The 72089-nt window shown below is 43.3% G+C and overlaps 2 protein-coding genes across 2 annotated transcripts; both read right to left on the bottom strand.

Annotated features, from left to right (window-relative positions):
- Positions 1 to 28544: 28544 nt before the first annotated feature.
- Positions 28545 to 29582, bottom strand: LOC139457264 (eukaryotic translation initiation factor 3 subunit A-like). The gene has a single exon (XM_071238673.1). It carries the CDS (start codon positions 29580 to 29582, stop codon positions 28545 to 28547), a length of 1038 nt encoding a protein of 345 aa, XP_071094774.1.
- On the bottom strand, positions 29391 to 68802 carry LOC139468064 (uncharacterized). Its single transcript, XM_071249771.1, has 5 exons — positions 67831 to 68802; positions 34062 to 34115; positions 33613 to 33673; positions 32947 to 32978; positions 29391 to 31922 (listed from the first exon to the last, which is right to left on the bottom strand). Exons 1-4 carry the CDS (start codon positions 68603 to 68605, stop codon positions 32966 to 32968), a joined length of 903 nt encoding a protein of 300 aa, XP_071105872.1. The 5' UTR covers positions 68606 to 68802; the 3' UTR covers positions 29391 to 31922; positions 32947 to 32965.
- Positions 68803 to 72089: the final 3287 nt, after the last annotated feature.

Raw genomic sequence — 72089 nt, 5'->3', positions numbered from 1 at the left:
TAACGTGAAGGTGCTGACAGTGTCGAGTTGTTGGGTGTAACGTGAAGGTGCTGACAGTGTCGTGGTGTTGGGTGTAACGTGAAGGTGCTGACAGTGTCGTGATGTTGGGTGTAACGTGAAGATTGCTGGCAGTGTCGCGATGTTGGGTGTAACGTGAAGGTGCTGACAGTGTCGTGATGTTGGGTGTAACGTGAAGGTTGCTGGCATTGTCGTGATGTTGGGTGTAACGTGAAGGTGCTGACAGTGTCGTGATGTTGGGTGTAACGTGAAGGTGCTGACAGTGTCGTGATGTTTGGTGTAACGTGATGGTGCTGACAGTGTCGTGTTGTTGGGTGTAACGTGAAGGTGCTGACAGTGTCGTGATGTTGGGTGTAACGTGAAGGTTGCTGGCAGTGTCGTGATGTTGGGTGTAAAGTGAAGGTGATGACAGTGTCGTGTTGTTGGGTGTAACGTGAAGGTGCTGACAGTGTCGTGATGTTGGATGTAACGTGAAGGTGCTGACAGTGTCGTGTTGTTGGGTGTAACGTGAAGGTGCTGACAGTGTCGTGTTGTTGGGTGTAACGTGAAGGTGCTGACAGTGTCATGATGTTGGATGTAACGTGAAGGTGCTGACAGTCATGATGTTGGGTGTAACATGAAGGTGCTGACAGTGTCGTGATGTTGGGTTAACGTGAAGGTTGCTGGCAGTGCCGCGATGTTGGGTGTAACGTGAAGGTGCTGACAGTGTCGTGATGTTGGGTGTAACGTGAAGGTTGCTGACAGTGTCGTGATGTTGGGTGTAACGTGAAGGTGCTGACAGTGTCGTGATGTTGAGTGTGATTTGAAGGATGCTGATAATGGTATGATATTGGGTGTAACGTGAAGGTGCTGACAGTGTCGTGGTGTTGGGTGTATCGTGAAGGTTGCTGGCAGTGTCGTGATGTTGGGTGTGATTTGAAGGATGCTGACAGTGTCGTGATGTTGGGTGTAACGTGAAAGTTGCTGATAGTGTCTCGATGTTGGGTGTAACGTGAAGGTTCTGACAGTGTCGTGTTGTTGGGTGTAACGTGAAGGTGCTGACAGTGTCATGATGTTGGATGTAACGTGAAGGTGCTGACAGTCATGATGTTGGGTGTAACATGAAGGTGCTGACAGTGTCGTGATGTTGGGTTAACGTGAAGGTTGCTGGCAGTGCCGCGATGTTGGGTGTAACGTGAAGGTGCTGACAGTGTCGTGATGTTGGGTGTAACGTGAAGGTTGCTGACAGTGTCGTGATGTTGGGTGTAACGTGAAGGTGCTGACAGTGTCGTGATGTTGAGTGTGATTTGAAGGATGCTGATAATGGTATGATATTGGGTGTAACGTGAAGGTGCTGACAGTGTCGTGGTGTTGGGTGTATCGTGAAGGTTGCTGGCAGTGTCGTGATGTTGGGTGTGATTTGAAGGATGCTGACAGTGTCGTGATGTTGGGTGTAACGTGAAAGTTGCTGATAGTGTCTCGATGTTGGGTGTAACGTGAAGCCGCGATACTTGCCCTAACTCGAGGTCGTTGTGTAAAACCTGATTTGCACATTATTGTAGTGCTAGACTAAGTATTGTTGCTGTCATGTTAAATTTGGTTGAATAGATTCTTGAGTATAGAGCAACCCGACACAGTGACAATCTGAATTACCAACAGGAAGCCACGCAACGAAAACTTCCAAACCATGCACGCCAAACACATCGTTGTTCACCATCATTCCCAATCATATTTGAAACAGGGAATTCTCTAGAGATTTGTATAGAAAAATCCCTTTTCTAGTTCCGCTAGTACTGTGTTGAAGTGGAAATAATGACAATTTCTAGATTGCTCCTTGGTAAAAGGCAATTACCAGTTTCCGCATTGGTCGTCAGTGCTTTCTAGCGCTGGCAACAAGAAGTGGCCCGCTGCACTCTCTCACCACGAGGTCGCAATCATGGGCCCGCCACAATGGAAGAAATCATTGTATTTTGCTTATTCTCTTTCGGATAGAAATCTCTTGAGAGCGCACATGTTATTGTGGAGGGAAAAGCAGTCTACAGTTATGAATGCTGGGTTTATATAATGAGTTTCATCAAAGAACAAGTTCGCTTCACTAACATTTTATACCCAAAGTCGGAGCGTTGAGGCATTGGATTATTTTATCCATCGCTTGGGTGTTCGACCTTTCCTTCGTTAGGGGAAGTAGGGGACAACCAGATATCTGAGGCAACAGGATTGCATGTCCATAAAGCCAAACTGTACGAGACAGGCAACAGGAATGCTTTTCCACAAGGGCCAAATGTACATGACAGGCAACATGAATGTGTGAAATATGAACGGAATCTACAAAATTGGCAATACGAATGTCTGCCCTCAAGAACTGAATCCACATGAGTGGCAAAAGGAATATCTGACCACAAGTATTTGACATGCCTCAGGAATCTGTCTTCCCTCAAAAACCGATCTACAACATACACAACAAGAATGCCTGTCCACAAGCCATGAACCTACTCCACAGCCAATCGTGATTAATTATATCAGTGATCATTATCAGGGAGTAGAATCAGATAATGGTTACAACCTCATAAAATAATAATAGCATCCAAAGTAGATCTGTCTCACTGGGAAGTAAATTCCAATGTGAACATGCCGATGTAGCAGTAGATGGTTGTTTTTGTGACTGAGATAACTTATGTTAGTATTTTTGTTTAATTGCTCAGATGATTGGTCAGTTTCAGAGATCAGAGATCAGGCTGGTGGTAAGAGTAGACGCACACGTATGTTGTACAGGCACACGGGGAACCTATACGTCTAAGGCGATGCAATTCGCTGTGCAGAATTTAGCCCATTAGGCGTTCCAGAAACCTGTTATAACGGTCCAAATCCAAAGGTTCGCCAGCACCATACGTATGCCCTCACCAGTGGTAAACGTCTTTTCCATCCTCCACTTCGGGTTTTCCCCGAACATAAACAAATTCACTCACTTACTCACTGTTTTATATGGATGCCCAATTCAAACACAGTATACTGCCCCCAACAGACCACAGAGGCGAACCATAACTAAAGGAAACACTCCATTGCCACGTAGGGCAAAACTGAGGACATGCTGGTAATGATGTCACATAGGCTATTTAGATACTGACATCATAAACAAACGATGATCAGCTTATGAAACTGTGAGTAATAAAAACCTGGTTAAGGAAGCTGGGGGGTGGAGAAATACCGTCACACGTCAGACACTGACGTTGGACAGGGAGTCAGACACTGAAATTTGATACAGGGAGTCAGACACTGACGTTATACAGGGAGTCAGGCACTGACGTTAGATAGGAGTCAGGCACTGACGTTGGATAGGAGTCAGACATTGACGCTAGACAGGGAGTCAGACACTGACGTTAGACAGGGAGTCAGGCACTGACGTTAGATAGGAGTCAGACATTGACGTTAGATAGGAGTCAGACACTGACGTTAGACAGGGAGTCAGATAGGGAGTCAGGCACTGACGTCGGATAGGAGTCAGGCATTGACGTTAGATAGGAGACAAGCACTGACGTTAGACAGGGAGTCAGGCACTGACGTTAGATAGGGAGTCAGGCATTGACATTTGGTACAGGAATCTTTTTAAAAAAGAAATTGTGCCCGAAAATGCTTGGAAACATATTTGTGCTTTAGATTGTTGAAAAAAAGAAATTGTCAAATACATTGTTGCAAGACAGTTTGTTTCATGAAATATATCTGGTTTTGCAGGGACAATAGCTAACCTCCATGCAAAATACTGTTCAAAGCAGCATAAAACTAAACTCACTCACACATTCTTGTGTAACATTACTGACAGAAATCAATTACTTCTGTATACCAGACTAACAGGCAGACAACGTGAAATAATTGAACACGCATGTCCGTCAGATTAATCAATCGTCCTGATTTGTGTGATTGATCAACGTCTAGATCAACCATTGCACATGTATCGATTACCCGGCGTACCGGATACGTACACGGCGCATTACCTGGCGGTGTAACGGTACAGGAAGTCTTTTATTCCCGGTGTATAGCGGTGTTTGTTGTTAACGTGTTCCAACATCCGGGATCTGGTAACCGCTGTCAGCACACCCTTGGCATCATGGGGAAATTACGAAACTCCATTATCCAACGTGGTGCATTGTCAACAAAGTCGTTGTGTGATCTGTTACGTCAACACGAAGACGTCATATGCAGTGGCGCTATCTTACAAACATGGGCGTAATACCTGTGTTGTAGTGACGGTTGCCAAAACACTACACTGGCACTGGCTGTATACAGACGGTACCCAGTAGGACGCCAGTCAAGCCGTTTCGGTACTTGATAGGGGAAATAAAACAGTCACTGCATGCCCGTCTTTATGTGGTTAACTTGAGGTAGGAGAAGAACAACAGACTAAGTCAATCTATGAATTAGATTGCCCTCAGAGGAGCCGTGAGACAGCCAATGTATGTCAGTTGAGAAAACCGGTTAATCTGGATGCGGCAAGGAAATGTCTAATTGGATTTTTAGTGTACGTTAAAAACAATTACATGATGGCGGGTGTCAATGCACCAGCCCATTCTTATACACATGTACCATTTTTCTATACATGTACCATTCTTCTATACATGTACCATTCTTATACACATGTACCATTTTTCTATACATGTACTATTCTTCTATACATGTACCATTCTTATACATATGTACCATTTTTATACACATGTACCATCCTTATACACATGTACCAACCTTATACACATGTACCATCCTTATACACATGTACCATGTTTATACACATGTACCATCCTTATATACATGTACCATCCTTATACACATGTATCATCCTTATACACATGTACCATGTTTATACACATGTACCATCCTTATACATATGTACCATTCTTCTATACATATCCCATTCTTATACACATGTACCATTCTTATACACATGTACCATTTTTATATACATGTACCATTCTTATCCTAGCGAATTTGTCCTGATTAACAAGGGTTTATGAGGTCAGGCCTACTCTGTTTCCCCGTACAGCACCAGCATATAAGACGTCTGAAAACGACCCAGCAAATAAACCAGGTCCACTTATCTCGGGCGGTCTTAATCCATAACGTTTCATCACTGTCAGTTTTTTTGTTTATTTGTTTTTTACAGCGCCATCCTATCTTACAAAGCAATCGAAGTATCTATGTAAGCAATCTATCCAAGTAAATATATGAATATGTCACGCCTTCCGCTCTGGGTATGCAAAATAAACTAACGCGTTAATCATAAATACACAGGGACAGTCCGCTCCAACTCTCTGTGCCGCATGGCAATTGGTTCTAAACTAAATACATAATAACAGACTGCCCTGTTTGTATAACACATGCACGTGAAACCCTACAGCCACTTACAGTTAATCTGGAATCCCCGCTAACCATGTTAACCTGGAAACCCAGCTAATCCGGAAACCCATTTAATCTGAAAACCCCGCTAATCTGGAAACCCCATTAATCTGGAAACACCCCTTATCCGGAAACCCCATTAATCTGGAAACACCGCTAGTCCGGAAACCACATTATTCTGGAAAACCCGCTTGCTAGGAAACCACGTTAATCTGGAATCTCCGCTTATCCGGAAACCCCACTAATCCGGAAACCCTGCTAATCCAGAAACCCCGTTAATCTGGAAACCCCGTTAGTCCGGAGCACTTCTTTTGAAACACCTATGTGATTATATGTGAGCTGTAGGCTCTTGATAATAGTGTGAGCCATTTAGTATTTACTCACTTTTTAGCATCCACATTGGGTACAGATAATTTTCTTTGGATATTCAACATCATTATGTACTCTTTTGGGTCGACTTATTTTTTGTATATGTTCGTATCCCAAGTGTATAACAAACTCACAACAGCGATATGCATCACTCACAGCAGCAGATTCGAGCTCATGAATATGTTATGCCTTCCTTCAATCAGTAAATACATATATGTAAAGAAATATAGAGACGCAAGTTCAAAAACACTCACTGGGAAATTAAGCACAGTGTCGTACAATTGTATTTCCTCTTTTGTTATGCGTATTCAAAGTTATTTGACTACTGGCGATTTCGTTTGCATGTTTTACTCAAATACGCAGCTTATTTTAAGCACTGTTATATACAAAGCGAAATTACTGATACCAATAATTCCTTAATCGGGAAATTCGTTAATCCGGATAATTTAACTTGAAATTGTATAGTCCGGATTAACGGGGTTTTGCTGTACATCAAAGGGTATTACAAGCATGTGCTATATACGAAGGCATGTCTGATATATAGATAATATTGCTTGCCAGATAATGAGTGTTACTTTCACGATCACGCGTTTCATCATTACATCACTGACATCGTGCACCCCGGCTCAATGGCCATGACGTGTATCGACCACCTTGTTAGCGAATGCGCTGCAGCGGGAATTCGAAGGTGTACGCCTGAAAATCCATGTCATTGATCACCGCTCTGATTATTCATCTAGAATTAGTGACACATTGCCCAGGGGACGCTCAAATCAATTGCAGTTTGATAGACAATCAAGGAAACTAGGTAATCACGTGTACCCCGACCAACCAATATACCGGAGGAAGTGGGCAGTAGATGGAACTGTTCCCAGGGGTGCTAGGTCTTTATTATGCCTGCTGTGGGCTTTCAAGATAAATAATTGGACAAGTTAAGGTTTGTATCTTGACCCTCCCACGGGGTTGTATATTAATCTTGGACTGGGCGGAATTACCTTGATTTGAGCCAGGCGTCTTCGGAGCTTCAGAACAGGACACAAGGTCCAACTTTTTAATCCCTTCTCTGGTAGTTTCTCAAAGTGTAATCAATCTCCTTTAGCTCATTTTACAGATGTAGAAAATGATAAACTCGTGGAGACGTGATACACTACATCACTTCGTTGTTTCCGTTATCGTTGGTTGGATGACACTGACAGATGAACGATGTCGCCTCCGTTACATACAGGGAGACGGTCTTGATGTAAAGATAGCACCAGTGACACAAGGTCCAACTTTTTAATCCCTTCTCTGGTAGTTTCTCAAAGTGTAATCAATCTCCTCTGAGCTCATTTTACAGATGTAGAAAATGATAAACTCGTGGAGACGTGATACACTACATCACTTCGTTGTTTCCGTTATCGTTGGTTGGATGACACTGACAAATGACATACAGGGAGACGGTCTTGATGTAAAGATAGCACCAGTGATCTCCCCATATTTTGAATTCGACTAAGAGAGTAAATTTTATGTATTTACGTTTTCTCTATCCTATTGAGAGGCATTTGACGCATATATGTTTTCATACTATAAAATTCATTTAATAAAAAGCTGTTTTGGCAACTCTGACGTATTGAACGTCCATTGTCACTAATACAATAACTGACGAGGCGAGGTTAGAATCTCAAATTCTACAACCGTATGGTCGTGAGAGCTCAAACCCAACAATTTGATGGTAATACAGACAGGTCGTCGAAAGGGTTGTAAAACGTCAAACTTAAATCTGGGCTATATAAAACCATGCAGTACAGGGAAACTATGGCCCACTTTCAGAAACGTTGTGAATATTGAATGATGGAATGGCCGGAAGTCCAATTCCTGCTCACTTCAGTGTCCATCAGACAAACGTTTCATCATCGGCAACCAAATTAAAAATCACCATAAGACTATATCATGAACACGTGTTAATGAATCACTATCAAATAGTGATTAAACCGCGAAAATGTAAGCGTATCCTGTCCCACCGGTGGTACCCGTAACAAACACATGCAAAGGCAAGTCAAAGGCACTTGTTCACCATAAATAGACCAAAATACCCCGACCCGGCCAAACCAGTGGTTGATAGTGTGAGTATGCAGAAATGTTTGGTCCTAGCTGAAGGTGTGAGTTCAAATGAGTATCTTGTTAGTCTCTATTCATATTAAACGGTCATAATAACTTACTTTGAATGCTAAAGTTTGTACGTATCATCTGAGGGATGGTGTTGAGATTTCCACCCAAAGTACCGTTAGTTAGGATCTGCATAATCAACGCTCTGGTGTCAAAGATTGGGGTTTGTATCATCTGTCAAAATCCTATCATATGTAGCGATTATTGTCATCAATTGTCAAAGTAATGGTGATAAGGGCTGCAGTTTGCATGTGGGCGCCACCAGTCAAATATCTGCTGGTAGTGGTAGAAGGTTGCGCCACCAATCACAAATATGTTTCTTACCCTCTGTCAAATAAATATAAAACGTCAACGCCAAAGAATAACCAGTCTCCATTACCCAAAGGGTTGATGTGTATACCGTCTGTCAAAGGACCGCTGTGGAGGGTTGCAGTTTGCACCGTCTGTCAAAGAACTGCTGTGGAGGGTTGAAGTGTGCACCGTCTGTCAAAGAACCGCTGTGGAGGGTTGAAGTGTGCACCGTCTGTCAAAGGACTGCTGTGGAGGGTTGAAGTGTGCACCGTCTGTCAAAGAACCGCTGTGGAGGGTTGAAGTGTGCACCGTCTGTCAAAGGACTGCTGTGGAGGGTTGAAGTGTGCACCGTCTGTCAAAGAACCGCTGTAGAGGGTTGAAGTGTGCACCAATCGTAATAGCATATGCAGGCTGTAAGCATCACTAGCCACACTTTAACCTGTTCAATTTATAATACAATACACTGGAAATACAACGGGCATATCATTTATTTGGTTCAAAACCCTGAACAAACGGGGATTCCTTCTTATGTCCCCTGTATTTGTCTACCATTCTCTGAATTCATAACGTGTTGCAAATTCAGAAATTCTTCCCAGACAAACTGATGGACCAACGGAACACTTCCAACAGCTATAGACAGCGCGGGGAGCCACAAGGGGATAGTAAAAGTGACTTGTTCCGAGCCAATGATTAGGAGCTCATCTCTTCCATTTATTGTTGTTACGATCAGAAAACCCGAGGGAGGTCCTTGCCGAAGAATTCTGTCCTAAACTAGTTTCCACGGGCCTTGGTTTTGGTACTGCCCCCTTGAGTGAATCTTGATTTTCTTTATATAAATAATTTCATATATCTCATTATCATAGGTGGAGGTCGTACAGGAATTGTTTCTTATTTCGTTTTAACGGTACAGCGCATTGCCATAATACAAGTTATTCTTCTTGATGGAAGTTGATGGAAGAGAGAGTGGACGTTGCAGAACGCCGCACTCAGCTATTGAAACCTGCCGGATACGCTGTGAACAACATCAGGTGTGTCAACCCCCGCGATTCGACCCCCTACCATCGTGTTACCATCAACAATCCCCCTTCCGCCCAACCCCCACCATAATTTGAAGTCAACAGCCCCTCCCCCAAACCGCCCCATCCCGCCGACCCAAAAAGAACTACGTCCCACAGACCCCCACCTCCACTCCCTCCCCACTACATACACACCCCACCCCCACCCCCACACACACCAGTCTTATAGGCCCCCCTTTTCGATCCCCGACCATAATTTGATGTCAACAGTCCCTAAACACCCCACCCCCCTCAACGCCCATCCCCCATTCCCCCGATCCCCTACCATCATCTGATGTTCCCCTCCCCACCACCAGCACTCGAGACCCATTGCGCGTCCTCACACAGCTTGGTCACACATTCAAAGGCGCAAGATCATGAAGATGTTCGATATTTGAATGACGTCAGTTCAATACAAGAGTTAGCAAATTCTCTCCAGCTCGTCATTTACGACTAAAACTCCATATCACCTCCGTGTCAACAGCCGTTCTTGTGAACGCCTCCAAAGATCAATCACGAGAGCCAGGACAGTAGGGGAGGGGAATAGAAGTCATTGATTCTTCCCACGCTGAGATAACATGGCAGTGCAAGCAGACAGTTCACAACCGATGGTATTAAAGATCATTTCACACATGCACAATCAATACTCCCTTTAGATTTATCAAAACGCATTTCTAGATGAAGAAATATCAGAGAGTAAATAAAATCGGACTCTGCATTAAGTTTGGCAATTTGATATGGAAATGTTATTACTACAAATTCCGTCATGGTGACGTGTTTACAGTTTGAGCACGTGTGTCGGTACGACGGTGCGTCTGTTGTCACAAAGTGTCGCCTTGACTTTTATTAGATACTGAACCCCAAAAGAAACGTCACCCACAGTAACATTGCATGAAAAGTTGTCATTTATATATCTGGATCCTTTTTGTGAAAGTTTCTAAAATTTAACATTACCTTGTTCGGGAAAATGAAATTTGATGATAAAACAATAAAGAAGATGACAAAAAAACTGATCGCCCAAACGCATCACGGCATGTTAAGTGCAATTGTTCCGTATTTACAATCACCACAATGATTATATTATATTGGTAAGTACCACTGTGTCGTATTTACAATCACCACAATGATTTTATTATATTGGTAAGTGCCATTGTGTCGTATTTACAATCACCACAATGATTTTATTATATTGGTAAGTGCCATTGTGCCGTATTTACAATCACCACAATGGTTATATTATATTGGTAAGTGCCATTGTGCCGTATTTACAATCACCACAATGATTATATTATATTGGTAAGTGCCATTGTGCCGTATTTACAATCACCACAATGATTTTATTATATTGGTAAGTGCCATTGTGCCGTATTTACAATCACCACAATGATTATATTATATTGGTAAGTGCCATTGTGCCGTATTTACAATCACCACAATGATTATATTATATTGGTAAGTGCCATTGTGCCGTATTTACAATCACCACAATGATTATATTATATATTGGTAAGTGCCATTGTGCCGTATTTACAATCACCACAATGATTATATTATATATTGGTAAGAGCGATTCTGCCGTATTTACAATCAGCACAGTGATTATATAATATTGGTAAGTGTTATTGTGTCGTATTACAATCACCACAATGATATTTATACATTTGGAAGTGTCATTGTGACGTATTTACAATCACCACAATGATAAGTATATATTGGTAGGTGTCAAATGCGTTGATGGACAATCACCATAATAATTATTTTATTTGGCACGTGCTATGGTGTTGTATTTACAACTAATACCGTAATGGTGTCGTATCATTGGCACATTGTGTCACATTTACAACCACAAAAGTGCTAGACATTGGCACAGTGTTTTATTGTGACTGTATTTACTGTAACCACCACAGCCTGTCACTGGCACATTGTATCACTGTGACGTATTTACAACCACAAACCTTTTACACATTGGCACAGTGTTTTATTATGACTGTATTTACTGTAACCACCACAGCCTGTCACTGGCACATTGTATCACTGTGACGTATTTACAACCACAAAAGTGCTTCACATTGGCACAGTGTTTTATTATGACTGTATTTACTGTAACCACCACAGCCTGTCACTGGAACATTGTATCACTGTGACGTATTTACAACCACAAAAGTGCTTCACATTGGCACAGTGTTTTATTATGACTGTATTTACTGTAACCACCACAGTCTGTCACTGGCACATTGTATCACTGTGACGTATTTACAACCACAAAACAGCTAGACATTGGCACAGTGTTTTATTATGACTGTATTTACTGTAACCACCACAGCCTGGCACTGGCACATTGTATCACTGTGACGTATTTACAACCACAAAAGTTTTACACATTGGCACAGTGTTTTATTATGACTGTATTTACTGTAACCACCACAGCCTGTCACTGGAACATTGTATCACTGTGACACATTTACAACCACAAACCTTTTACACATTGGCACAGTGTTTTATTATGACTGTATTTACTGTAACCACCACAGCCTGGCACTGGCACATTGTATCACTGTGACGTATTTACAACCACAAAAGTGCTTCACATTGGCACAGTGTTTTATTATGACTGTATTTACTGTAACCACCACAGCCTGTCACTGGCACATTGTATCACTGTGACGTATTGACAACCACAAAACTGCTTCACATTGGCACAGTGTTTTATTATGACTGTATTTACTGTAACCACCACAGCCTGTCACTGGCACAGTGTATCACTGTGACGTATTTACAACCACAAAAGTGCTTCACATTGGCACAGTGTTTTATTATGACTGTATTTACTGTAACCACCACAGCCTGTCACTGGCACATTGTATCACTGTGACATATTTACAACCACAAAAGTGCTTCTCATTGGCACAGTTGTTTGTTTCGAGGTATTTACTATATGGTTTCCTGTTGGTTCTTTAAACACATGAAAGTCTCAGGTTCTGTTCCTTATTTTGGTAAAACATTTTATATCTAGCCGTTTTATTGTCGGTGTAGTATTTGCTGCAATACTGACTCATGTATATCAACTCGCTGTACTTGTAGGAGGTATTTTCAGTGAGTATTGGTTTTACGCCGCATTTAGAATTATATATATCACAACGACCTGTAAATATGCAAGCCTTGTCCAAGCAGAGCAGTTGTTGATAGCTCGTCCCACGCCGTCGGGGTATAATGGGGCATAAGTTCCACCAGCCGATCCCCACTTCAGTGGTCTCCAAATATCAGCATAAGTTACGTCATCTAACTTCATTGTAGATACGATTTTACCTGGTAACACAATTAAAACGCCTGTTGAACGAGGCATGCGCCCAACTCTGTGAAAGAGTACGTAATTTCTTTGATAAAAGATGATTTAATATCCTCTTCTAAAATCCCATTAAATACGTTTTCTACAGCTAATGGAAATAACGACACCATGGGCATTTGGCCCCGCAGAGCATTAGGCCCTATACGTTTTTTGTCATTAAAGCTGAAATAGGAAAATAATTTCTAGTTACCTGTTGGGTATCGGTGACCTTTCAGACGTCCTTCGTGGTAATGCTATTTTTATTTATTGATTGGGCAACAGCTGAATGTGAACACAGGTGTGTACAGATAATGCTGGTCCCATCGTCAATTAAAGCACTGATCAGAAAGGTTCAATAAACGTTTTGGTTCCTTCTGAAGGCGATACTTGAATCGTGTTGTGGGACATATCAATACGTAGCGTCTATTTTTGGTATGGGCAAATTGAACTAGACACATGTACGTGCAGGGTCTCTTCCAGGCAGACAATCGCCATACAGCCTTCGGTTCACTTTATGAAATTATTCCCCGTCCGTTGAGCCGCCAATGCGTGTAGTTGGTGCAGAATGTGTCATTATGTAAGTCTGCTGCAATTTCCTTAATGTAAAGTACCGCGTCTCCCAGCACCCAAGTCACCTCGCACTCCCTCCTTGATTAAATGACGCAGCCTCGGCGATTTGAATCCCCTGCCATGATTGATTGTAGGGGCACAGGGTCCACCACTCAGGACTGTGTTCCTGCGTCGCTCGATGGCGTGTCGCAACCTATTACACAACGGTGCTCGAGAGGCAGTTACACTGCAGCGGAAAGCGGACGCGAACATTGCTTTATTCTGTACATAATGGCATCTGGAGGGCTTCGATCAAGTCATTCAAGTTACACAAACACGACGAATGGACGTTTAAGAGGAATGAAGCCGATTTACTTTCGTGTAATGAGATGATGTTCTAAGTGTCGAGAGTGAAACCTCGCTGATTCGAATTCATTTAACTCGAAATATTGTTGATGAAAATAATACGATGTTGTCCCTGCAGGAAACTTATCTGGATTTTTTAAGGCTGTGGATAACTCAAAGGTCAACGTCAACGTTACACAGGACTATATGATCTGCAGCAATTACGCCAAGTTCATCAGGAAGAATGGGCTGCCATTCCACAATGTCATCCGCAGGCTTCCTGGTTCCATGTGCAGGTGTCGTACAGTCATGCAGGCCAGTTATGGACACAGCACAAGGCTTTACGACTGCCGTGCTTGAGATAGTGACGTAACTGGCACATGTGGACACTTATCCGTTAATGTTTGGTCAACATGCACCTTTTTAATCCTCCACAGGCACACATGTACCACTTATCGCTCTGGTATGGCTTGTAGGGAGGTCACAGAATGAAGTCTGACAGGTAGAGATTAACTGTTAATTACAAGCTATATCCTCGCATGTGACAATAGCAGATTTGAACAGTCCCTGAAACTAGTAAAAAATCTAGACTTTCTAACATATTGGCGACTTATTTCGGAATTTTAAGATGCTTTTGTTTCAAGGTCGGTGTGAGAGACTAATGAGGTTTCAGCGTATGCCGTTATAGAATGAAGGTTTTCCATACACGCAACGCACCCCACCGGCGGAAACAACCTCGCAGAGCATCCTCTGGAGGCTTGGAAACTCTTGCCTGTTGGTATAGCAATAATGTTGCCCAAACTGACGAACATTCAAACACTATGTAATTGATCGGGTGACCACCGTCTACCTGTTCAATCTGTTAGTGGTATGGACTGACTTCCATTGTATCGTGTACCAGTCCAGTACGTTACCAAAACGGACGGACTGACCTCCTTTGTACCGTGTACCAGTTCAGTACGTTACCAAAACGGACTGACTGACCTCCATTGTACCGTGTACCTGTTCAAGATGTTACCAAAACGGACGGACTGACCTCCTTTGTACCGTGTACCAGTTCAGGATGTTACCAAAACGGACGGACTGACCTCCACTGTACCGTGTACCTGTACCGTATGTTACCAAAACGGACGGACTGACCTCCATTGTACCGTGTACCAGTTCAGTACGTTACCAAAACGGACGGACTGACCTCCATTGTACCGTGTACCTGTTCAGTACGTTACCAAAACGGACGGACTGACCTCCATTGAACCTTGTACCAGTTCAGTACGTTACCAAAACGGACTGACCTCCATTGTACCTTGTACCAGTTCAGTACGTTACCAAAACGGATGGACTGATCTCCACTGTACCGTGTACCAGTTCAGTACGTTACCAAAACGGACGGACTGACCTCCATTGTACCATGTACCTGTTCCGTATGTTACCAAAACGGACGGACTGACCTCCATTGTACCTTGTACCAGTTCAGTACGTTACCAAAACGGACTGACCTCCATTGTACCTTGTACCAGTTCAGTACGTTACCAAAACGGATGGACTGATCTCCACTGTACCGTGTACCAGTTCAGTACGTTACCAAAACGGATGGACTGACTTCCATTGTATCGTGTACCAGTCCAGTACGTTACCAAAACGGACGGACTGACCTCCATTGTACCGTGTACCAGTTCAGGATGTTACCAAATCTGACGGACTGACCTCCATTGTACCGTGTACCAGTTCAGGATGTTACCAAAACGGACGGACTGACCTCCATTGTACCGTGTACCAGTTCAGGATGTTACCAAAACGGACGGACTGACCTCCATTGTACCGTGTACCTGTTCAGTACGTTACCAAAACGGACGGACTGACCTCCATTGTACCGTGTACCTGTTCAGTACGTTACCAACACGGACGGACTGACCTCCATTGTACCGTGTACCTGTTCCGTATGTTACCAAAACGGACGGACTGACCTCCATTGAACCTTGTACCAGTTCAGTACGTTACCAAAACGGACGGACCTCCATTGTACCTTGTACCAGTTCAGTACGTTACCAAAACGGATGGACTGATCTCCACTGTACCGTGTACCAGTTCAGTACGTTACCATAACGGACGGACTGACCTCCATTGTACCGTGTACCAGTTCAGTACGTTACCAAAACGGACGGACTGACCTCCATTGTACCTTGTACCAGTTCAGTACGTTACCAAAACGGACTGACCTCCATTGTACCTTGTACCAGTTCAGTACGTTACCAAAACGGATGGACTGATCTCCACTGTACCGTGTACCAGTTCAGTACGTTACCAAAACGGACGGACTGACCTCCATTGTACCATGTACCTGTTCCGTATGTTACCAAAACGGACGGACTGACCTCCATTGTACCTTGTACCAGTTCAGTACGTTACCAAAACGGACTGACCTCCATTGTACCTTGTACCAGTTCAGTACGTTACCAAAACGGATGGACTGATCTCCACTGTACCGTGTACCAGTTCAGTACGTTACCAAAACGGATGGACTGACTTCCATTGTATCGTGTACCAGTCCAGTACGTTACCAAAACGGACGGACTGACCTCCATTGTACCGTGTACCAGTTCAGGATGTTACCAAAACGGACGGACTGACCTCCATTGTACCGTGTACCAGTTCAGGATGTTACCAAAACGGACGGACTGACCTCCATTGTACCGTGTACCTGTTCAGTACGTTACCAAAACTGACGGAGTGACCTCCATTGTACCGTGTACCTGTTCAGTACGTTACCAACACGGACGGACTGACCTCCATTGTACCGTGTACCTGTTCCGTATGTTACCAAAACGGACGGACTGACCTCCATTGAACCTTGTACCAGTTCAGTACGTTACCAAAACGGACGGACCTCCATTGTACCTTGTACCAGTTCAGTACGTTACCAAAACGGATGGACTGACTTCCATTGTATCGTGTACCAGTCCAGTACGTTACCAAAACGGACGGACTGACCTCCATTGTACCGTGTACCAGTTCAGGATGTTACCAAAACGGACGGACTGACCTCCATTGTACCGTGTACCAGTTCAGGATGTTACCAAAACGGACGGACTGACCTCCATTGTACCGTGTACCTGTTCAGTACGTTACCAAAACTGACGGAGTGACCTCCATTGTACCGTGTACCTGTTCAGTACGTTACCAACACGGACGGACTGACCTCCATTGTACCGTGTACCTGTTCCGTATGTTACCAAAACGGACGGACTGACCTCCATTGAACCTTGTACCAGTTCAGTACGTTACCAAAACGGACGGACCTCCATTGTACCTTGTACCAGTTCAGTACGTTACCAAAACGGATGGACTGATCTCCACTGTACCGTGTACCAGTTCAGTACGTTACCATAACGGACGGACTGACCTCCATTGTACCGTGTACCAGTTCAGTACGTTACCAAAACGGACGGACTGACCTCCATTGTACCTTGTACCAGTTCAGTACGTTACCAAAACGGACTGACCTCCATTGTACCTTGTACCAGTTCAGGATGTTACCAAAACGGACGGACTGATCTCCACTGTACCGTGTACCAGTTCAGGATGTTACCAAATCGGACGGACTGACCGCCATTGTACCGTGTACCTGTTCAGGATGTTACCAAAACGGACGGACTGACCTCCATTGTACCTTGTACCTGTTCAGGATGTTACCAAAACGGACGGACTGACCTCCATTGTACCGTGTACCAGTTCAGGATGTTACCAAAACGGACGGACTGACCTCCATTGTACCGTGTACCAGTTCAGGATGTTACCAAAACGGACGGACTGATCTCCACTGTACCGTGTACCAGTTCAGGATGTTACCAAAACGGACGGACTGACCTCCATTGTACCGTGTACCTGTTCAGGATGTTACCAAAACGGACGGACTGACCTCCATTGTACCGTGTACCAGTTCAGGGTGTTACCAAAACGGACGGACTGACCTCCATTGTACCGTGTACCAGTTCAGGATGTTACCAAAACGGACGGACTGACCTCCATTGTACCTTGTACCAGTTCAGGATGTTACGTATATAGACCGACTCCACTGCCCCATTATTCTCTGTATTATTGACTGAATGAGCAGGTGCGACAGGACGATAAAAGATTGGTCCGACTTCCTAACTACGCGACCGAAGACAGCCGAGACATCGACGGCAGTGAGCCTCTGTATGTTAACATCCTCAAGATTTCCACGTCTCTAAGCTATCTGAGAAGAGTAAATTGCCGTTAGATAGAAGGCACTATGACGAGGCCGAGAGAGCTTCACTATCGAGTTATGTGTCTATTTCCGTATGTCTTCTGTTTGCTCTTTTCTTCGTCCAAGGCATTCACTAGCAGCTGGAGGAAGAAGCCATTCAATACGAGCGGTGTGGGTGGAGTATGTCGCGAGATGTCGCAAAATCCCACGAGATATGGTCGTGAATGAGAAGTGACCATAAAATAGTGTTGGAAACACACGAAAAGAAAGAAACCAAATTTAAATATAACACGTCCTTCATAAAAACTGCAAATTACCGAATACAAATCCGTCAGTGATATTTGCGTAACGCCCTTGTTTGCAGAGATTCCACTGTAGCTAGTGGAATGGATGTCGTCTGCCACTTTCCTATCACCTCCTGTTCTCACGCCTGACAGGTGAATCCCTGTGGGTCAAGCTCGCTCGACGCAGTCGTACACGAGGCTGTCAGACGGCCAGGCAGTTGATGTCTCGTGGAAGGAAGAAGGTTGAATCCCCATGACAGCCTTCGTGCCCTGATGTCATTTATCCCACAACCTTCCAGGATTTCATTTTTCGATCGACAGAGATCCAAGGCTTCGTCTGATGTTCAATGTTGCTTTTGTTGATGTTACAATAATAGTTTTTTGTCTTACATTGAACACTTTTTTTGTGTTTTCGGATTTCTGTTGTCTCCGTGGGACATGTAGAATATGCCGACGTCATCTTCACCAGGCAGCTGGTTCGCCGCTTTCAGGCGCTGTCAAATCCGGCACTCCCTGTATCGATCTGTTGTACTAGTTTGAGTTAACGCATCATTCAAGTGTTTCTTCCCTCTGTGGTCATGTTACAAGCACCCTGTCTGACCCTCACATGCTACAATGCTCAAGATATATATTCTTCAGTCACTCTTGAAACTCTTCTCCATCTCCTTCACATAAACCTGCGATTCGTTGTGCAGAGTTGCGTCCCTTGGGCATGCCAGAAACCTATGATTGTGGGTTCGAATCCCGGTTCGCCCCGATTATGTTTCTAGGTTTTGTCAGCACCATACCCGTGCTTGTGGGTTTCACCGAAGTGGTAAACGTCTGAGACCTGCATCACTTCGGGCTTTCCTCCCACATTAAGCTGACACGCCGCGATATAACTGGAATACTGTTAAAAGCGGCGTTAAACCAAACTCACTCACTGTGGTCATGTTACAAGCACCCTGTCTGACCCTCACATGCTACAATGCTCAAGATATATATTCTTCAGTCACTCTTGAAACTCCTTGACAGCCTTCGTGCCCTTCGTACGGGTCAACTGCTTGTAAGTCTCCAGTTCCTCGTGCTGTCGCGGTGGTGTGAGTGAGTGAGTTGGGTTTAAAGCCGCTTTAACGGTATTCTAATCACATGTATATCACGGCGTGTCCCCTTAATGTGGGAGAAAAGCCTGAAGTGATGCAGGTCTCAGACATTTACCACTGCGAGGAAAACCACGAGCACGGGTATGGTGCTGACAAACCTAGAAACAGGCAGTGTTAATGCTTAAGTTCTAAATTTTGTCTAAACTTGACTTTTTCAAAGTTTCATTTAACAAGGATGCAGTCATTGCATACAGTGTCCAAGTATCATACTTCATTATGATAAAAGAAGAGATATTTTGTACATGTTTAATTACATGTTTTGTCCCACATGATGAGTGAATGTTGGATATGTACATTGTATCGTATCGTACTTTTTAATACTTGAATACCTGAAACGGGAGTTCTTGTTAGGAAAGATGTCAGATTTGTGCATGATTTACGATTTTCCTACATAATCCCAACCGGAATTCTTATGGTTCTGGTGGCCACGAGGGCGGAATTTTCTCCCTTAATCGTGTCATAAATCTGTCGTTGGTTCGAATCCCAAATTCGCTCTGGTTATGTGATGTACCCGTGGGTACACAAGGGTTGCAAACGTCCAAGACTTACATCGCCCCGGGCTCTCTCCCCACATTAAGTTGACACTTAAAATACTGTTCAAAGCGGCGTAAAACCAAACGATACTCAGTACTCTTGTTGTGTCGAAGTAACCCAAGTTACAATTCCAAGAACTTGTTGTGTAAGGGCTTCGCAGCATGTAACTCCGAGGGCCTTGTTTTGTGTTAAGGTTACGCCATACACAGTTCCGAGGGCCTTGTCTTGTGTTAGGGTTACGCCATACACAGTTCCGTGGGCCCGGTCTTGTGTTAAGGTTACGCCATACACAGTTCCGTGGGCCCTGTCTTGTGTTAGGGTTACGCCATACACAGTTCCGAGGACCCTGTCTTGTGTTAGGGTTATGCCATACACAGTTCCGTGGGCCCTGTCTTGTGTTAGGGTTATGCCATACACAGTTCCGAGGGCCCTGTCTTGTGTTAGGGTTACGCCATACACAGTTCCGAGGGCCCTGTCTTGTGTTAGGGTTATGCAATACACAGTTCCGTGGGCCCTGTCTTGTGTTAAGGTTACGCCATACACAGTTCCGTGGGCCCTGTCTTGTGTTAGGGTTATGCAATACACAGTTCCGAGGGCCCGGTCTTGTGTTAGGGTTACGCCATACACAGTTCCGATGCCCCTGTCTCGTGTTAGGGTTATGCCATACACAGTTCCGAGGGCCCTGTCTTGTGTTAGGGTTACGCCATACACAGTTCCGAGGACCCGGTCTTGTGTTAGGGCTACGCCATACACAGTTCCGCGGGCCCTGTCTAGTGTAAGGGTTATGCCATACACAGTTCCGAGGGCCCTGTCTTGTGTTAGGGTTACGCCATACACAGTTCCGAGGACCCGGTCTTGTGTTAGGGTTACGCCATACACAGTTCCGAGGACCCTGTCTAGTGTAAGGGTTATGCCATACACAGTTCCGTGGACCCTGTCTTGTGTAAGGGTTATGCCAAACACAGTTCCGCGGGCACTATCTTGTGTAAGGGTTACGCTATACACAGTTCCGAGGGCTCTGTCTTGTGTTAGGGTTACGCCATATATACACATTTCCGAGGGCCCTGTCTTGTGTAAGGGTTACACCATACACAGTTCCGCGGGCCCTGTCTTGTGTAAGGGTTACGCCATTCACAGTTCCGAGGGCCCTGTCTTGTGTAAGGGTTACGCCATACACAGTTCCGAGGGCCCGGTCTTGTGTTAGGGTTACGCCATACACAGTTCCGAGGCCCCTGTCTTGTGTTAGGGTTATGCCATACACTGTTCCGTGGACCCTGTCTTGTGTTAGGGTTATGCCATACACAGTTCCGAGGACCCGGTCTTGTGTTAGGGTTACGCCATACACAGTTCCGAGGGCCCGGTCTTGTGTTAGGGTTACGCCATATATACACAGTTCCGAGGCCCCTGTCTTGTGTTAGGGTTATGCCAAACACAGTTCCGAGGACCCGGTCTTGTGTTAGGGTTACGCCATACACAGTTCCGAGGGCCCGGTCTTGTGTTAGGGCTACGCCATATATACACAGTTCCGAGGCCCCTGTCTTGTGTTAGGGTTATGCCATACACAGTTCCGTGGACCCTGTCTTGTGTTAGGGTTATGCCATACACAGTTCCGAGGGCCCTGTCTTGTGTTAGGGTTACGCCATACACAGTTCCGATGACCCTGTCTAGTGTAAGGGTTACGCCATACACAGTTCCGTGGACCCTGTCTTGTGTAAGGGTTATGCCAAACACAGTTCCGTGGGCCCTGTCTTGTGTTAGGGTTATGCCATACACTGTTCCGTGGACCCTGTCTTGTGTAAGGGTTATGCCAAACACAGTTCCGTGGGCCCTGTCTTGTGTAAGGGTTACGCCATTCACAGTTCCGAGGGCCCTGTCTTGTGTTAGGACTACGCCATACACAGTTCCGATGCCCCTGTCTTGTGTTAGGGTTACGCCATACACAGTTCCGAGGGCTCTGTCTTGTGTTAGGGTTATGCCATACACAGTTCCGAGGGCCCTGTCTTGTGTAAGGGTTACGCCATACACAGTTCCGAGGGCCCTGTCTTGTGTAAGGGTTATGCCATACACAGTTCCGAGGGCCCTGTCTTGTGTTAGGACTACGCCATACACAGTTCCGAGGCCCCTGTCTTGTGTTAGGGTTATGCCATACACAGTTCCGAGGGCCCTGTCTTGTGTAAGGGTTATGCCATACACAGTTCCGAGGGCTCTGTCTTGTGTTAGGGTTATGCCATACACAGTTCCGAGGGCTCTGTCTTGTGTTAGGGTTATGCCATACACAGTTCCGAGGCCCCTGTCTTGTGTTAGGGTTACGCCATACACAGTTCCGAGGGCTCTGTCTTGTGTTAGGGTTATGCCATACACAGTTTCGAGGGCTCTGTCTTGTGTTAGGGTTATGCCATACACAGTTTCGAGGGCTCTGTCTTGTGTTAGGGTTATGCAATACACAGTTCCGAGGGCCCTGTCTTGTGTCAGGGTTATGCCACACACAGTTTTGAGGGCCCTGTCTTGTGTTAGGGTTATGCCTAACACAATTCCGAGGGCTCGGCTTCAGCGACTTGGTATTATCAAAAGATCCTTCAATACAAAATTGCTACAGCAAAATAGTTCCGGTGGCTTTCCAGTAATCTTGCGCGTTTGAGGAAACAATTACAGTTACTTTCAAAGAAAATCGAATTTTCTCACCACACTAATCAGATGAATCAATATTGTCTGCGATCAGAAGAGTTTATTGGCGACCAGGGAAAGGGGAAAGCCCCTTTGATGGTGTAAAGCCCTAACAAAATAACGAGAATATACGAGGCTGCCTGGGCCAGCCTTATCGTCTCACGACAGGACGTCTGCTATCAGGCATCGTAATGAAAAAGGACTATTTCCTAATCCACCCAGGCTCCACGCTGGGCCATGTGTCTAGCAAACGTAGTGAAAATATTACGCTGTACTATCTTGAAATATCTGCTGAAGGCGTAGGACAGAGGATCACTGGCGCGTGATTTGGTATATTAATATGTATTTAACACTGGAAAGGTGAGTGAGTGAGTGAGTGAGTGAGTATGGTTTTACGCCGCCTTTAGCAATATTCCAGCAATATCACGGCGGGGGACACCAGAAATGGGCTTCACACATTGTACCCATGTCGGGAATCGAACCCGGGTCTTCGTCGTGACGAGCAAACGCTTTAACCACTAGGCTACCCGACCGCCCCACACTGGAAATGAGTAGAGTAACCATCGCAACTGTAACAAGAATGTTACCCTACATTAGTGATTGACGCAGTGGTAACCTGTAACCTGGCCTCAAAGGTTGATTAACAATATTGAAATGTAGGATGTGCGAATGGGTTTACCTGATATTAATCGAAATCACAGGTAATTGACTTACCACAGCCAAACTGCATTGAGGCATGACAATAGGTTGACCTCCTAACTTTAGTCGAGATCACAGGCTAATCATAACTAACCAATATCCACAGGAAAGGGTTGACCTTCGTACAGGAACATCAGTTCAGATCGCAGGCTAATTAGCTAAGAACCACAGGAATAGGCTGACCTCCTAACTTCAGTTCAGATCAAGGCTAATATAGCTAATTAAGAACCGCAGGAATAGGCTGACCTCCTAACTTCAGTTCAGATGACAGGCTATTTAGCTAAGAGCCACGGGAATAGGCTGATCTCCTAGCTTCAGTTCAGATCACAGGCTAATTAGCTAAGAGCCACAGGAATAGGCTGACCTCCTAACATCAGTTCAGATCACAGGCTAATTAGCTAACTAATATAAGAACTACAGGAATAGGCTGACCTCCTAACTTCAGTTCAGATCACAGGCTAATAATGTAAATATGGGTAAGTGAAATGGGCTGACCTCCTAACCATAGGCGCCGTTGCACACAAATCAACCAAGGACTCGATATAAGGGTTGATCTCCTATCCATAAACGTGATCACAGTTTAATAAAGTTACCAAGGACTTCGAGAATGGGTTGACCTCTTAGATATGAGTATGATCGCAGGCTAATCAACGAACAGGGGATGGGTCAGACCATAAGTTAAATGACAAGTTAATAGGCGAAATGACAAGTTAATTAACTTAGCAAGAGTTATAATATTGTCTGACCTAACCATAAACCTGATCAGCTGTAAATGGTCTATTGAACAAGTAACAGGACCAGGAGTTGGCCTGACCTTCTTACCATGGTGATGCTATATACATATATCATTCAGAGCTACTCGCGGACCACACATTAAACAACACTAAAGCCAGCAATGACGGCTATTTGAGTACATTACCAGAACTATTCACCGTTCTGACAGAAACAAATATTGTATTCTTGCACACAAGCGATTGACTCTTGGACAATAGCATTATTGAGTTGCACTCCATAACTTATTCAATAGAGAATAGTTAAGACCGCATCATTGCATGTACCACGCCAGTTTCACAGACCAAATGTGATCCTGAACCTGCTAGATTGGATCATACGGGTATATAATTCATGGCTTTTCTTTTGGGATGGGGTGTTAACCGTAACGAAAGCATTTGACTGGAAAAAAACACGTTCGGTCAGCTCGTGTCAGCTCGTGTATGTAGCGCAAGGCAAAAGTAATATTTGACTATAAAGGTGATGTAGATGTGGTATATCGTGAAGGAGATATGCTAAAATAGAATATACTGTTGTATTGTATGTTCGGCGCCTGCTTGTACATTTTAATGTGTTCCATATATTTGTCATAGAAGTCGAATAAATTTCTTTGATTAGGCGCTTTGACTAAGGCGCCGTGGCTGGGTTGTGTGGTTCATACTTCTAATTACGGCGTAAAACAACATCCACTCACCCAATTAACTGTAACATGTTTCACACCTTTAGATGGACAAGTTTCCTCTTTCTTTTCACCTTCAACTTCATTTGTCCATACATTTCATGAAATAAATGGATGACAAACACATGTTTACAAATAATAAATAAAGGATAATTTATTCATAATAGTGTGTATAAAATATACAAAAATTACAAAGATATATGCTGCATATATGAAGCCGACCGAGGAAACAGTGATCACGGGAGTCACAACATGGGTCATGTAACAGCGACAAAGTTAACAGTGGAAATGTCAGCGTTAACGTCAACAGCCGGAAACAGCAACAATCATGATTAGAAATGACATCAGTCCTTGCCACAAACAAAAACTTAACATACAGGCAACGCACACCGCCGGCAGGCAGGTTGTGGTTAACACTGTCTGGCCAAGACGTAGGTCTCGTGTTGGCTAATCCTATGCAACAAACACAGTTCCTGGTTCTCTTGTCACCATGGTAACTAGAGGAGTAGTCAGCGAAACCCCATCAATCCGGAAACCTCAGAGCAATTACTGTTAACGACGACTATATATGTACATAGGAATTTTAATCCAAAACCCTCATTGTCAATTCTAACTCTGGGCGTTTATCCGGACAATTTCATTTGAAACGGTCCGGTTTAACAGGGTTCCACTGTATGACTGTTTAGACTGATACGGGAGAGCCAATCTCTGTGTTTGTTTACTTCCTGTTCATCCTTCAGGTTGTCATTCCGAGTCAGTGACAGCACTAAGCATGTGATGCAACTCGCATGTTGCGCGCCCACCACTACCAGAAGCAACCATAGTTGACTGGGCATAGATTTAAAATATTCACTTCAAACTGATCACGAAATGGTCTTCAGTTTGTGATTGACTACATATATACGTTTCAAGGCCTTACAACGTCATGTTAGTCAATTTACGTTTGAATTTACGCTTACGTTGTCGAGTTCTCAGACAGTCTAAGTTGAGAAACTTGCTACAGCTAGTGTACGTTGAGAGAGACTTACAATTGAAGGAGCTGCGTCAGTTAGTTCACATTGTGAAAGTCTTGCAAATCCTACACGAAATTCAGTTTGTGAAGGACTAGACGATTATGTCAAGTTATGACAGACTTGCAACGGTTCTAGTGTTCAATAGCTTAGTGAAATAAAGCTTCCTTGGTTTAATGACGACCTTGTAAAATACAAAGATAATCCACATCCTACAGTCATTAAGCCTAGAAATCATGCCAAAATGACCAGTGATTATGAGTATATAATTAAACATCAATACAATGACCTTCACCCTGGGGAAGAGAAGCGGTAGGTTCTGGACAACCCTGTGTGGAGCTCTAGATGACATAGATACAACATTGTAACGGACACACCACAGAAACATCAATAAATTCCCAACGAGTTATGTTATATCAAATGAGCTAAACGTTACATTCTACACGTCTACTTCTTGTGCACACAATGTCTACGTTCGTTGCTTGGTCTGACAGTATTCTTGGTCCCTCTACTGGTTGAGCAGAAATCTTTCTCACACATGTGCTAGGATATAATGCATTTTCAGCTGTTGAAATAGATACAGTCAACTCCGCTTATAACGAAATCGCAAAAGACGAACAGTCGGATAAACAAACCATTCAAAAGGATGTTATATAGAGAGTTGTCTGTATCTGTGCATAAGAGTGGCATAGTTTCATGGAAACATTAACATCAACAGATACGTCAGTAATCCAACCACGGTTTGACAAACACGAACATACAGTTTGTGAATTCTCAGATAAAAAACAAACATGTTTCCACGTTTTGAAGCAGCGATGTTGAAACACAGCATTACCACCTAAAGACGACTGAAATTAACAATTGATGGCCATGTTGAAAATAAAAGCGACGAAACACTTTTTATATTTATTAATAAAAGCGACAAAACCCTTATCATATTCATAGGGAAACTCTGCCAAAAACAGTCGATTGCACGATTCCGACTATATCATGAGCATGTGTTTGTGAATCACTATCAAATAGTGATGATACCAGGTGTTCGCGAGAAGGTGAGCGTATCCTGCCCCACCTGTGGCACCGGTCACAAACACATGCAAAGTCAAGACAAGTGTTCACCTGACATCGGACATTATTTTTGTCACTGATGCGTCAGATTTGGAAATGTCATCTACATGTCTCCCAAAAGCGATCTGAAAGCTTTGCTGGGGCCTTGGCTGTTTGTGACGGATGTTAACCTTTGGGCAGGATACACTGACCTTTTCGATAACACGAGTATCATCACTATTTGATACTGATTAATAAACACAGGATTATGACATAGTCGGAATCGTACAAAGGACTCGGTGGATATTTCTCATGAGCATGGACATGTTTTATAGCGCTCTTATTTCTAGATTTCACCATCGCAATGCCCAAGCTGCTCCTGTGTGTTAGGTCTTGGAATCAATACAAGCAGTAACGACAGCCACGTTACCCTGCAACAACGCGACATCACGCAACAGGACATGCTCGTCAGCAGACAAATTACAAGAAAGGGTGGTGCACATGTTTTAACATAAACGTCCGACATGGCCATTGTGATGTAAATGATAAGCACTTGTACTTGGCAAAGAATTTCTATAACAAAATTCCACACATGTCTACAAATGTTGTCAATCATATTGATAGCAAGCAATGTGTCTACTACTATAGCTGGATGTATGAACATACAGCAAGACCTACACTCCGGACCCCTTAGTCCGAAAACCTGCCTGCCCAACGACTACTGTTGGAATTGCCATACATCAAAAAGAGCATTTCTCAAAATCCTTGATTTGTCAATTCGGAAACGTGTTAATCCGGACGATATTGTCTGAGACGATACTGTCTGTAATAATCTGTATTAACAGGTTTCAGTGAAAGGTTCTGGTGTAAAGGTATTATTTCAGGTGATGCCTGCGTATAGGTTCGGCGACATTGTTCCATTTGCCATTTATAATACTATCACAGAATAGGTTACACATTGCTAAATTAGTTTGATATTCAGCAGTGCATCAATTTTACATGAGTCATTACAACACATGTACAGAACAGCCTACTGCATAGCGACCCCAGAAAGTAACACGACCATAATGATATTGATAATATCAGTTATAAAACAGGTGGCACGATATGAATACAATATAAAGGCCGCTGTAACACTAGCCGAAGGCAATATAGGTAAGAATCCACAGAAATTCTATACCACACAAAGAATCACGTGACGTGACATGACAATGAGTATACCTCGTCTAATGTACCTACCAAGCTGTGAGTAATGTAACATTTGTTGAATACAACACATGCAGCACAGTTCTGTACTGCTCGACATTTGCTAAGGACCACACCTTTCACTTAAGCTGACTATTTTGGTCCTTAGCAAATGTTGAGAAGTATAAAATGAATTGCGACCGCAAAATGATTTGGTATGTCAACTGTGTGTTCTAGTCGGTGCCTGGCAGTCTACACACCTACGTAGTGATGCTTACTGCACATTACACACTGATGTTCGTGATGTACAGGAAATATAATACTTTCTAGTTTCAATCACATTTAATTACACTTGCAGAATTTGGCACATATATGTTTGCTAACTACAGTGGAAGCGAGAGGTGGCATAGCGAACGCCGTGTAATAAACACTAGGTGACTCTGGATCCCAGACACGCGCATCAGAACACGGATACCAGGTACAATTCATGTTCTTCGCGGTGATCAGGCGTCTATAATGTGAATAATCAGTGGTAGACATTTATCTTTATCGGCGCTATTCTTTTTAACTAAATGAAAACTATGCATGCAGCAAATTAGCTGTCACTATTTGGAATACTACGTGTATTTTAGAGTGTCCTATATTTTTTGTGTGCAGGTCTGTATAACGTAGCAGTCAGTGGCATTTCTACCAATACTGGGTATGTCGTAACCATTCGAGTAATATAATCTGATTGGAAATGTATCACTTTCTAAATATCGTTACTTTAGCATCTTATATTCTTTCAGCGTATGCTATCACAATCACGAACAACTCGACATATGTCCCTTTCTCCGCCTGTTGCCACTATCTCCTTCCATCCCCACCTTTCTCTTTCATGTCCCGCCCTTTCCCCTTCTTTCGTTCCCACCCTGTCACTTTCCTTTTCCCTATCTCCTTCGGTCCCCACCTTTCTCCTTCGGTCCCCACCTCTCTCCTTCCGTTCCCACCTCTCTCCTTCGGTCCCCACCTTTCTCCTTCCCTCCCCACCTCTCTCCTTCCGTTCCCACCTCTCTCCTTCCCTCCCCACCTTTCTCCTTCCCTCCCCACCTCTCTCCTTCCGTTCCCACCTCTCTCCTTCGGTCCCCACCTTTCTCCTTCCGTTCCCACCTCTCTCCTTCCGTTCCCACCTTTCTCCTTCCGTCCCCACCTTTCTCCTTCCGTCCCCACCTTTCTCCTTCCGTCCCCACCTCTCTCCTTCCGTCCCCACCTCTCTCCTTCCGTTCCCACCTCTCTCCTTCCGTCCCCACCTTTCTCCTTCCGTCCCCACCTCTCTCCTTCCGTTCCCACCTCTCTCCTTCCGTCCCCACCTTTCTCCTTCCGTCCCCACCTTTCTCCTTCCGTTCCCACCTCTCTCCTTCGGTCCCCACCGTTCTCCTTCCCTCCCCACCTCTCTCCTTCCGTTCCCACCTCTCTCCTTCCGTCCCCACCTCTCTCCTTCCGTCCCCACCTCTCTCCTTCCGTTCCCACCTCTCTCCTTCCGTCCCCACCTTTCTCCTTCCGTTCCCACCTCTCTCCTTCCGTTCCCACCTCTCTCCTTCCGTCCCCACCTCCACCTCTCTCCTTCCGTTCCCACCCCTCTCCTTCCGACCCCACCTCTCTCCTTCCGACCCCACCTCTCTCCTTCCGTTCCCACCTCTCTCCTTCCGTCCCCATCTTTCTCCTTCCGTCCCCACCTCTCTCCTTCCTTTCACATCCTCTCTTCGTTCTCACCCTGTCACCTTCCTTTCCCCTCTCTCCTTCTTTCCCATACTTCTCTTTCCCTTCAACGTAATCATCCCATCCTCCCTGCAGGTGCAACCGCTCAACCCTCCGACTCTCCCCACCCCTCACATTACCAGCCATGTGTATATGCATAGTGTGCCAAATAACCCACCCTCCTGCCCTGTGATAGTTACCCGTAGTCCTTCAGCCCTGTTCACAGTCGAGTCTGATGGTATGCCCTAGTTTAGGATATATCCTACATAAGTACACGGCCCGAGTGTGTCTAAAGCATGTCCTTGTCAAGACTAGGTTTCGATGAGCAGAACGCCCTTATACGTCCAGATGGTAGGATGGTAGGATGCCTTACATCGGTCCGAGTGTATGTGATGCATGTGATGGATACGCCCAGATGGTAGGATGCCTTACATCGGTCCGAGTGTATGTGATGCATGTGATGGATACGTCCAGATGGTAGGATGCCTTACATCGGTCCGAGTGTATGTGAAGCATGTGATGGATACGTCCAGGTGGTATGATGCCTTACATCGGTCCGAGTGTATGTGGAGTATGTGATGGATACGCCCAGATGGGATGATGTAGAACAATAAGTATCCATTATGCTATGTGCGTCTTAATCATGGAACTGTTGTGATGACATGATCAGAATGTCCCAATCAAGGATACACTCTGATGATATGACCAAAATATCCTAATGGAGGATACACTCCGATGATATGATCAGAATGTCCCAATCAAGGATACACTCTGATGATATGACCAGAATGTCCCAATGAAGAATAAACTCTGATGATATGTGCAGAATGTCCCAATGAAGAATAAACTCTGATGATATGACCAGAATGTCCTAATGAAGGATACACTTTGATGATATGACCAGAATGTCCCAATCAAGGATACACTCTGATATGACCAGAATGTCCCAATCAAGGATACACTCTGATGATATGACCAGAATATCCTTATGAAGGATACGTTGTAACGATATCATAAACATATTATACTCGTGGATACATTCTGATAATATGATCTGAATGTCCTAATCTAAGATTCGTTCTCATTATATCATCCAAATATCATACTCAAGGATATGTTCTGATGATATGATCAAGGATATGTTCTCATAGTATGATCAGGATGTCAACCTCAATGAAATGTAACGTATGCTAATGTTTTCCAAGTCAGTGGTATTCTGTGGCAGCATGGCGCTTAGCAAACGTTCATGGTTTGTTTGTTCGTTTAACGCCGCACTTAACAATATTCCAGCTATATGACGGCGGTCTGTAAATAGTCGAGTATGGACCACACAATCCAGGGATTGACATCATGAGCATCGATCCACGCAATTAGGATCGATGACATGCATCAACCAAGTCAGCGAGCCTGACCACCCGATCCCGTAAGTCGCCTCTTACGACAAGCATAGTCGCCTTTTAAGGCAAGCGTGGGTTGCTGAAGACCTATTCTACCCCGGATCTTGACGGGTCAGAGCGTTCATGGTAAATGTTGTGCTGCGTGTCTCCTAGTCAACGGAAGATATCATGATGTTGCCATAGGCACGATTTGAGCAGGGTGAATTCAAATGAACAGGCATGATAGAAACTGTTTAACAAATGAGTATTAATAAAATATACACACACCACAGAAGATATCAACAGATATATATAAAAATAATTATGCAATTCAAAAATGTGGCAACTGAAACAAACGCCACGACATTTTGCACAAACATATAAGGAGTGAGCAAAAACGCATATAAGCAGAATGGGACTGATCCGACTCCCACGCCCGGTCAGTCCAGCGTCAAACAGAACGCAAGCACCTCAGCTACCTCCTCAGGCTCTGGTGGTGTCATTCCTCCACAGTAATCACACTGGTGACGTCAGGCAGCTGACAACAATGAGTAGCACGAATACAGGGTACGTTGTCATTTCCAAATACACTGCGGCACGATCTGTCCGACAGGTCATCATCATCATTATCATCATCATCATCATCATCATCAAAACAATGATGCTTTGTTCACGTATTTATATATATGTATCACCACCAATTTCCGTCTTTCAGTAACGTCCTGATATGCATAACGGCCAAAATTAATTCCATTGAGTTTGTCTTTCCTAGTTTGGCTTGACCCTGTTTGTTTGGCAGTTGATGTTAAACACGGCCTGGTCCAATATGTGCGAAGTTTCCTGTATATATAGTCTACGTTCCATCTGCTACCTCGTGGTAGAGTGACGCGGGTTAGCTTTTGCTGCAATGAAGTATAACTCAGTTGCGCACATTTTCCTTATCTTATAAATACGTCCATGGCGCGGAAGATCGTTGTCGCCAGCGTCAAATCCGTCACGGTGGACTAAGTGTTTGAGCACAGCTGTATACTTGACCTTGCAGATCACAAACTAATACACAGGCTTCAGCTGTTTGATCCATTTGCATAATGTGTCCATATACCGTGCAACACTGAAACAAAACAAGTATAGCATTATAACATGTTGCAGCTGCTTGTTGTTGGAAGAACACTCATGGAATACAAACAAGGTCGCAATTACTATGCTGAATATATTGTATTTATTCGTTCGTTCCAGTTAATGTGTTTCCAGTAATATGTTTTTTGAACCATGAATATGAATAAGGCCACAATAACGATGCTGAATATGTTTTGCTTAAGACACATATTATAGTCAAATGTCTGGCTATTGTCATTCCCCTTTGGAGCAGTATGAAAGTGAGAGAAATTTGATAGATGACGTTTCCCAAATATGTGAAGATCCGGTTAGACATTTATTGGTCTTCAGCATCTCATGTTTGTCGTAAGAGGCAACTATAACGGATGGTCAGGCTCGATAACTTAGTTGATGCATGTCATCATATCCTATTTGCGTAGATAGATGCTCATGATGTAAATCATTGGATTGTCTGGCCCAGTCTCAATTATTTACAGACGGGAGTGATATGGCTGGAGTATTGCTGAGTGATGCGTTAAACAAAAACAAACTAACATAAACTGACATAGAGTTACCTTGGTTTGCCTCGACAAGTGTTTTGTATTGTACACCGTTTGATAGAATACTGATCAATCTGTCAAACCACATAGTCCGAATCATCGCAATATTTATCCTGTTTTTTCAGTCAATTACTTATAAAATCGACCCGTGAAGATCCGTGGTAGAATAGGTCTTCAGCAACCCATGCTTGCCGTAAAAAGCGACTATGCTTTTCGTAAAAGGCGAATAACGGGATCGGGTGGTCAGGCTCGCTGACTTGGTTGATGCATGTCATCGATCCTAATTGCGTGGATCGATGCTCATGATATTAATCACTGGATTATCTGGTCCAGGTTCGATTATTTACAGACCGCCGTCATATAGCTGCAATATTGCTGAGTGCGGCGTAAAACAACAAACCAACAAACCAACAACCAAACTTATAGAACCATCACTGTTGCATTAGCCCGTCTCCTCACGAGGAAAAAGTGGGTACTCACCTCCTCCAGGACCACGCCCTCAGTGGTTGTCCCTGAAACAAGAACGACTGTAGTAGTCATACAATATTGTAGTTGTTTAGTTCCTCTGCATAACAGGGAGCACTTAAATTTAAATTAAACTTTTAAATCATGTTTTAATATTTTCGTTTGTTTGCAGTCGACACGCTTAGTCATCAGAGCCCCTGTTGATATTTTAACATTTGGTATGAAGGTCTTCTTCTTAGTAAACATACTGAAATATGGTTTGGTTTTATTCTAAGCGTGTTAATATTTGAAAGAGATGCAATGATGACACCAGATTATCGGTATCATTCAGTGTCAAATATCTTACTACGAGTTTGAAGTTGTTCAGTCGGGTTAATCACGTTTGCACCTACATTCGATTCAGTACCCTATTTGCACCTTGATTTGAATGTGAAGAACATATTCAATTTGCACTGAGAATCGTTTGTGCAAAACATGGCCTATTTGCACATAGATTGGATTGTGGAGGAATTTCCCCTTGTTCCCCAGCACGAATATGGTGCTGACAAACTAAAAAACATAATCAGGAAGAACCGAGAATTAGATAAAACCCACACAAATTGAGGCGCCTTGGTAACCCGACCCCTGATAATGTCCGAGGCATGTTGGAGAGATGACAACAGGCAGATGATGTGTACCTACCAGTTCATATCCACCGCAAACCGCTTTTGTCGAGCCACTGTTGATCCAGATGCATTGTTGGCTGTAACAAACGACAAAATTTAGAATGATCTGCCTTAAGTTTCAAAACAGTTATCCCTCAATGTCACTCGACAAAATTACAACATAGAAATGCGTGATAAAAACCATAATTCATTTTATACTGTAATCGTAAGAGTTCTATATTTTCTTGCGTTTGGACAAGGCAAACTGAGTAGTCAGAGGCGTGATCAAAGACCCACGTCGTGGGGGCAACGAAGACTCACAGACGGGTCTCGCACTGTTATCACCCGATCCTCAATAGGGGGCTATCGAGGGACAAAGATGTGGAATCTCTAATGTCTCTCTCATAGTCATTTCTTCGAATTCATTTTAGGAACAGACTAGGACGGGGAAAGACAATCACTTGATCAAACGACTTGATCAGTTACCTTCGGCGAGGATGTCGGCACCCCTTCTCATATCGATGTTTTCAGGATCACCAACTGAAAAGAGGAAACATACTTATCTCAGGCTTGTGGTACGTTTACTGATATAATGCTTATACCATTCAACACCAGACTAACCAGTCTCGATTATCCGACGACACGGATTACATTGAGCGTAAAGGCAAAATAGCGATGAAAATTATATAATTGGATCACTGACACCAGGAGGTCGTGAAACGACAATTATGTGCAATTCTTCATCCAAAACTCTTAAAAGAGACAACTGATGATGAATAAACAGAGGTTTCCCTATATCATAGAAAGAGACCAATACATTAATCTACTGTTGTAATCCTACAGTGAGTTAGTGAGTGAGTATGGTTTTACGCCGCTTTTAGCAATATTCCAGCAATATCACAGCGGGGGACACCAGAAATGGGCTTCACACATTGTACCCATGTCGGGAATCGAACACGGGGCTTCAGCGTGACGAGCGAACGCTTTAACCACAAGGCTACCCGACCGCCCCTGTAATCCTACAGACCTCACTACCACTGCGTTCATAATACAAGTCACTAGCTTTCCAAATACATCACGTCAAATGAGTTTCTCGGTAAAAACCCGACCTGATTATAAAGCGTGTATGTCACTGTATTTTCGTTCTATCCGCCCTTCATAGATGGAGGACCATTCCGTGATACATGATACATGATACATGATACATAAAACACCTGTTACCGTGGTGAATGTGTTAGCTCGGCACGCCGAAGGTCCTGTTTCGTTTCCCACAAGCCGGATTGTTGCGAAAAAAATGGCGTTAAACCATACTCACTCACTAACATATCTTCAGTATCGCCATCAACAGCATTTCAGATATCAGAAAAATGCAACAGCGGTGCCTGTCCTAGTACTACTGCAACTACTTCTACATCCTAGTAAACAACTACACCATAACGACAACATCAGCTGACGTGATATCGTGATACTTGACGAGTGGACATCGGACTCTTCATTACAGCTACACGAGCACCTATACGATTACGTGTGTAGAGTGGCGTCTTGGTGAATGTTAGAAACTCAATTACCCTTTACTCTGCAAAGTGGCCCCGCGTCTATTTGAAAAGCCATCAGAGTAACGTGCCTAACATAGGAGATGCTGAGATGGTTCCAACTGAAGTTGACTGTAAAAGAGGTAACGGAGGTAGTGCCTGTAGATGCTTACCCTCCTATAGATAACCGTAGTCAGGCCTAGTGAGCCTGACACATCCGTTGGTGCTACGATGGGCCACAGCAATACTATTTTGAATGAGTAAATGTGCCAGACACACTTGTAGGTGCTTCTATAGGCCACAGCAATAGTATTTTGAATGAGTAAATGTGCCAGACACACTTGTAGGTGCTTCTATAGGCCCCAACAATAGTATTTTGAATGAGTAAATGTGCCAGACACACTTGTAGGTGCTTCTATAGGCCACAGCAATACTATTTTGAATAAGTAAATGTGCCAGACACACTTGTAGGTGCTTCTATAGGCCACAGCAATAGTATTTTGAATGAGTAAATGTGCCAGACACACGTGTATGTGCTTCTATAGGCCACAGCAATAGTATTTTGAATGGGTAAATGTGCCAGACACACTTGTTGGTGCTTCTATAGGCCACAGCAATACTATTTTGAATGAGTAAATGTGCCAGACACACTTGTAGGTGCTTCCATAGGCCACAAAAATTCTATTTTGAATGATTAAATGTGCCAGACACACTTGTAGGTGCTTCTATAGGCCCCAACAATAGTATTTTGAATGAGTAAATGTGCCAGACACACTTGTAGGTGCTTCTATAGGCCACAGCAATATTATTTTCAATGAGTAAATGTGCCAGACACACTTGCAGGTGCTTCTATAGGCCACAGCAATAGCATTATGTATATAGTGGGTAAACGTTCCAGAAACAATTGTAGGTGCTTCTATAGGACACAACAATAGTAGTGTGTATATGGTGGGTAAATGTTCCAGAAGCAATTGTTGCTGCTTGTATAGAACACAGCAATAGTATTGTGTATATCGTGGGTAAATGTTCCAGAAGCAATTGTTGCTGCTTGTATAGAACACAGCAATAGTATTGTGTAGGAAGGCCCTGCACACTCACTTGAGTTTTGCATGTGGCATGTCTGTTGTAGCGTGACATCAACACATACAGGTTTATGCTGTAATCTGTAATTACACTTTCACCATGACCAAAACAATGCGCAAGCAACGGTGTCGCGAGGCCTTGGCCAATAAGTATATACCATAGTAGGGCAGCCACAAGCGCCTAGAAATACTAACTGTAGTACGGCAGATACCAATGCATATAAATACTGATAGTAGTGTTACAAACAAAAATATCAATAATCAGTGGCTGTAGCACAGCAGACACAAATACCAATATTGACTGTAGTACGGCAGACATCAAAACCAGTAAATACTAACTGTAGTACGACAGACATCAATACCAGTAAATACTAACTGTAGTACGACAGATATCAATACCAATAAATACTAACTGTAGTGCGACAGACATCAATACCAGTAAATACTAACCGTAGTACGGCAGACACCAATGCATATAAATACTGACAGTAGTGTTGCAAACAAAAATATCAATAATCAGTGGCTGTAGCACAGCAGACACAAATACCAATACTGACTGTAGTACGGCAGACATCAATACCAGTAAATACTAACTGTAGTACGGCAGACATCAATACCAGTACATACTAACTGCAGTACGACAGACATCAATACCAGTACATACTAACTGTAGTACGACAGACATCAATACCAGTAAATACTAACTGTAGTACGACAGACATCAATACCAATAAATACTTACTGTAGTCCGACAGACATCAGTACCAGTAAATACTAACTGTAGTACGGCAGACATCAACACCAGTAAATACTAACTGTAGTACGACAGACATCAATACCAGTAAATACTAACTGTAGTACGACAGACATCAGTACCAGTAAATACTAACTGTAGTACGACAGACATCAGTATCAGTATATACTAACTGTAGTACGACGGATATCAATTCCAGTAAATACTAACTGTAGTACGACAGACATCAATACCAGTAAATACTAACTGTTGTACGACAGATATCAATACCAGTAAATACTAACTGTAGTACGACAGATATCAATACCAGTAAATACTAACTGTAGTACGGCAGACATCAATACCAATAATCAATAACTGTTGTACGACAGACATCCTTGCCTATAAATAATAACTGCAGTATGGGAGATGTCAACACCAATTAATACTAACTGTAGTACAGCAGACATGAACACGGATAAATATCAACTGTAGCGCGGCAGACACAAATACCAATAATCACTGACAGTTTTGTGGCAGACACAAATACCAATAATCACTGACTGTAGCGCGGCAGACACAAATACCAATAATCACTGACTGTTGTGTGGGAGACACAAATACCAATAATCACTGACTGTAGCACGGCAGACACAAATACCAATAATCACTGACTGTTGTGTGGCAGACACAAATACCAATAATCACTGACTGTTGTGTGGCAGACACAAATACCAATAATCACTGACTGTAGCGCGGCAGACACAAATACCAATAATCAATGACTGTTGTGTGGCAGACACAAATACAAATAATCACTGACTGTTGTGTGGCAGACACAAATACCAATAATCACTGACTGTTGTGTGGCAGACACAAATGCCAATAATCACTGACTGTAGCACGGCAGACACAAATACCAATAATCAATGACTGTTGTGTGGCAGACACAAATACCAATAATCACTGACTGTTGTGTGGCAGACACAAATACCAATAATCACTGACTGTAGAGCGGCAGACACAAAAACCAATAATCAATGACTGTTGTGTGGGAGACACAAATACCAATAATCACTGACTGTAGCACGGCAGACACAAATACCAACAATCACTGACTGTTGTGTGGCAGACACAAATACCAATAATCAATGACTGTTGTGTGGCAGACACAAATACCAATAATCAATGACTGTTGTGTGGCAGACACAAATACCAATAATCACTGACTGTAGCGCGGCAGACACAAATACCAATAATCACTGACTGTAGCGCGGCAGACACAAATACCAATAATCACTGACTGTAGCGCGGCAGACACAAATACCAATAATCGCTGACTGTTGTGTGGCAGACACAAATACTCATAAATACTGACTATCGTGCGGCAGACACAAATAGTATAGAAATTTGTTTACGCCGCTTTTAGCAATATTCCAGCAATATCACGGCGGGGGACACCGGAAATAGGTTACACACATTGTACCCATTGAGGGGAATCGAACCCGGGTCTTCAGCGTGAAGAGCGAACGCTTAACCACAAGGCTACCCCACCGCCCCAGACACAAATACCCATAATCACTGACTGTTTTCGACAGACACAAATACCAATAAATACTAACTGGAGTATAATAGAAACTGATATAAACAATGGCGGACTGGAGTATAAAACACAGACACTATTACCAACAATGGATGACGGGAGTATAACAGACATTAATACCAATAATGATTGACTGGAATATCACAGACACCAATGCCGTCAATGAATCACTGGAGCACCACAGATACTAATACCAAAAATGGCTGGCTTTCAATGTTATAGACACGCTCATCAACAAAGGCTGACTGATGTATCACAGACACCAATAGTGGCAATGGATGTCTGGAGCACCACAGATACTAATACCAGCAATGGCTAACTGAAGTATCCCAGAGACTAGTATCAGCATGGCTCACTGAAGTAACACAGACACTAATACCAACAAAGGTTGACTGATGTACCATAGACACCAATAGTGGCAAGGGATGTCTGGAGCACCACAGATACTAATACCAGCAATGGCTAACGGAAGTATCCCAGAGACTAATATCAGCATGGCTGACTGAAGTAACACAGACACTAATACCAACAAAGGCTGACTGATGTACCATAGACACCAATAGTGGCAAGGGATGTCTGGAGCACCACAGATACTAATACCAGCAATGGCTAACGGAAGTATCCCAGAGACTAATATCAGCATGGCTGACTGAAGTAACACAGACACTAATACCAACAAAGGCTGACTGATGTACCATAGACACCACTAGTGGCAATGGATGACTGGAGCACCACAGATACTAATACCAGCAATGGCTAACGGAAGTATCCCAGAGACTAATATCAGCATGGCTGACTGAAGTAACACAGACACTAATACCAACAAAGGCTGACTGATGTACCATAGACACCAATACTGGCAATGGATGACTGGAGCACCACATAAACTAATACCAGCAATGGCTGACAGTACAATGTTCTAGACACGCTCATCAACAATGGTTGACTACTGAACAACATATCATTTGACATATACGTCTCAGGTAGACAGCACCGACGATATGCACCAATATTCCAATACCAACACAATGTATATAATGCATGTGTACGAGGCAACATCCTGCCACTACAATTACTTTCTGTCATTGCGTAAAAACAGTTATAGATTCTGTATAACAGCCTGTTCGGCCTTGTCCTTCATGCTGCTGTCACGTCTATGGCGATGCCAGATCGTGTTTCGTCTCCCTCGAGACGGGGAATAATGTATGTTCCTCACATCCGCCGGGGTAATGCTGTTGACGTGCATTTATGTACACATCGATATCATCCTAGGGGACACAACCAGAAGGGTCGGGCCTTTGCATACACTTGGGGAAGGTGGTGGGGGTCAAGTCAAAAGTCACGGTTTGATGTGGGATGCAAGTTTGGACTGTGAGCTCACATGTTCGGGCGACAGACTACACGTGTTGTGCCGCCAGAATGCATATGTTGGGATGACAGACTATACACATGTTGTGATGACAGACTACACGTGTTGTGATGACAGTGAGTGAGTGAATATGGTTTTACGCCGCTTTTAGCAATATTCCAGCAATATCACGGCGGGGGACACCAGAAATGGGCTTCACACATTGTACCCATGTCGGGAATCGAACCCGGGTCTTCGACGTGACGAGCGAATGCTTTAACAACTAGGCTACCCGACCGCCCCTGTGATGACAGACTACATATGTTGTGATGACATACTATACGTGTTGTGATGACAGACTACACGTATTGTGCTGCCAGAATGCACATGTTATGATGACAGACTAAACGTGTTGTGATGCTAGAATGCACGTGTTGTGGTGACAGACTACACGTGTTGTGATTACGGACTACACATGTTGTGATGAGAGACTACACATGTTTCGATGACAGAATACACAAGTTATGAAGTTACCCAAATCTATCACACATTTCTATGGCAGTGACACATTAATAACGAGTCCAGACACGTATTACATAACCAGCTGCTATACAGTCATAAATAAAAACGAAAACAAAGAAGTATCACTCTGAATTGTTGGACGACGGATGATAACTTCTCATTATACTCATATTAATCCCTCTCAAGTATGATAATTGTTGTTGCTGTCTTTCTTGAAAACGGTATACGTATCTATGTCGTAACGTCGCTCTTGCGGTATATCCAAGATTTGTTTACTCAGTATCACTGAGTGTTGATGTCAGTACCATTGAAGGGCATGGCGTATAAAGGATATTCCCAAAGGACAAGCACTGCATCGACGTGTATTAAAAGCTATTAGCGTTATGTGTGTAACTAGTATTAGTGCAATACTCCTGTATCATGATTAGCCTGCCAATCGATTGGTCAAGGGACGGTATACCCTTTGCAATGTACATCTAATACTTAACTCGAAGTTCTTGGGCCATCGAAAATATATCGACTAAACCGTAGTTCGAGACAGTTGGAGTGTCGGTTTTAGACCGTAGTTTCAGATAAGACAGATTTCGAGTAACGAAATTTCAATGTATTTATTGTGTTTGTTACACGCTGGAGTAATAAAATCAGTAACTAAACAGGATTCACTCCCGTGAAGATCCGGATTAGAATTAGTCTTTTGCAACCCATACTTGCCGTTAGAGGCGACTAACAGGATCGGGTGCTCAGACTCGCTGACTCGGTTGATGAATGTCATTGTATCCCAGTTGCGTATTTCGATGCTCATATCAATCACTGGATTGTCTGATACAGACTCAATTATTTACAGACCGACGTCATATAGCTGGACTATTGCCGACTGCGGCGTTAAACAACAAACAAACAAAATACAACAGAGATGTTAGATGGCATCAATTCTAAGCGACGTTACTTTATTCTTGTTTGCACTTATTTCCTAAAGAGTACCTGCAACATCGGTTCAAGTCTCCATCAGTTTTATACATTTATTTTGGGTCGACTAAAAAAAGAACACGAAATACAATAAATGTACCTGAATAAGCGTCCCTAATACAATTACAACGACAGCACGGAATGTGAGAGACAAGGCTGCCACGTGACACATGTCTGGCCACTTGAGTAAGTGGTATTAAAATGTCAATATGTCAGAAAAATCTTCGGTTTTATAAATGTATCGTGAGTCTGTCTGCATCTGATCCACCTACACACCTCGCCTAATTCTGTTATCGGGGCTGCGTGTGGACCGATCACAAGTGTATGCGTGTAGATTTATCAGGAATATTATCTTTATCACGAATAAATATAGATCATAATGATTCCTGACATATCAACATACATTCATATTACGGTTACACGTATCAGCTTATGTGTACTATATGAGTGCAAGCACCATCGCAACAAGATGCAAGTATTAAACTAGCCACATATCTCATATATGCCTCTAAGACACGAGATGAGTCGAATGTATATTGTAACTCTCTATATAAAATGGGTCGTTTGGCCTTTCATACATACAAATCTATATCTCCGTTTACACGGATAACATATATGGATGAGTGAGTGAGTTGTGTTTAACGCCGCTTTTAACAGTATTCCAGTTATATCGCGGCGTGTCAGCTTAATGTGGGAGTAAAGCCCGAAGTGATGCAGGTCTCAGACGTTTACCACTTCGGTGAAACCCACGAGCACGGGTATGGTGATGACAACCCTAGAAACATAATCGGGGCAAACCGGGATTCGAACCCACAACCATAGGGTTCTGGTTCGCCTAAGGGACGCAACTCTGCACAACGAATCGCGGCGCCTTGGACGACTGGGCCACCCGTACCCCCTATATGGATGAAGATTTTCTATATTACAATTAGGAGCGACGTTTTGGTGTAGGTTCTAACACCATACAACAAATGCAAGACCCTAAACTAATGATTGTATGGCTGCAGTGAATTCGCCACTATTGAAATTCTGCGTGGGTGTTCTCTCCACGTCTGATGAACGGGGCAGCTATCTGGTGATGCATATAACGCACACGGATGTCGCATGAGATGTACCATCAAGATAATTGGGTGATCAGTGACTGGACAAAAAAGTTAAACCGTGAAGGACAAACATGAAACTGCGTTGATTAAAACACACACTCTTGCATAATACATTTCCGAGGCAAAGGTTGTTTGAAGCAATATTGAGTTTCTGTGGAACTGTTATTCCATTATAAAACACGTCAGCTCCACAACTCCGTGGGTTGACACTTAATTAGCTTCCAGGGACAACCCTGTGAAAGATCACCACCTGTCGATAGAGGTCCTCAACAAGGGCCATGTAGACTGGCACCGGGGCCCTGGGTGCGTATATATATAAACTGTCATAAGCTGGGTTAACGTAACACAATTGATTTTTTTAAAGAAAGTTATCTCAATAAGATCTAAAATGAACATCTATTTATGGGAACAAAAGGTGAATTGATATTTTACTTGCCTTAATATATTATTAATAAGTAACTAATAGTTTTAATATCATACATTTTAACATAGCAGTAGATCAGAAGGGTATTCCTGAAATGATTATGGTTGTTTATAGGTAATTATATCTGTAGACCTAGGCGCCGTTGCAAAAAGTGATCGTAACGCTAAGGTGATCGTAACGCTAAGGTGATCGTAACGCTAAGGTGATCGTAACGCTAAGGTGACCGTAACGCCAAGGTGATCTGAACGCCAAGGTGATCGTAACGCTAAAGTGATCGTAACGCCAAGGTGATCGTAACGCCAAGGTGATCGTAACGTAGACTTACGACTGCCGTAGCCCTGCGAGGGGGCACGGGGGGCCCAGTCGTCTAAGGCGCCGCGATTCGTTGTGCAGAGTTGCGTCCCTTGGGCACGCCAGAAACCTATGATTGTGGGTTCGAATCCCGGTTCGCCCCGATTATGTTTCTAGGTTTGTCAGCACCATACCGTGCTCGTGGGTTTCACCGAAGTGGTAAACGTCTGAGACCTGCATCACTTCGGGCTTTCCTCCCACATTAAGCTGACACGCCGTGATATGACTGGAATACTGTTAAAAGCGGCGTTAACCCAACTCAACTCAACGTAGCGCTGCGATCAGCTTGTGGAGCCGTTCCCTGCACAACTGAGTGACACGCGCTCCAAGGCACTCCTATCTACCTTGCCTTAAGTGATAAAGTGAGCGAGTATAGTTTCCTGCCGCATCAGCACACATCCGCTATTCGTGGCGACCGTTCATTATATGCAAGACTGATTTAAAAAAGTGAAACCTCGTTATGTTTTTCATGACCTGAGTATTGATAACGTGGCATGCTTCCTGTATACAAACATCGAGGGCAACTCGAAAATGTGTACAGGTGAGTCGAAATGGGGTTTAACTTCGCGTTCAAGATTATTGCGCTTATATAGCGACGTGCATGTATATGTGTGAGTGTGAGTGTGAGTGTGAGTGTGAGTGTGAGTGTGTGTGTGAGTGTGTGTGTGTGTGTATGTGTGTGAGTGTGAGTGTGTGTGTGTGTGTGTGTGTGTGTGTGTGTGTGTGTGTGTGTACCACGCCACAGTTTAACGTGAATACCACACTCAGACACAGTATACTGACTCTGAGCCGACCAGTCCCTGTTTTATCCCCTTGATGCTGAGCGCCAGGCAGGGTAACAACAAGAACCATTTTTTAACGTCTTTTGGTATGACGCGACCGGGGATCTAACCCCGAGCTTCCGCTCTACCACAAGACCACGGAGGCAGTGGTACCTATATTGACACCGGTCAAATGAGTACAGAGAGAAACTATGGTATGGTGTTTTATTGACAATATTTTTCAGCTGTGCAGTTAGTGAGTGCATGGTGTTTCATTAAAAATATTTTTCAGCTGTGCAATTAGTGAGTGTAGGCTGTTTTATTAAGTATAAGAACTGAGTGTCGAGGTGTCAAAGGCCGCGGGGATCAGCCCCAGTTTATAAAATATACATGTCTTTGAGAGGAGAAGCAGTCCGTCGGGCCACAAGGGCTCTTAATGGCGGGTAATGGGCAGTTTACCATGAGGCCTGTAATTTGATAAGGCCTCTAGCTGTCCCCGTAAGTACTCGCGATCAATAAAAAACGATCGAAAAGGAAAAGTGGTTGAGAAGATGTTGAAAGTATCCCCGAATGTTGACAGTGTGGAAGAAATAAGTGAAATGATTTAATATGCTTAAGGCGTCTCTCGTCGCCCCGACTACACTACAGCATAGACACTGATCTCCACAACGTGATGGTGACACGGCTTTGTACGTCGTTATAAACATGTATAACCTCCTGATGATACACCTTGATACAACAGATACACCCACATAACATGATAAGTCAAGTGGTACAGATCTGTACCATTACGGTATATAACACAAATATTGTATTTAGTACAAACAGCCTGCGGATACGAGTAGACGTGGCTCCGTACTTTCTGACTATCTCTGCCTGCCGGGTCGATAGTTTGAAGCTGAAATATACATCACTGACAATCCTGCTAAATATGAAAGGCGGCTAGTACCGGCTGTTGCGTGTATCATAATAGCAGCTCTTGGTTCCCGCACGTACAGAGAAACAGTTCTTTGCTACTCTCAACAAATATGTCAAAGTCGAGTTGTTTCTCAATTTCATTGAATTTAGTGCAATTATTGTCTGCCACGCTGCATTAAGCATGTGCAGGGGGTGGCGGAAAGGTTCTCAGCCCAACGATGAAGTATATGCATGTATTGTACAATTGTTTTGTATGTATTAAGTAAAATACAACCAACTCGTCAATGCAGTTAGGCTGGAAACTTTGTAGCCATCCCCCGTACACGTTTGGTATATATTTGAAAAATCCATGTCAATATTCGCGACATGAAAACTTTCATTTCCCTAGTTAGCCTTGACTTCCTATCAGTGTCATGGTAGTAACTGGGTCTAACATATAGCCTGGCATATGAGCATGACACTGGTCTAACGCTGATACTGACAGTGTCACCAATAGCCGGGTCTAACACCAGTTTTGTTATAGCAGTGTCATCAATAACTTGGTCTAACGCAGGCCTGTTATATGAGCATCAGTAACTTGTCCTAACATTGATCCTGCCAGTGTCATCAACCACGGAGTCTAACAAGCATCAATATCGGGGTCTGTCAAGGGGCCTGCCATTAGTTCCGTCAATAACTGTCATGCCAGCATCAATAACTGTGTCAAACACACGGCCTACCATGTAAGCTACAAAACCTGGATCTAACACATGGTCTATCATATCACTTTCATCAATAACTAGGTCTAACACAGGGCCTGAAATATCAGTTTCGTCAATAACTGGGTCTAACACAGGGCATATTGTATCAGTTTCATCAATAACTGGGTCTAACACAGAGCATATTGTATCAATTTCATCAATAACTAGGTCTAACACAGGGCCTGAAATATCAGTTTCATCAATAACTGGGTCTAACACAGGGCATATCATATCAGTTTCATCACTAAGTGGGTCTAACAAAGGGCCCGTCATGTTATTAGCATCATTATTTGAGTCCAATACAGGTCCTGCACATTTTTAAACCTCCAGTGTCAATCTCGATCTCTGAAAACCCAGTCAGCGTTGTAACAAGAGGTACTAATGTATTGAGAGTGACAATCTGGATCTCCACATGGGCTGGACGCATCACAATTCGTATGACATCTGAACTCGGTCCGACCATCTTCAATACAGACCCACGCGTATAAGGTCAGGGGCAAACTGAACAGTCACAGAGACTACAAACGGATTCCCTAGATCTGTGGAGAACATCTGTCTTATAGACATGAATATGTATGTAGAGACTGGTATTGTGCTCCAACTTGCTAAAAAGAATATTCAACAAAATGCAAATGTCGCACACGAGAAACAAAGCCGTGCATCAGGTTATCGGTAAAGTGAGTAACAAAACCCTTCATCTCATTTGTAGTCATAGAAAATTCGGAAGTGAAACGTAAATCATTTTGAAACTACGTTCAACATGTTATTTGTGTGGCATGGCTGGAGATCGCGTTGCAACATCGATATCCTTTAGCAAAGAAATTAGTTCTGGAAATGAAATATTTCTATTAGTGTGTGCTAGACTGAATCTGCAGCGAGCATTAGATGGTGTTCACAAGTGAATAGGTTTCATGCAGCGGAAAGACACGAAGCACTTAGACTATTGAATGGGTGGCCCCTCCTGTAGCAGTCTTCCGGTCCCCGCCATTAATGGTAACTATAAAACTACGGAATCAATCCTTTGCAGCGAGTCTAAGAGACGGTGTAGCGGCAGCTGGAGAGCATGTGTTTGGTGGGATAGGTTTATGTCTGTTTCATCGCCACGAGTAACTGTTGTTGATCAAAATAATTTCTTTACATGTACACAATACCTGGCTTAATGTCGTTTGTATGGCGAGTCGAAGCACAGCGGCGTTGGTTGAGTGGGAGGTGGTTGAAAAGCCCTGATTGAGCATTTCGGCGATACAGCTATCACGTTTTTCACATATAATGAATTCGTTTAGTTTTGTGATATAGTCTTCACCACATGTGGCCATACAGTGGTTGCCATGGAAACACATATTGACAGATGTCCAGAAAACAGCAAGAACATAATTAACTGAATAAACTCGACTGATTCCATGCCACAAGAGAACGTAACTATGTGACCCCTCTCATCCTACAGCATAATAACAATGAAAGTATTGTATCAGATAATAAGCGCATAATATATTAAGAGAGAAAATGCGCAATCCGTTTTCATCAATAGATTTCCTTGACATCCTTAATTTTCCAATTAGAAAAAAACCAAAACATTATTCATATCTAGTCCGCGCTCTGCTAAACAGGTCTGTCTCCGTGAAATGATAATATTTAGTAAGTTTATCACCTGCATAATGCATAACTAATGAATCCTAGCAGCTGGACCGTACAATAAGTTCAGTCGTCATAAAGCCTGGTTTCTCTGATTCTGTGTAAGTCTTAGCATGGCGCTAGTTACGACACCAAAATGTTGGATCCACGTGTTGGGGTGCCGTTTATCAGAAAAGGCACACGGAAACGCAAGTGAATTATTTTTTTTATGGAAAGCATTCGGGGTGTTGACCATGATGGTTTATTAAGCTACGTTTTTGGCGACCCATTATATCCATATTTGTGTCACCTTTTGGCCGTTAACCCTAAATTTGAATACAGACGAATGTCAAAAACGAGATACTTAAAAAATATACTTTGATATTTCAATGGGAACTTTTCATGAATTATTTTCATGAAGTGACGTTTCTTTTGCGGCTGAGTATATATCTTTCAGATTATACAGACTGAGTACAATGCTACTGTTTTATAATGCCCATCAAGTGAACTAGTGCAATATTAGTGTTGCATAATAACCATCAAGTGAACCAGATCGAATGCTGTAAAATATCTAGCAGATTATCCAGACTGAGTACAATGCTACTGCTCATCAAGTCAACTAGTACAATACTAGTGTTTTATAATAACCGCCAAGTGAACTAGACCGAGTGCTTTACTATGTGTACCAGATCAACTAGGCCGAGCACAATCCGAGTGGAATTCTAGTGCTTTGATATATTTACCAAACCAGATAGACCGAGTAGAATGCTAGTGTGATGTTATTTATACTCAGTAGATCAACGAGACAAAGTAAAATGAAAGTGATTCGTAATACTCATTTCGTCAGACAGACACAATCTAATTCTGTACCAACTTAACATACCTATTAAGCGAGCCAGACAGAATAGAATTACTAGATCAATGAGTGGTGTGATAGTGCCGTAAAGTCGTTACCCGTTCAATTAGACCCGGTGAATGCAAGTGCGTTACACAACTTATCAAAGAAGTACAATTGTAGAGCTGTATTATATGTATATACGCCTTAGAAAAGCTTAACCACGTAATATTTTATGTGTTGTATTATACTCACAGAAGTAACTAAACATCTTAGAATTCTAGTCCTGCAATAGATTTACCAGATCAATTAGACCACGGGGAATGCTAATGTATTATAAACTATACCATGTATAATTCTGGTGCTTTATAATACACACTAAATATGCTAGATCTAATAAAATTCTCGTGCTGTATAATACGCACTTATTAATTAAAATACTAGTGCTGAAAAATACGCACTAAGTAAACTAGATATAGTGGAATTTTAGTGATGTATTATAGGCACTAAATAAACTAGATCTAGTGGAATTCTAGCGTTGTATTATACGCACTAAGTAAACTAGATATAGTGGAATTCTAGCGTTGTATTATAGGCACTAAATAAACTAGATCTAGTGGAATTCTAGGGATGTATTTTAGGCACTAAATAAACTAGATCTAGTGGAATTCTAGCGTTGTATTATAGGCACTAAATAAACTAGATCTAGTGGAATTCTAGCTTTGTATTATACGCACTAAGTAAACTAGATCTAGTAGAATTCTAGTGTTGTATTATACGCACTAAATAATATCTAGTAAAATTCTTCTGCTCTATTATACACTTAACATGCTAGATCAAATACAATTATAGTGCTGTCATATACCAAAAAATAAGTTGGATCAAAAAGACTCAGTCTGTCAGTGTGGACTACTTTTATTTAGATGGTCACTAGTTTGCGTAGCAGACCATCTGTAGTAGTGGTGCCATAATCCTCAGTTCTGAATCGAGACGTATTTTGGTAAATACTGGGACAATGGTCTATCCGCTGTGTAAGCCATACTTTGCCAATATTTGCACAGTGTTTAGAGACACGCCAAGCTGCGTTGTTCCAGCTGTGACCGCTAGCGCCATCTGATAACACGACGAGGACATACGAGTGTTCTCTAACAAAAGCCTAAATGTCAAATCGATATTGACAAGAACAAATAGCATATTACCAATACCTTGATACATATACAATTTGTGTACACTATTGAAAACGCGAATTCACATACAACTGGGCACCATTTGAGGATAGGGTGAATGCGCATATCGATAAACCTGCCTGGCACATATATAAAGTTATATGAATGCGATGGAAACAAAGGGCTTGCACACACAAGTCAGTTGTAATACATACAGACCCTGTGATTAATGTCTGTGAGACGTGACTGTATGGTCGTGTTAAAGTAATTTGGTTGTAAGGTGGGCTGGAAAGTTGGTAAGGTGGGTGTATATTTGAAAATTTGTGCTTAAATGTAAAATCGATTTTGCATGTCGAAATTACACATTACCATATGCAACTCATGAACGAGTGGGTTAGTGGTGAAGTGCATATTTGAAATACTTGTTTTTAAAGGGTTTTTTGCACTTGGAAAATGAGAAATAATGAAATATAACATATTACCATTAATTTCAACAAAAACGGAAATGATGATTATGATTTTGACAAGAATGATGCTGCATCATAAGGATGTGATCACGTGATCATGTTTGACAGTGACGTCAGAGCTTACCGTGGCAGGCACGTGCAGCATACCACTCATGTATTTTCAAGGTAGACATATCTACAGGCATCAAACTTGGTTATTTTGGTATCAGTCCTTTGGAATGCTTAATTATTTATGTGGACATGGCACGAAGGAGGATATCAGAGCCGCAAATATGCTAAATATAAGGAACGCATTCCATAGTTTGTCCTTCAAAGCTATCGGGTGCCAACTGGGCTACCATAACGCAGTGATCTGCCGATTCGTGAGAAAACTTGGTCAATCTAAAGCTGTGAAGGGCCATTTAAGTCAGGACGACCTCATGTGACGTCGTAGCATGCAGACAGGTTATTGCTTCGATTGGTACGACCACAGACATTTGCAACGAGACCGTTTCTGGGGCGACAATGGCTACCACGTCGACGTCTGCCCACTAGAACCCCGAGGAACCATTTGAAAGCAGCAGGTATGGCGTCCGGGAGTGTCATCAAACGCCCACTACTGGCAGATCACCATTAGAGTTTCCGTTTGGTATGGTGTTTAGCACGACGCACTGGGAATCTGTGACCTTGGCATAAAATCCATTTTTCGGACGAAAGCAGGTTCCTGCTCCGTGCCACGGATGGACGACTGAGAGTTTGGCGGCACAGGAATATCAGACCAACTGTCCGTTAGTGCGGAGGCTCGGTAATGATTTGAGGGTGTATTTCACACGATTGCACCCTGTACCTGGTCACCACATAACCAACTTCCCAGGTCAACAGTACATCCGCGATGACCTGGAACCAGTTGTCGACAACCACCCATTCGCCACAAAGACCTCAGTTTATTAACGATAACGCCAGATCGCACAAACTCTAGATCAACGCTGTGGCGGCTCTGCGTTGGCCCGCCATGAGTCCAGATCTCAGTCCGTTGGAGCACATTTGGCAGTGTGTAGCATACCCGCTTGCCGGAAGGTCCGAGACGGTCATATTTTAAACGTTGTGCCGATGGTTGAGGTATTATTGTATTCCCTCAATTCTAGTTTTAATTCAGTGTAAGAGGTCAATAAACTGTAAACGTGAAACATATTATTGATGAATAAAATTTCAATGAGATAATGTTATTAAGTTGACAATACACCAGTTTATTGTTATTTTCTGAGAACTACCATTCAACAGTACTATTCTTGTTTACCCTTTTCTTACTTTTGTTCGTTAGTCTCCAAAATTCTGGATTGGCGACATTTTATCTGGTCTGGTAACTTTGCAAAGTTGCCAGGCAGATCGTCTGACTGAAATCTTAAGGTAATTAATACACTGAATTTGGGCGTCGCACACATGCACTGGATCCTTCTGCTTAGGATCCGTGTGAATTGGAAGCATCAGGAGTGGCAGCAGTTGCTTCTTCGGCAGTGATGAGACGCAGGGTGGAGGCCGTCATCCGGGCGTTTAGTCGCTTCTCAGCCTTTGAAATAGTGTCTCCAGTGTCATCTGGAGACTCAAAGTCCAGAAATAGCCGTCGTATGAACTCTACAGCTCCATACTTAAAACGGATCATGTTTTCGGATGAAAACATTGCCGGTGGTTGGGCTAGCATACCGTGACTAAAATCTAACCACAGATTTACGCAGGGACTATAATGGAAAGTCTGTCGCGTGGTTTGAAACTAAATGGATTTCAACATATTCTGGATGCCAACAGCACTGGTAGTGAACGTTAATACTAGTCTCGGGTTTCTGCACTGGGTGTACGTAGTTAGGAGATTCTGTGCATCATAATGTATTTATGTAGTTTGATTATCAGATTTGCTTTTTAGATATAGAACTGATGTGAAACACGTGCCCACGTAGAAGTATTCTCGTTTATAAACCGCTGAATTTACGTAGATGTTCTATTGTGTGAAAGCGTGGTCGCGTGGAGATTATTCATGGTTACATTAAACATGCAATGTCTCTGAAATACGTACTGAATATGACAATAGTGTACTTGAGGGAGCTCATCGAATAGGAATAGCCCTAAATGGTATGGTATACTTAGCATTAATACTCTCTAACTAAATCCCTTAATGTGAATATCCAATACATTGTCCAAAGGGAGATATCGTTTGTTTGTGATAACAAGTAGCGTCAAAACGTGACGTCACATTTCAATTTGTGACGTCATCTATGAACGTCACTGCTGTTACCGATTTTCAGCACCTTCTTATCAGCTGGTGCTCCAGGTGTCATTTTACAGTTTGTAAACAGACATTTCGATATGCGTATTGTAAGGATTTTATTCCATCCAATATGCAGGTAATGACGCCAGATTGACTTCGTAAAAATGAATAAATCTCCAGTTACCTAAAGTGTGTTCGAAGTGTATATCGCTGTATGCGCCTAAACATTGGAAATGATCTAAAATACCTTCCTCTCCAACTTGACCTTTTGTGCTCACGGATTACTAATCCTGTCAGTAAATTTACGATGTCTGTAAAAACTCATGATAAGAATGCACCTAAAAAGTCAAACTACCACATACATAATTCATTAACTGTTACATGGTCTTGGGTGATAGGTAAACTGGTAAACAGATTATATAAAACACATACTTCATTTGTAAACATACCAATAAGATATCCCACATAAAAAGCAATCTTCAAAATAATAATCACAGATTATTCTCAGTATAATTATAAAATACTTCCAATAATTGGATCATTTTATAGAGTGCATCACCAAATTGTTGGAACACTATGTGTGCTGACAAACATTAAAAGCAATAGTCCAGCCATATGACGGCGAGGGGGTTCTCTGTTGTCGACAAAAATAACCTTGGTCAGTTGTTTAACTATGATCTTAAATATCGTGAGCAACCTCCTTCTAATTGGGATCACATCTGTAAACTCATTAAGGACGCTGCGAAGCATATACCAAGAAACGGGCCAAGAGAGATTAGGGACGTGTTGAATGGCTTTCAGAGAGGCATAAGTCAGTGTGGGGTGTTGTCATTGGTGGAATGCACAAACTAAAATGAGGAAACAGAAACGGAGTGAACCCATTCTGTCCCAGCCAGCTGTCATCCAAAGTAGTGTTGACCTACATGAACAGTTTTTTTCCCCACTGACGAGGACTCAAATGACATAATCATGACATAGAAGCATCACTTCATTAATTGTTTGGTAAAAAGACCTTGGTATAAGTGACAGCAAATAATGCCACTTATGATGCCAGTACCATGCATCGGTACCATCAACTTTTGACTTGATTCCAAAATTCCAAGAAAATCCGTAAATACAAAGAAATATATTCCCGGGTCCAGCTAATGTACACTAGCCTTCTTTCTCAAAGGTTAATCATAATCCTTAATACAATCAAAGAGGGATTTTTTATATTCACAAAAAATATTTGAGACAAGTGGAATTATTACCATGTGGATTCTAAATGAACAAGGTTCAATTCTGTCTATACAGTATGACATACACAAGACAGTATGACATACACAAGACAGTATGACATACACAGAACTGTATGACAAACACAAGAGTGTATGACATACACAAGACCGTATGACATACACAAGACTGTATGACATACACAAGACCGTATGACATACACAAGACAGTATGACATACACAGAACTGTATGACATACACAAGACTGTATGACATACACAAGTCAGTATGACATACACTAGACTGTATGACATACACAGAACTGTATGACATACACAAGACAGTATGACATACACAGAACTGTATGACATACACGAGACTGTATGACATACACAAGACAGTATGACATACACAAGACTGTATGACATACACAAGACTGTATGACATACACAAGACAGTATGGCATACACAAGACAGTATGACATACACAAGACTTTATGACATACACAAGACTGTATGACATACACAAGACTGTATGACATACAAAAGACAGTATGACAAGAGGGGGGACTTCCAACTTTCCATAGTCCACTTTCCCTTTACGTCGAGCAATATTCCTGCAGCTCCAGGCTTGGTGTTTACATTTCACAACTTTTGAGGTACAATCGTGCATGCTCTTTCTGCGATGATTTCAATGAACGTCATTCGGCTCATGCTCAAAAGTTGTTCGATCAAGGTTGCAACATTCAAGGCCTCAGTAAAGCTTTGAAAAGTTTAGTTGTAGACATGTGGAGGACATTTCAAAATTTGACGCGAAATGATGTCAGATGCAGTTTCATATTTTGACTTGTACTATATGTTCCGGTGTTTTTCAGGTGTTTTTCATGCCTTTGCATGTGTTTGTGACGGGCGCCACCGCTCAGGCGGGATACGCTCACTAATTTTGCGTACAGCTAGAATCATCACTATATGATAATGATTCACAAATGCATTTTCATGATAAAGTCGGAATTGTACAATCGACTCTGCTTTTAGCAGAAATTTGTTATGAATATGGAACGGGTTTTGACGCCAGTAGTAGTAGTAGTAGTAGTAGTAGTAGTAGTAGTAGTAGTAGTAGTGGTAGTAGTAGTAGTAGTGCTAAGCAAATCCGGGTATTCGGCGTGGCAAATAAACAGTATAACCGCCAGGCCAACTCACCAGCCGACCCGTGAAGAAGATCCGGGGTAGAATAGGTCTTCAGCAACCCATGCTTGCCTTAAAAGGCGACTATTCTCGTCGTAGGGGAGACTAACGGGATCGGGTGGTCAGGCTCGCTGACTTGGTTGATGCATGTCATTGATCCCAATTGGGTGGACCGATGCTAATGATATCAATCACCGGATGGTATGGTCCAAATTCGGTTATTTACAGACCACCGTCGTATAGCTGGAATTTTGCTGAGTGCGGCGTTGAACAACAAACCAACCAACCAACCTCACCAGCCCGACCGTCGTAAACATACCGCACTGCAGGGTGTGCGTGCAATGAGACAAAGAATCCTTCCAGACGACTATTTTTTTTACAATTTAAACGCAAAGGAACATGTATACAAAGGAAAACCAATCCATTAGTCCAAATGTCTTGTAATCCAGACGATGTCTATGGGAACGGTGCTGTCGGATTAGCAGGGTTTCACTGTATTCAAATCTCAACAAACTTGATGGCGCATTAAAAGCTACATAACAAACAACGTGTCCGTCTATACTGCTTTAAAACTAATCTCCGTGTAGATACAGATGTAGAGCCACGTGAACACACACCACCTCCTGCACGGCCGGCCAAATTAACCATAGATCTTTTAAGTGAAAAAAGTAATCTTTAATTCAAGCATCAAGAGATGTGGACGGTGCATTGAAGTAAATGTTGAATTTGAATTAGAAGGACCGTGATATCAATCGATAGTATGTAGATTCGATGTTGCAATAAGAAGAGAAGGCTTAGAATCGGGGGCTGGTAGTGATTAATGTGAATCTAGACATCCCCTGGCACGCCGAGCTAGGTTTTATAGTGCTTCCTAGTGTAGCAACTATCGCGAGAAAGTATTTCAGGAATATTCACGCGTGAGCAGGTCCGTCGATCCCGACCACATGAGAACGATGTATTGCAAGTGTTCAGTTACACGCGGTGGGTGTGTTCATGTGTCGTATTGATCTTCATCTGCTGCACTCCAGGCTGCTCAGAGCGCCCAGCACGGTGAGACACATCTTACAGCCATAGAAATTCATTTATACGTGCGTTATAGTTTAGTATGTGCACGCTACCAATTCGTTAGATTAAGGTACTTTAACAGATGTATAGCTCGGTGTGTATGTTTGATACAATCACAACGAAGATGGAGATGGTGCGATATTTTATATGAATTGTGGGAAAATATTAATTTGTTAAGGAGTTAAGAGGCGTTTAGTGTTTCTCTCCACATCTCGATTCTAAAGATAGCTGCCTAAATACATTTGTTGTGAATATATAGAGATTCTCACTGATGTGCTATACATATGCAACAAGAATACGTGATATAGACAGTGCATGCATTAGATAGGTCATAAACGGGTGAGGTGAGGTGAAATGGGGTTTAACGTCGCGTCCAAGATTATTGCACTTATATAGCGACGTGCATGCATATGTGTGTGTGTGAATGTGTGGCTGGTTGTACTAGTCCGGACTGATGACGATTTTTAGTGCTAGCCAACCGAGATACCATGCCGCAGTTTAACATGAATACCCCAATCATACACAGTATACTGATTCCGAGCCGACCAGTCCTAGTTTTAGTCCTTTTATGCCGAGCGCCAGGCTGGGTAACAACAAGTACCATACATTAACTTCTTTTGGCATGACGCGGCCGGGGATCGAACCCCAGACCGTACGCTCTCCGGGCATACGCCCTAGCTCTTGACCACGGAGACATTTATAAAGACAGATATGGTGAACAGGGTGATAGATTGGAATGAGTGAGTGAGTATAGTTTTACGCCGCTTTTTTAGTAATATTCCAGCAATATCACGGCGGGGAACGCCAGAAATGGGCTTCACACATTGTACCCATGTCGGGAATCGAACCCGGGTATTCGGCGTGACGAGCAAACGCTTTAACGCTAGGCTACCCGACCGCCCCGTGATAGATTGGACGTATAGGTATATGAATACAGGCATGAAGAGAAGCAGGGAGTATAGAAAGATATATGTAAACATAAATGTGTATAGAAAGTAGTAGGTACAGGCAGGAGAAGAGAGCGGTATATAAGCCAAGCATAGGCGAAAGTGAATATACAGACACTAGCATTATAATACTAGGTATATTTTATTTTCAAAATATTACTTATTTGCATTAAACAATATACCCGTTATGTACCATTGGCATCTATATGGTTGTTTTATTTCACACACATCAAACAGCAATTAACCAAACTACAGAAATGCCATCACATGTATACGTCTGGAATAGCAGGTGTCCACATACGAAGGGGAAACACGAGTAGGGAGTCACGAGGAAAGAGATAAGATGAACGCTGAGACGAGGTAAGGGATAAGATGAACGCAGGTACTGAGGTAAGGTTAAGATGTACGCAGATACTGAGATAAGGGTAATATATACGCAGGTACTGAGGTAAGGATAAGATGTACGCAGATACTGAGGTAAGGGTAATATATACGCAGGTACTGAGGTAAGGATAAGATGTACGCAGATACTGAGATAAGGGTAATATGTACGCAGGAACTGGGGTAAGGATAAGATGTACGCAGATACTGAGGTAAAGGTAATATATACGCAGGTACTGAGGTAAGGATAAGATGTACGCAGATACTGAGGTAAGGGTAATATATACGCAGGTACCGAGGTAAGGATAAGGTGTACGCAGATACTGAGGTAAGGGTAATATATACGCAGGTACGGAGGTAGGGATAAGATGTACGCAGATACTGAGGTAAGGGTAATATATACGCAGGTACTGAGGTAAGGATAAGATGTACGCAGATACTGAGGTAAGGGTAATATATACGCAGGTACTGAGGTAGGGATAAGATGTACGCAGATACTGAGGTAAGGGTCATATATACGCAGATACTGAGGTAAGGATAAGATGTACGCAGATACTGAGGTAAGGGTAATATATACGCAGATACTGAGGAAAGGGATAACATATATAGAGGTTATCACGCGAGTGTGTTTGGGGATGGTAAATATCCTGCATTAGGAATAAACATTTTATTTTGCGAGCCTTGGCGAGCTAAATACATAGTGTTTATTCCTAATACAGGATACTTACCATCCCCAAACACACAAGCGTGATAACCTCTTTATCATATAATGTCATTCTTTAATTTGTGCTTCAAAATCGCTTTCCCTCTCTCAAAAACATTACCGAAACATTGCGAGTTTTCCTGGAATGCGAGCATTTATATTTACAGGGTAAGTGATGTGTCAGTCAGACAGTGACAGTAGCCAATATAGTTCCAACTGAAATCTCTTTCTTATACAGTGGCGAAGCAACATATACGCAAAAACAACAATTGTTTTTAATTGCCTTTAGCGGCAATCGATCGGTCTGTTTGCTAGAGTAACTGCCCTTTGTCAAAGGGAAGCTACTCTAACCCTAGTCTATGAGACGTCACGGCCACGGTCAGACGTTGTTGACAGTCGGTCTGTCCTGTCATAACGTTAAGAAGTGTAGTCAGTTGTACACACAGCGACAAAAGGAAACAAGGTAACAATTCAAACATATTTCGGCCAAATCTAACTATTTTAATTTGTGGAGAAAGGTTCAAGCCGCAGAGGTCTACAAGCACAGATATGGCTACTGACCCCACTTGGCTAGGCCTCGTGCCCTCGCAAAATTGTGTCGAAATTTATATCTCCAAAGTTGCCAAAACATATAAAATGCCTTAGCTACGTCACAGTTAGACACTGATTTTCAGTATATTAGACTGTTCTTTTGATAATGAAAGCAATAATAATTTTATTATCTCTGTAGTTTGTCCAGATTCCCGATGGTTAATTCTGACTCGATCGCCGAATGACGAGGGCGACGGCATGTTTGTTTACAAACAGTGAAAGTAGTCCCTACTTGACCTTTGATATTTGCATCTCTATCCGCATATGACCCCAACGGATATCGTTTTTATCCGTTGGCTTTATCCTGCCGTGAAACCTACCCATTATATGATAAACACAGATACTGAGGTAAGGGATAACATATACGCAGATACTGGGGAAAGGGATAACATGTACGTAGATACTGAGGTAAGGGATAATATTACGCAGATACTGAGGTAAGGGATAACATATACGCAGATCCTGAGGTAAGGGATAACATATACGTAGATACTGAGGTTAGGGATAAGACGTAAGCAGATACTGAGGTAAGGGATAACATATACGCAGATACTGAGGTAAGGGATAACATATACGCAGATACTGAGCTAAGGGATAACATATACGCAGATACTGAGGTAAGGGATAACATATACCCAGGTACTGAGGTAAGGGATAACATATACGTAGATACTGAGGTTAGGGATAACATATACGCAGATACTGAGGTAAGGGATAACATATACGTAGATACTGAGGTTAGGGATAAGACGTACGCTGATACTGAGGTAAGGGATAACATATTCCCAGATCCTGAGGTAAGGGATAACATATACGCAGATACTGAGCTAAGGGATAACATATACGCAGGTACTGAGGTTAGGGATAACACATACGCAGATACTGAGGTTAGGGATAAGACGTACGCAGATACTGAGGTTATGAATAAGATGTACGCAGATACTGAGGTAAGGGATAACATATACGTAGATACTGAGGTTAGGGATAACATATACGCAGATACTGAGGTTAGGGATAAGACGTACGCAGATACTGAGGTAAGGATAGATGTAGGCAGATACTGAGGTAAGGGATAACATATACGCAGGTACTGAGGTAAGGGATAACATATACGTAGATACTGAGGTTAGGGATAAGACGTACGCAGATACTGGGGTAAGGGATAAGACGTACGCAGATACAGAGGTAAGGCATAAGATATACGCAGATGCTAAGGTAAGGGATAACATATACGCAGATACTGAGGTAAGGGATAACATATACGCAGGTACTGAGGTAAGGGTAATATATACGCAAGTACTGAGGTAAGGATAAGATATACGCAGATACTGAGGCAAGGGATAAGACATACGCAGATATTAAGGTAAGGGATAACATATACGCAGATACTGAGGTAAGGGATCAGACGTACGCAGATACTGAGGTAAGAGATAAGACGTACGCAGATACTGAGGTAAGGCATAAGATATACGCAGATACTGAGGTAAGGGATAACATATGCGCAGATACTGAGGTAAGGGATAACATATACGCAGATACTGAGGTAAGGGATAAGACGTACGCAGATACTAAGGTAAGAGATAAGACGTACGCAGATACTGAGGTAAGGGATAACATATACGCAGATACTGAGGTAAGGGATAAGATATACGCAGATACAAAGGTAAGGCATAAGATATACGCAGATACTGAGGTAAGGGATAACATATACGCAGATACTGAGGTAAGGGATAAGACGTACGCAGATACTGAGGTAAGAGATAAGACGTACGCAGATACTGAGGTAAGGTATACGATATACGCAGATACCAGTAGCGAGATAGGAAGCACACTGTCTTCCACAAAGCCATTTTGGAAATACTATCTGGAAGCCTTTATCATCTGAAACCAGCTGGTAGTCGATCAAATATCCAGTATATTTCATCAACATTCCACTTTATGACTCCGACAGTCCTTCATCCTTGATAGACGAGAGCAGAATAAATTCCAATTATGCCTGAAATGTCTTTTAGCACCGACCTCCGTGCAATATTTCACCTCATATCAACCAGTGGTTGATGGCAACAGAGACAAAGCGATCTTTACATTCGTAATGAGCTCCTAAAGTTCATATTTAATGGTTTACACATAAAGTCACCCGGCGATGAATGTCTTCCTAGGCGTAATCTGCTTCGCTATACGACACTTACGCTACGCTAATTGTTACTCTGCTGGGACTAGAACCAGTTGGTTTCTTAATATTTCCCACTACTTCTCATTATGTCGACGGTGTAACTTGTGATACGTTTCTACTGGCAACGCTAACGTCAAGCCGCTACCTGATCGTGCGCGTTGGCGATCCTCGTTGGAAAGCTAGCATCTATTGTCTTCATCGCCAAACAAGCACGAATCAGTGATACTAATCGTAATGCGGATGAAGCCGGCAAAATCGCCAATAGAAAGCCCTATATCCGACCAGCTCGGATCAACTCGCCTACAATTCAGGCTTAATCGCAAAGCTTGAAGATGTGTGTTATGGTGTTAGCTCTCTTGCACTGTGTTCTGCTCGCTGTAGGCGGCACACGGTGACTTACTGAACTACCGTGCTAAAGTGTCGTTGCACACAAGGGACATAGTGCTACCTAAAGTGGCCCTACGCGCATTACATTTGCGAAGGCTATCCTAAAGATAAAACATTACCATGTTACCATGACAACGAGAGGGGACAGAGGGCCGGGTGGTCTGACGTCGACCATTGTTTTTCAGAGTTACGTACCCTATAATGTCAGGATCCGTTGATCGTGGGTTCGAATTCTAGATTCACCCTGATTATGATCCTTACTCCTACTCAGGATTCCCGTGCTCAGCTTCACAAAGGTGACAAAAGTGTTTGAGCCAGTGTCACATTGGCCATTCCTTCCATAATATTCGAAAGCGTCGCGATATAACTGTATAACTTGTAACTGAAATTAAAGTTTATTAAACCAGACTCCCTCACTCACCCTCAACCACTAAGTCAGTCAACGCTTCAATTACTTAAAGATATGAATATCGACCCAGGCTGGGCGCTCCATACGAGTGTGGGTATTTATTCTGAGATAATTCACAGACATCGAAAAAGATGCAGCGTATGCAAAGCTAACTTTGACTGCTGATTTTTAATTTTAAATTAACCTATTCGTAACAACTATCAGTCACATCAGAATATTATTGTGGCTGAAACAACCTCTTCAAATATACGGGGTCTATGTCGTGAGTGAGCAGTACATCCAGCTGTATCAAGTGTGGCCTGTAAATAGTCTCAGTCAGGTAAACCAGCGACCGACGCACGACAATACGTGATATCGGAGTACGGTTTACACACAATTAGTCAGAACACACGACCGTCTGAACCTAATCAGTCGACTCCTGCGACACACGTCGCAACGAAGATGTATTCTTCCCTTGAGTCCCCACGAGAATGGAGAAGAATAGAAGTCGCTGTTCTGAGAATGTTAACACCGGTGTCAGTAGAGGTACCACGGCCTCCGTAAACGTCTGCCTTGAGAGCGGAAGGTCCGGGGTTCGATCCCCGGCCACGTCATACCAAAAGACGTGAAAAGATGTTATCCTGGCATTAAGGGTGCTCGGCATTAAGGGGCTAAAACCAGGACTGGTCGGCTCGGAGACAGTACACTGTGTCTGAGGGGGGTATTCATGTTAAAGTGCGGCATGGTTTCTTAGTGGGCTAGCACTATAAAATCGACATTAGTCCGGACTAGTACAAGCTGCCACACACATGCACGTCGCTATATAAGTGCAATAATGTTGGACGCGGCGTTAAAACCAATTTCACCTCACCGGTAACGGTACATGACGGAAGGTCTAGGTAGAGGATGGTTGGTACAGAAGAGAATCTCGTCATTGGTTCTGGTGTCATCCTGGTAATGTCGAAGAAAAAAATGTATCTTTCAGATGATCGGGGGGGGGGGGGGGGGGGGGAGCACGGGAGACCAGTCGTTCAAGGCGCCGCAGTTCGCTGCGCAGAGTTGTGTCCATTGAGCACGCCAGAAACCTATGGTTGTGGGTTCGAATCCCGGTTTGCCCCGATTATGTTTCTAGGTTTGTCATCACCATACCCGTGCTCCTGGGTTTCACCGAAGTGGTATACGTCTGAGACCTGCATCACTTCGGGCTTTCCTCCCACATTAAGCTGACACGCCGCGATATAAGTGGAATACTGTTAAAAGCGACGCTAAACCCAACCCAGTCACTCACTTAACACATCATCTAATCGTATGAGGTCTGCGCCAGTAATTGTATTGATTGTTTCCTAAAACAAAAGAACAATTTCCCCAGTTCACCTTTTTCACAAGGACGTGAACCAAAACACGAACTCCTACAATACTGTCCACCTACCCAGGCCCAGCGTGCGCGGCTGACTCGTAATGATATCAATCCTCTTGCATACGTATATGTATGTACACTGTGGGGCCAGGCTGGAGGTGCATTAATACATTTTCTGTTTAAATACCTACACGTACAGCCTAATAATGGGGCATGTCCAGAAAACCACGTCAAGACTGTGTGCAGGACACGTACAGCCTAATAATGGGGCATGTCCAGAAAACCACGTCAAGACTGTGTGCAGGACACGTACAGCCTAATAATGGGGCATGTCAAGAATACCACGTCAATACTGTGTGCAGGACACGTACAGCCTTATAATGGGGCATGTCAAGAATACCACGTCAAGACTATGTGCAGGACACGTACAGCCTAATAATGGGGCATGTCAAGACTGTGTGCAGGACACGTACAGCCTTATAATGGGTCATGTCCAGAATACCACGTCAAGACTGTGTGCAGGACACGTACAGCCTTATAATGGAGCATGTCAAGACTGTGTGCAGGACACGTACAGCCTAATAATGGGGCATGTCAAGACTGTGTGCAGGACACGTACAGCCTTATAATGGGTCATGTCCAGAATACCACGTCAAGACTGTGTGCAGGACACGTACAGCCTTATAATGGGGCATGTCCAGAATACCACGTCAAGACTGTGTGCAGGACACGTACAGCCTAATAATGGAGCATGTCAAGAATACCACGTCAAGACTGTGTGCAGGACACGTACAGTCTAATAATGGGGCATGTCAAGAATACCACGTCAAGAGGGTGTGCAGGACACGTACAGCCTTACAATGGGGCATGTCCAGAATACCACGTCAAGACTGTGTGCAGGACACGTACAGCCTTATAATGGAGCATGTCCAGAATACCACGTCAAGACTGTGTGCAGGACACGTACAGCCTTATAATGGAGCATGTCCAGAATACCACGTCAAGACTGTGTGCAGGTCACGTACAGCCTTATAATGGAGCATGTCCAGAATACCACGTCAAGACTGTGTGCAGGACACGTACAGCCTTTTAATGGAGCATGTCCAGAATACCACGTCAAGACTGTGTGCAGGACACGTACAGCCTTATAATGGAGCATGTCCAGAATACCACGTCAAGACTGTGTGCAGGACACGTACAGCCTTATAATGGAGCATGTCCAGAATACCACGTCAAGACTGTGTGCAGGACACGTACAGCCTTACAATGGGGCATGTCCAGAATACCACGTCAAGACTGTGTGCAGGTCACGTACAGCCTTATAATGGAGCATGTCCAGAATACCACGTCAAGACTGTGTGCAGGACACGTACAGCCTTATAATGGAGCATGTCCAGAATACCACGTCAAGACTGTGTGCAGGACACGTACAGCCTTATAATGGAGCATGTCCAGAATACCACGTCAAGACTGTGTGCAGGACACGTACAGCCTAATAATGGGGCATGTCAAGAATACCACGTCAAGAAGGTGTGCAGGACACGTACAGCCTTATAATGGGGCATGTCCAGAATACCACGTCAAGACTGTGTGCAGGACACGTACAGCCTTATAATGGAGCATGTCCAGAATACCACGTCAAGACTGTGTGCAGGACACGTACAGCCTAATAATGGGGCATGTCAAGAATACCACGTCAAAAAGGTGTGCAGGACACGTACAGCCTTATAATGGGGCATGTCCAGAATACCACGTCAAGACTGTGTGCAGGACACGTACAGCCTTATAATGGAGCATGTCCAGAATACCACGTCAAGACTGTGTGCAGGTCAGGTACAGCCTTATAATGGAGCATGTCCAGAATACCACGTCAAGACTGTTTGCAGGTCAGGTACAGCCTTATAATGGAGCATGTCCAGAATACCACGTCAAGACTGTGTGCAGGACACGTACAGCCTTATAATGGAGCATGTCCAGAATACCACGTCAAGACTGTTTGCAGGTCAGGTACAGCCTTATAATGGAGCATGTCCAGAATACCACGTCAAGACTGTGTGCAGGACACGTACAGCCTTATAATGGAGCATGTCCAGAATACCACGTCAAGACTGTTTGCAGGTCAGGTACAGCCTTATAATGGAGCATGTCCAGAATACCATGTCAAGACTGTGTGCAGGACACGTACAGCCTTATAATGGAGCATGTCCAGAATACCACGTCAAGACTGTGTGCAGGACACGTACAGCCTTATAATGGAGCATGTCCAGAATACCATGTCAAGACTGTGTGCAGGTCAGGTACAGCCTTATAATGGAGCATGTCCAGAATACCACGTCAAGACTGTGTGCAGGACACGTACAGCCTAATAATGGAGCATGTCAAGAATACCATGTCAAGACTGTGTGCAGGACACGTACAGCCTTATAATGGAGCATGTCCAGAATACCACGTCAAGACTGTGTGCAGGTCAGGTACAGCCTTATAATGGGGCATGTCCAGAATACCATGTCAAGACTGTGTGCAGGTCACGTACAGCCTTATAATGGAGCATGTCCAGAATACCACGTCAAGACTGTGTGCAGGTCAGGTACAGCCTTATAATGGGGCATGTCCAGAATACCACGTCAAGACTGTGTGCAGGACACGTACAGCCTAATAATGGAGCATGTCCAGAATACCACGTCAAGACTGTGTGCAGGACACGTACAGCCTAATAATGGAGCATGTCCAGAATACCACGTCAAGACTGTGTGCAGGACACGTACAGCCTTACAATGGGGCATGTCCAGAATACCACGTCAAGACTGTGTGCAGGACACGTACAGCCTTATAATGGAGCATGTCCAGAATACCACGTCAAGACTGTGTGCAGGACACGTACAGCCTTATAATGGAGCATGTCCAGAATACCACGTCAAGACTGTGTGCAGGACACGTACAGCCTAATAATGGAGCATGTCCAGAATACCACGTCAAGACTGTGTGCAGGACACGTACAGCCTTATAATGGAGCATGTCAAGAATACCACGTCAAGACTGTGTGCAGGACACGTACAGCCTTATAATGGAGCATGTCAAGAATACCACGGCAAGACTGTGTGCAGGACACGTACAGTCTAATAATGGGGCATGTCAAGAATACCACGTCAAGAGGGTGTGCAGGACACGTACAGCCTTACAATGGGGCATGTCCAGAATACCACGTCAAGACTGTGTGCAGGACACGTACAGCCTTATAATGGAGCATGTCCAGAATACCACGTCAAGACTGTGTGCAGGTCAGGTACAGCCGAGACTGTGTAACTACTGTGTCCTTAATTAAACTCTTTGCTGTACAACCAAGGCTATGTCAACGATTTCAACCATCTAAGTCTTTGCAGGACACGGTCCGCAGACTAAAATGTCCAACTAAATATTTGCAGGACACGTACATCCAAGGCTAGATAGAATACCATGTCAATCATCTAAATCTTAGCAGGGCACGGTCCGCCGTGACTGGACAGACTAAAATGTCATGGAAACGTACATCCAAGACTAGATAGAATACCATGTCAATCATCTAAATCTTAGCAGGGCACGGTCCGCCGTGACTGGGCTGACTAGAATGTCCATGACACGTACATCCAAGACTAGATAGAATACCATGTCAATCATCTAAATCTTAGCAGGACACGGTCCGCCGTGACTGGGCAGACTAAAATGTCCAGGAAACGTACATCCAAGATTAGATAGAATACCATGTCAATCATCTAAATCTTGACAGGACACGGTCCGTCGTGACTGGGCAGACTAAAATGTCCAGGAAACGTACATCCAAGACTAGATAGAATACCATGTCAATCATCTAAATCTTAGCAGGGCACGGTCCGCCGTGACTGGGCAGACTAAAATGTCCAGGAAACGTACATCCAAGACTAGATAGAATACCATGTCAATCATCTAAATCTTAGCAGGACACGGTCCGCCGTGACTGGGCAGACTAAAATGTCCAGGACACGTACATCCAAGACTAGATAGAATACCATGTCAATCATCTAAATATTTGCAGGACACGTTCAACAAATTAAAATGTCCTTCAATAAAATATTTGCAGGACACGTACATCCACCACTGGGTAGACGACCAATGTCCGGTGTCTCTATCTGTGCCAGACACGTTCTACTTAAGACAATTAGACAGTACGCCGACTCCGCTATCAACTGTTGGTCCATCTATAGGGACTTAAGCAAGTAATCATTGCTACAGGACACGGAACAAAGCTAAGATTGATGTCTTTCCTAAGCTCCGATCGTATCTGTGTATAAGTAAACAGGATACAAACTATACTCAATGTGCTAAATACGCCGGCCACTTGAACAAGCAACTCCTGCTTAACTTGACAATCAATGTCAAATACGCAGTAAACTGCACACATGAGATCCTTGAAATTCAATCGTTCTTGCTAAAACTCAATTTCCAACCCAAAACCTTGATAAAGAGCGCCTACTGCCGCAGATCGACATCTCAAGCAAACTATCGATTGAACAAAACATTCACTGGCAATTTGCGACGATGTCCTTTTTCCACATTTAAAAACCACCTCCATGTTGTAACACACTGTAAGTGGTTACATCTCCACATCCATCTCATGTAGCACACACACACACACTGTGGACTATATACCGAACTGGTGCACAGCGACTAGGTGCCTCCTGTCGCCAGACAGCGCCATACAGAATGCAGTGAAACAGTTTCCCTGTCAAGTCTGGCTGCCACGTCCAAGAACAACTATCATATGAAAGTAACCAAGCCACGTCCATAATCATCCATCATCGGCACGACCATCCTCTCAGATTTAGAACTCACGGATATTCACTCTTTTGCGGAGTACTAATATTTCACCTGAAAACATTTCGCTGTTCTCATTTCGCCGATATAATATTCAATGAAATACACTTCATAGACATACCGTGTATACGAAAACATTCTAATAAATTTTTAACAATTATGACAAATATTTAATTTGAAAAAGACTTTGAGTCAATCTAAGGAACTGGTAATTTATTATAGAGTGGGTTGGATAGGGGTGGGGGTCAGTGGGAATCGGGGGAAGGTCGCCCCAAAAATGACATTCTCTATGTGAGGGTAAAAAAATAACACATATTCGGGGAGGGTCGTGAAAAATGGACAGTTTGTAATGAAAAAGTGTTTTTCAGGGGCAAAATGTACAAGGACATGGTGAGGGTCAGCCAAATTATCACAACCATTAGGGAAGGGAAAATATTTTCTGTACATTAGTGCATCAAAACCCTCTGACACACCCACACACCCCAATTCCCGATATAAATGACCTTACTTACTTACTTACTTTGGAGATTTAACGTGCGCTTTCCGACTGATGCGTATTTCGCACACGGTATAAATGACCGGTCCCTAATTAATTTAAATAAGCTTTTTTTGTAAAACAAAAAGAATGATCTCACCTATTGTTGTGTAGATGATGACAATGAAGACAGACAGCAGCAGGGCTACTCCGATTGTAACGAACACAATGTTTAAAACTCGTTTAAGTACAATGTACTCCTCTGGATGATCCCTCAACACCACATCACAGTCACGTCTGCCCTTCATCCTGTTGTCTCGCATGACGCTGGTAATACGCTTCCATAGAGGGTGCCTGGTCGAGGAATGCAGCCTATGGGAGTCAGATTCATCACTTACCACAATTTCAATTGCACGTGCATCCATGGTAACAGATGAAGCGTCCATTTCCATTTTACCTCTTTTCCCGCGCACCAACAAACTGTCGTCTGCTCCACCTGCAGCACGCGCCGTTCTTTCATTCGATTTCTCGCCTGATCCACTAGCATTTCTCTCAGACATGCGCAGTGTACCGCATCCGGTATGTAGCACACTCTTGTGGACATCTGTTGTAGCATCTCCGTTCGTTGTCTGTGTGCCAGATTTAGCTGGTATTGTATCTAACACAATGAATCGATTTTGATAGTAAACAACATTTCTCAATGTACTACCAGGGAGCACGCCTGGAAGGTTTACAGAAGATTGTTCTTGTTTAGAACTTTGGTTTGCCGATGTGTTATCAATCAACTCGACTTCTGGCCCCTTCGATTTTCCCTTCCTTCGTTTTGTGTTAGTCTCCGTAGTCTGTATCCCGCCCCCGGTGTCCTCGATCACTGCGTCATGCTCTAACCCCCCGTCACTCTCACCTGGCCCACGGGCCGCCGCCTTCTCGTCCATTACCCCAACTGTGGCACAGCAGCCAACTCCATTCACTCATATCACCGTTGGTTCATTCACAAACTGCCCCAGGTAGCACGTGAGAGCTGCGACCATCAATGAACGAAGGATGGTCGTAGCCAGGACACCCGGCCGATTCATGCTCCTGCCGCAGGTACGCGTAACTCCGTCGCCGAGGCAGGCTGACAGTCGGACGGGGAGCGGGCCGGGCGGCAGATTACTTCTGATGCGGTGATGTCACACTGTGTCTGCTAGCAACCGGTTATCATATGGGATGGAGCCAGCTCCTCAGTATAATCACAAAACACCGGTCGCTGTCACATTAAATATTAAAAAGCTCTTCCGACTAGCATGAACGTACTCACAGTTGTAGTAATGCAGTAGTAATTGTAAGGGGTCGGAGGCGGCAAGCTGGCCATCGTCTTCCACTGTCAACACGACTACAGCGTTTATCGTTCTATCACGTCTTACGGATGAATATTTAATCAAGTCTAGGTAATTGTTCGCCAATTGTTCCGCCTAGCTGTGTTTCTCGGGTTGCCGGTTGTAGAACTGAAGATGGCAGAATGCTCCAGTCACGGGACCGACTCTAATCTAATTTCCTTTGCTAATTACATATTGTGTGTACGAGGATGTATCTGCCTTTTGGAATTGTCAGGAGCTTCGTTCATTTAATGTTTAGGAGCCTTTCATGTATACATTTGTTGCTACAGAGAGGAATGGTGTATTCAACACATCGTATGTGTATTCACTTGACTATAGAGATTTGTTCACGCGTCGTTTTCCGAATTGAGATCAGCATTCTGAAAGGGGTATTCACGTTGTTACTTTCAAATCATTGCTAAACAATAGATTCCGTATCTTTGTCCTCAAGGTCATGTCTCCAATTGGGATGGAGGGATGTATCCGAAAGGCGAAACTGATGAAGGTCCATTGGTCACAATGTGCACCCCGGTTGATTGTGGCTACCATGCCCCAGCTGTGTGCCTATTTGGTTAGATAATAGGTCAATGATTTTCATGTCCCAGACTATGTACAGGCCACTATGATATAGTTGGGGAGCCCATATTCACTGAACCACGGCCATGGGATTAGTCCGCGTACTGTGTCTGTACTCTGATGATCACGTTTCAAGCAAAAGTCTCGTGCCCGAAAAGTTCTGGAGCATCATTAAATGATCAGGTGATAATGAATGTAAAAGCTACCCTTTGAAACAGGTGCATTCAATTTGTCTGGTCATTTTAGTCGGGGTAGAATAGGTCTTCAGCAACCCATGCTTGCTGTAATGCTTACGACAATGTTTGTCGTATGAGGCGACTAACGGGACTTGGTGGTCAGGCTCGCTGACTTGGTTGATGAATGTCATCGTATCCCAATTGAGTGGATCGATGATCACGATGTCAATCACTGGATTGTCTTGTCCAGGTTCAATTATTGACAGACCGCCGTCATATAGCTGGAATAGTGCTGAGTGCGGCGTTAAACAACAAGCAAACAAACAAAAGTTATTTTAGTAATTTAGACAGAGATACCACTGATGATAATGTACATGTAGATGTGATGGGTGCACATGCGACTATGCTTGTCGTAAAAGGCGACTAATGGGATCGGGTGATCAGGCTCGCTGACTTGGTTGATGCAGGTCATCGACCCCAACTGCGTTGATTGATGCTCATGATGTCAATCACTGGATTCTCTTGTCCAGACTCGATTATTTACAGATCACCGTCATATAGCTGGAATATTGCTGAGTGCGGCGTAGAACAACAAACAAACAAACAAAACATCGTGCTGGTGAGTTGGGTTGTCTTGTTACTAAAGAGAAGATTATGTCGTGTGTCCAAGAAAACAAAATAACAATGCTTGTGGTTAAAGCAATACAAGTAACAATTACGCCAAAGCCTTCATTCATATTATGATGCCGGCTTTTGTTAATGTATTTAACCTAAAAGATCATGGAGGTTTTCCACAAGCTTGATCTGATGGTTATATAAGAGCCATCTTTAAAAACAAGGGCAGCCAAGCCGATCCTGACAATAACAGAGGCATTTCTATTGTTAGCTGCTTAGCTAAGCTCTTCTGCAAGTGTCTCCAAGCATCTGCAGAAAGTCTTTAATTATACTCATTTAGTAGGGAAGCCCAAGCTGGTGTTCGTGCGTCTCACTCCACACAAGACACTATCTACTTTGTTGGCTCTAATTGGTAGTTTTCAAGATTTAAAAAAAGAAATTGTTTTGTGCTTTTTGATCATAGTAAAGAATTCGATACAGTTTGGAGAAATGGTTTGTAGATTGCACGCAGTATTACGTAAGGTCAGAATGTTAGAAGTTCGAGCTATTTGATCAGCGACCCCCTCCGTGATCTCGTGGTAGAGCGTCTGCCCGGAGAGCGGAAGGTCCAGGGTTCGATCCCCGGCCGCGACATACTAAAAGACGTTAATGGATGATACATGTTGTTACCCTGTCTGGCGCTCAGCATTTAGGGACTAAAACAAGGAGTGGTCGGCTCTGAGTCAGTATACTGTGTCTAAGTGGGGTATTCATATTAAAACTGCGGCATAGTATGTTAGTAGGCTAGCAGTGTAAAATCGGCATCAGTTCACACACACACACACACACCACACACACACCACACACACACACACACACACACCACACACACACACATGCATGCATGCACGTCGCCGTATAAGGGCAAAACTCTTGAACGCGACGTCAAACCCCATTTCACCTCATCTATTGATCAGCACGTACAGTTACTGTTTGGGTCGGACGTGTGAGGATTTAAATAGATAAACCTGGCAGAACCCATGTACATTAAGTTTTGAAAAAATATATCTGGATTTTAAACTTGCTATCCCTGATCACTTTGTATATGGTGACCTCACCAGATGTCCCCTAAGTGTTGCTGTTAAAATTAGAATAATACCATTCTGGCATAAAACGTCGCTGAAGCCTGATCGCTTGTCATGTAGGTTTAATTCTCTCGTGTATCACCTCCAAGTTTCATCTCCTGCATGTATACCCGTAACGACCCGGAGTAGAATAGGTCTTAAGCAACCCATGCGGGATAACGTGATCGGGTGGTCAGGCTCGCGGACTTGGTTGATGCATGTCATCGTATCCCAATTGCGTAGATCGATGCTCATGATATCAATCACTGGATTGTCTGGTCCAGACTCGATTATTTACAGACCGCCGTCATATAGCTGGGATAGTGCAGCGTGCGGCGTTAAACAACAAACAAACAAAGCAATCCTACATGTATGTATGTATATATTGATATACTCACGGACAAAAGACACGCGATATCCAAGAGATATTAGTTAGATTGGTTCGATGCACAAACGAACATACTGTTATGTTGTGTGAACCGACACTCATGAACCCATCACATGTGACGTCATAGATCCATAACGCGAGATGTGCCATTTGTTTCGTGCATCGTTAGCGTGTAAAGTTTAGAAATCGCGAGCAGGATATCG

The sequence above is a fragment of the Haliotis cracherodii genome, unplaced genomic scaffold (assembly GCF_022045235.1).
Source record: "Haliotis cracherodii isolate W230 unplaced genomic scaffold, xgHalCrac1.p SCAF_1, whole genome shotgun sequence".
NCBI classification, from domain to species: Eukaryota; Metazoa; Mollusca; class Gastropoda; order Lepetellida; family Haliotidae; genus Haliotis; species Haliotis cracherodii.
This window is presented reverse-complemented; position numbering and strand designations above follow the sequence as displayed.

What these genes read in the sequence shown, in the direction of transcription:
- LOC139457264 (XM_071238673.1), bottom strand. Translation starts at nt 29,582, where the DNA reads ATGGCTGGTAATGTGAGGGGTGGGGAGAGTCGGAGGGTTGAGCGGTTG.
- LOC139468064 (XM_071249771.1), bottom strand. Translation starts at nt 68,605, where the DNA reads ATGGACGAGAAGGCGGCGGCCCGTGGGCCAGGTGAGAGTGACGGGGGG. An exon ending in CATCATCTACACAACAATAG is followed by an intron (nt 34,116 to 67,830) that starts GTGAGATCATTC and finishes TCCTCTTTTCAG; the next exon opens with TTGGTGATCCTGAAAACATC. An exon ending in TGCCGACATCCTCGCCGAAG is followed by an intron (nt 33,674 to 34,061) that starts GTAACTGATCAA and finishes CGTTTGTTACAG; the next exon opens with CCAACAATGCATCTGGATCA.